The sequence below is a fragment of the Pinus tabuliformis genome, chromosome 3_2, assembly GCF_031772625.1.
Source record: "Pinus tabuliformis cultivar Carrire ecotype Pingquan chromosome 3_2, CPIR1, whole genome shotgun sequence".
Taxonomy (NCBI): domain Eukaryota; kingdom Viridiplantae; phylum Streptophyta; class Pinopsida; order Pinales; family Pinaceae; genus Pinus; species Pinus tabuliformis.
In genome coordinates, this window is record NC_142302.1 from 360,829,788 (window position 1) to 360,901,876 (window position 72,089).

The 72,089-nt window shown below is 37.7% G+C and overlaps 1 protein-coding gene across 1 annotated transcript; it reads right to left on the reverse strand.

The window, feature by feature from the left end:
• Window positions 1-26,976: 26,976 nt before the first annotated feature.
• LOC149180939 (uncharacterized) lies at window positions 26,977-30,519 on the reverse strand. The gene has a single exon (XM_089414039.1). The coding sequence runs from the start codon at window positions 30,517-30,519 to the stop codon at window positions 26,977-26,979; it is 3,543 nt and encodes a 1,180-aa protein (XP_089270165.1).
• Between the last annotated feature and the right edge of the window lie 41,570 nt (window positions 30,520-72,089).

The following is a 72,089-nucleotide window of genomic DNA, read 5'->3' on the forward strand; positions in this document are numbered from 1 at the left end:
AAATCAGAAAAATCAGAAATCAAGGCTAAGGAAAAAGACGAGAACAGAGATGTTCCCCAGTGGAGTCGCTAGATTGTTACACTGGACAATCCCTCTTGCGGACAAGAGCGATCTCCATAGATCCTGGATGGAAAGTAGAAAAAATCATGACAAATGAACTCACTCTTTCCCTGAGTTAAACTTGTTTGAATTATAAGTAGTATAGCTAATGGATAAACCTCTTACTGGTTTCACGAAATGCCTGATGAAGATCACTTATTGTGACTTGATAGGACCTGCAAACATAAACCATAAAAGGATCAAAAGCACATGTGATATAATAATCCAAACAACTTAGCCTAATGATCATGTAAATTAGGGATTGAATTTGCCTTAATAAATATAATAAACAATTGCAAACCATTCATTATTCACAAAAGACAAAATCAATGGGAGAAGGTGCTCATTTGTATTAAACAAAAGATAAGAGGAACCTTACAACCTTTGCCTTGATGCCATGAGGTCCCTCCCAAATGCCTTAAATCTCCTCCTCAGATGACAAGCTCTCCAATCTCAAACCAAAAACATAAGTTTGTATCTCTGAATTCTGATCTCTTCTCATCCCTCAACCCTCTAGTCCTTTTATAGACCAAAGGGGAGGAAGTTTCAGATCCCTAAGAAGAAGATGAACCTCCTTTAATGAGGAATGTGGTTACCATGAGAAAAGGGATGGAAATGCATCTTTAGAGGTTTATAATTCGAATAGTCATTACCTGAAATAATTCAATTGGGAAATATTCGACCAACTATGTTTCTAGAATGTACTTTTTTTTTACTTTCTAGAATTCACGTGTGCGGGAAACTCTAGAGAAATCGGCACAGGTGGAACTTAAGAAGGTGTGACAACTATTTGACCCAAATTTCTCATGTACTTCAACATATATTGATTTGTTTGACTTCTAAGGGAGGTGCTTTCAACATGTTCATGTATGGTAAAAATATCCATAAATTGATCAAGTGTCATGGCGACAAATTGACATGTAACACTAACTAGTTTAGGACCCAAGTTGACTTGATGCGAAATGGATTTTCCAATGAGTTACTATCCGTCCGAGTAGGGAGGGATGAGCAAAGATACCTCCCTTCATCAACCAATGATACACATGTAAGAGAAGGAATTAGTCAAATACATGATCAAAAGCCTTGAACTATACTATTCAAGATTAGCTCCACCCGAAGGAACTAGTTACCAACTCAAACACTTTTAAAACTATCTTTAACCTCAAATATAATGAGGAGGATATGCATGTAATTAAAAATTCTCAGTGAATGATATATCATGGAATATATGGGGTTTCAATGAACTTAGTAGAGAACATATTGTTTCCCAAGTATTTTCTTCATTTGAAAAGAATATTCATAATGTTTGCAAGAAGTTAAAGGCACCTTATTTTTGTCGAGAACATTTTTTTTATTTTATGTATTCTATCCCATGAATGATTTCATTTGATAATTTTGAAGGAAATGGAAGATTTTTATACTCATATTCCCCCATTTATTTAGGGAAATTGTTTATCTAGGGTTGAACACTTCTCAAAGATTTATTTAGGTATCATTGAATTTGGATGCCTACATTCTTAGATTGATTCATATTTATGTTTCAAATGATCCCCTAGAACATGACAAGGGGTAGGATATGAACTTAAAATCCCCCTTGGTTGGTCCATAGGGACATAAACATGGTGGATAATCAAGAATATAAGACGGGTTCCCTACGAATTAGAATCCCATCTGCTGAAAAGGATGTTTGGTTATCTTTTTTAGCTTAACATGGGAAATATGACCCAAATAAATACATAGATTCCATAATTATTCAAGTTATGTTTTAGCTTTAAATAATTTTTTTGAATTATAGGAACATATATTACAAAGGATAAACAGAGATATTGTCTAAAAAAATTTAATTTCTCATTGATGCCTCAAGTTGTAGATTGGTGTGTGTTGATGGAAAGACCATGCTCTTGGATTACTAGCCAATATAATATATCCATTGATGAGGTGCAAAAAAATGGGTATATTGGTATTGTCAATAATTTGTGTAGATTACTTAGTAGATTAATGTAATTTCATGTGCAATACCATTTCTTTAAGGATATAGGAGGTAGTTTGCAACCATCAAACATAAATATAATTGTGTAGTTATGGAAAAATTTGAAGAGGTTTTCCAAGCCCTCTAGCATAGTTCTTTTAACCTAAAAAAGAAGGAACAACTAGTAATTTTATGCCATATAATTCAAGTGGGTGAAACCCATCAAACACAATGTCCAAAATCAATGCTTGACTCCATTGGCTTAGGAAAAAAGATAGACATACAAAGAAAATTCTAAAGAATATAGCGATGGAGGATGGGAAGAAATTTATGACCGTTAAAACTAGGAGGGTTGTACAATAAATTAAGAAGTGATAAAGCAATATTTTGTCACTTATTGCTCGATGATATTATAGGCACAATCAAACATATAGAAAGATAAATAACCATGCATAAATGTCTAGATGCAATTACTAACAAATTGTTTGAGTAAAAGAGGGCATGTGCACAAAAAATCTCTTTAAATGTGCTATTCCATTAAGGGAATCCTAGATGAGAAATACCTTGGACTCGACAATTTCCCATGTAAATTTTACAAGGTCATAAGTGGAATTTTAGCAAGTTAAACCTTCTATAGGGAAGAGACCATTAGATTGTCAATAACTAGAGGTCAGTCACCATCATCAAGATCTCCTACAAAATTATTTTTAATTGATTAAAATTGCAATTGAAGCATATACTTCCTAAGGTTGTGAGACCAATGTAGACGAGCTACATCCAAGGGTGCTACTTTATATACATTGCCACTTCCATTTAGGAAGGCATGACATGGGTTTGATCCTCTTGGATGGATGTTGTTTCATCAAGATTGAATTTGAAAAATCTTACGATAGTGGGGATTGTTTGTTGATCCTAGTAATTCTAAAATCCTATAGCTTTGGCCTTTTCTCCATAGAAATAGTGGAAAATTTGTTTATGGAATCCTCCACCCAACCCTCCATCAATTGTGTAATTCTAAGGAGCTAGAAAAGGATTCGTACAACAATTATTGGAATTTATCCAAGAGTCAAATTCTAGCTTCTTTGCTTCATAGGTTTCCCCTTTCTCCTTTATACAATCTTGTGCTTAGGAATTTAGTTCTTCTAATGATTTTTTGACACACCCTACCTATAAATATTATGTTCTTCTAGTCTATATCTTAGATCCAATGAGAATATTTCCACTCAAGAATATTTTATTAAAAAATATTCCAAAAATATTCCAAGTCAATTCAAGTTCCACACAAATTTAATGCAAGTAATGATGCCATTTGAAACATTTCTGATGTCAACTTTTAGGAATTCCTTGAGCATTGCAAATTATTTATAACATTGGTAGAACCCACATAAAGAGGGGGAAATTCAACATTCGCACCCACATGTAAGTGGAGGTAATAGATATAGTATATGGGTCAAGTGTCGACAGCTAGATGAAGTGTTCAAATTAGCCCACAAACTATGAACCCTCTTCCAAGACCTTTCTATAATGATTGATGTATCAGAAAACATAATGTAAACCTATTAAATAATTTATAAATCTTGAAATATGTGTTCCATTTGGATTTAATCAAATAAAAAGGATTACATGTTGATGGATAGAGGCCACTAATTCTACAAATTTAGTCAAAGTGGTGATAATTATAAATGGCCACATTTATCCCTCAAACTTATAGTGTTAACAATGAAGTATCATCTAACTTGTCCAAAATGAATTCTCCCAAGGAAGAATTTGAAAGAGAAGAGGAATTATTTTGAGATTGTTTATAGGAATGAGGCCATGTAGATGAATTTGTGTTTTTGCGTGAAAAGATTCCCACATAGACACAACACCAAAAATGAGTAGAGTATTTTTAAATGCCATACATTCTAAGCTAGTAGTGATAATCTCCTTGCATACAAATCAAGAGTAATTTATACTAAGTGAAGGGAATAAAATCCTTAATATGTAACTATTGTTTCAATGAAACAATACGTCTTAGGGACTTGCAAGCATTTTGATGTTCCTCTCTACAAACAATTTCATGGACACCACAATTTGTTTTACCATAATATAATTTTTTTAGGGTTTTCATCACACAATAAATTGATAATGTTTGGAGTGTTTTAACATCATGTTTCCCTAATCCAATAGACTTAATAAATTTTTTCAAGGAAAAGGGGAACACAAGCTACCTCAGAATCTTCATGAATGTCAATCCAATTATTTAGGTGGAGAGTGAATCACTACAAAGATCGATATTGCCATTAAATCACTCACATAATAACATCCAATTATCAATTAAAAAAAAACAAGGAAAACAAGTTCCCTGTAAGAAATAACACCATCATGAAATAAATGGGAATTTTGATTTCCACTCACACCAATTTAACAAATGCATCATAGAGTTTCCTACACAACACTAGAATATTAGGCCTAAAGTTACGAGATAAATCTCTTAGTTTCTCTTCACTCACCCTTTCCTTGATTAAAATTAGGGAGAGGGTTAAGGAGAGGGTTGACTTCATGGACATGCTTGGTTTTCTAAGAATTCTTATACAAGGCACTCCCATCAACATATTCAACATATATTCCAATCGTTTAAATTTACCTTTATTTAATGTTAAATTAAAAAATACATAATTATTAAAGTAAAAAATCAAATTATTTACGTCCTAAAATATTGTTTCATAAATTGAATAAAATTGTACCCTAACTATTTTTAGTAATTTTAAGATCTAATACATTTGAAAAGTAAGAAATAGTGTTTTGAATTTTATTTTACACCATACACATGTACACTTTTTCCCATTATCCTGGTATAAATTCCCTTTAAATTATTTAACAGGTTTTTTTTTTTTTTTTTTTAATTTAATATTAAAATATTGTTCTCATGTGTCATTAAAGTGGTGTAATGGATGTGTGACAAATATACATCATCAAAAGTGGCTTCTATTTTGAATTTCATATAATCTTTCGCTCAAATTTATGTGTGTGATTTTTTTCTTTTATGTTTTTGTAAATTCATTAGTACATTTTTATTAATAGCAAAAAGGCTTACATCTCACCCAAAATTTACGTTTCCATTATTTTCTTCTTGCTTTCTAGAATAGTACTATGGATGGACATGTCTGAAACTATGGAAACAAAAAATATATAGGAACGAAGAACTAACATTTGTACCTAGCCAGTCATGCTACTAAAAACCTAGATTAGTCGGATACTAACAATTAGATAGGAACACTAGATTATGAACTATATACATATATATGTAACAAAGGAGACAAAAGTTGACCAAAACCAAGAGAAACCATTTTCCTTCAAATAAGCCAACATCTTGATTTCTATTTGGACTTTGTAGTCCAACGTCTTGACTCATGATGTGTTAGTTGAGTTGGATTGAGGGGAGGCTTGAGTTGGAAAATTGATGACCACATGTTCTTGGTGCTAATTTGACTCAATACCTAAGTTTGAAACTACATAGCATTCTATGCAAGACAACCAAACAACTATATCATCCAAGTTGTATTTGATGTCCATGAGAATGTACTTTATGTCTTCCTGACCTACAAAATTTTATCGTTGTCTATTGTTATAGACATTTTTGGGCACTGCAACCCCAATCATACATGTCCATAAACCAAGGGCTCCTAAGTCCCTAAAAGCGTTTCTTCACACCCTAAAAGAACAGGGTCAGGTGCTTACATCATCTCCCAAAAGTTCTCCACAGAAAACTGCTCAGAACTGGTCAAGGCTGGACCATACAGACTGCCCAGTGCATAGGGTACGATGAATCTCACCTGCCCAGTGTAAAGGGTGCGATGCATACTAGAATGCCCTTCTATAGGGTGCGATGGGCGAGAGTAGACAAATGGCAGAGACAGTTGGCAAGGTGGATCGTCATGGAATCTTCCAGAAACTTCTCCTGTGACACTTGCCTCTTTGAATTCGCCCAGGATGAGTAAGAGATCATCAATCTCCAAGTGGAATCAAGAACTATCAGAGAGAGGACACTAATCAAAATCCCAGGAGCTGACTCACCCCCCTGCAATCATCTATATATGGATCCCTCATCCCAGAGATCCAGGGGCTGGAATTTTGCATCTTGTAAGGAAGTGTTGTTGGTTTCTTGGTGGAATATCATAGTGTTGGGTGATCTAAGCTTTTCATGAGGTGAAGAAGGGCTTTCATGCTGAGAGGATGATGCTGGGTCAGAACAATTGGTTGTAATCCTCTTTGCTATTCTTGATATTAATAAAGCTATTAAAGTTTTCCTCCAAATTCTTGTATGTTTGACGATATATGCATTTGTGTGGTCAATATATATCTGGTCCTATATTGTTTATGATTGTAGATCTCTGTTCTTCGATAGTATTATGCTGCTTTGATCCTACAGGTGCTCTTTGAAGCTGGGTAGAAAAAGGAAAAGCGGCAAGGATCTGTCAGAAGGGAGAGGAACCAAGAAAGGAACCAAGCGCAAGACTGATGTTGGTGTCCTTTGTTCCCCTCTTATCTACTTCTCATAAAGGAAAGTGAAAGTAGTTTTAGTTTGTTTGTTTCTAAGATAGCTACCAGTCTTAGTGGGACTAGCAGCTCCGAGTGGACACTAGATTTCTCGAAAACAAAATGGCGACTCCACTGGGAAGCGAATAGATTGTTTTCTTGTCTATATTTGTTTGTTTTATAAACTTACAGATGGAACCTGAAGTTAAGCCAACTAGCCTTCGAACTGCATTTTCTATGCAAGTGCAAAGTAGATCAATGCTGCTTTAGTCTATCTCTGGGTTTTGTTTATAAGCTAAACAATCGATTTGCAAACCTTCTAATTTCCCTAATGGTGGCTCTAGTAACCTCATTAGATCAGCCCCTGTGATTTCTATTTACTGACTATCATTAGCTTGGCCTAAATCACTGAACTAAGCTGCAAACTGTGACACGGAACCAAGTTGAAGTCTTGTCCCTGGACCATCGCACTTTCTCCTCTTGCGAATCTAGATAATCTCACCTCCTGTGTGCAGTAGGTGCGCTGCATCGCACTTTCCCTGTGTTGCAGGTGCGCTAATCAGACAAGACCTCCTCTGCTCTCAGATTTTGGTTTCTGTGTTCACTCTCTTCAGCTTTATTCAGGAGTTTTTGCTGTCTGTGATCAGTATACCACTGTAGAAACTCCCTTCTTTTGCATGATTCCACCTCCATAGTACAAAGAATTGTGAATGTTTTTATGTATTATGTGCCATTTACAGTTCTCTTCTACAAAAAAGTAGCATAATCAAACTGCCGTCTTTTGATTTGAAAGTGTTGCAAGTGTCATTTTCAGTCAAAGAAAAGAATTCTATGGTTCTTGATGTTCGATTATACAGTTACTCTTGTATTTGATTTGAATTAGTATTTTTTCAAGTGTCGAAAGCAGTTTTCAATTCAAAATCACAAAGTGTCATCATTATCTTCCTTTCGTTTTTGAAAGAGAAATTTGTTAGTACTGTTGCTTCGAAAAGATAATTCAGATTTGTACTTAGCATTCTTCTTGTCATTCACACATTAAGAAAGCTGAAAACAAATACATGCATGTGCATTTGCATTTAGACTGCTTGTTGGTTTGATTTAGGACAGTGCATCTAGTGTGTGATCTCTGCTCTATGTTGAAAGAATATCATCTCTCTTTCTTTAGTAGCTAGGATTTTCATTGCAAAAAAGAAGATTAAACGATTGTTTATCATCTTAGATTGCATTTTAGGAATTGTATATCTACATCACGCGGTGAACCTGAAAGGAAAATTTCTTAAGAAAGATCAGCTGTAAAATAAATTCAATGAACATAAAAACGCTTTGGAACCTAACGCACAACATCTAGAAGTCTAGGCTAGAGATGTATTGCGGTGTTGTAAAGCCTGGTAAATGTCGCATTCATTGTTGGTTGGGTGATTCCTCCTCTTTGAGACGACAAGTGCCAGTATGGACTTGTGCTCCCACGTACCGTCGAGTATATATTGGGAGACCACAATAGGCTATATCCTTTATCCATAGGAAGCCATGTCTGCCACCCTATCGATCGCAATGCACTAAACACATCATTCGGGAAGATTGACTGCCATACCGTAAAAAGTATTCTGCCATTTTGCGATTGGTTTGGTAATCCCTCTGTCTAGATTTCTAGAGTAGTCTCTTTCGTTCCTTTTCAGACTCCTTAAAGGAAAAGGTCCATCTGAGCACTTGTCACTTCAGGCTCATTAAAAATCGAAGGCGACTAGAGTCATCTTTTGTTTTTTCTTGACTCTTAAAAATTGAAAAAACAAGTTGTGTCAAAGCGTCTAAAATTCATTTAATGCGGAATCATTTTCCCCTTTATTTTTAGTTGATCGAGTAATCCGCAATCGTGGAGGAAAGTCAAGTCAAACCTCGTCGTTCACGGAGACTTGCGAGTCAACCGTCTTTTTCTCCAGAATCAAAACTATTCCGGACAAAGCGAACTCGTTTAACTGGTTCAAAGTCCCCTGTTCTGGTTGGAATATGTGTTCCGACACCCTCGAAGATTCTAGTTACTCCAAACATTTCTAGTATCCCTGACTTTACAGAAGAAGTTCCCCAGCCACTAGAGGACAGTAGAACTGATCCTAGTGTGAGGGTAAACACTTCTATTCCTGAACAGGCTCCATCTACAGATGATTCGGAAGGTGTTATTCCCAAACATCTGTCGCTGCAGAATCTATATCTTCTTCGGCATCGGAAATATTATACGGACCTGACGGTCTACCTCTTCCACCTAGATTGATTGCTATAGAAGAGATTGTGGAGGATCCCCCATCTAGTACTCCATCGCATTTTGGAGCTGGGATCACCCTGTATCCTTATTCGTCAGAAATTAGTCTACCATTATCGAAAGTTCCTGTAGAATCGCTAGGAAATCTTTTGGATCGACTAGATATGTGTGAACAACTGTCGACATCTACGACTGTGTCATCTGACACAGCAGCAGCAGAACTTCCTGCTGCCACTCCAACAATGTTCGCCGGCGTACCATATGTCACAACTAGCTCTCAATCGTTGGATGGAATCCATCTAGGGGCTGTTTCGACAGTATGGTCTGTTCCCGTTTGTTCGTCCGAAATAATATCTGGAATCTCTTATGTTGAGTCTCAAAAAGTTGATCCTTCGCAGTGTCAATTTGGGGTGTCTGGTCCTCAAAGGAAAATCATTCCCTTAAGCACTGGGTTACCGCCGTATGGGGGGCAATATGCCCTTTCATTGCCTCCTCCGGGAGGCCAAACATACGAGAGTTCGTAATAGAATTCAGGTTATGCTGGGATTACATCCATGGTTGGATGCCAATACTGCCTCAACAACCAAGAGTTGTATACTTGATGCAACAAAGTCTGCCTATGTCAAATATCCCCACTACACCGGCTATTGTGACGGTGTCGCAAGTACAAGCGTTGCCTGTTGTATGCCAACCTCAAATATCTTAGGTCGCAATCCAACATCCCCTTGTCTCTGCGACGCCAACACAATCATCGGTTAGTGGCTCCTTAACTGGAGTAACCCAGGCTCAAACGGGTACCATTACCCCTCATCTTGGTCAAATAGACAGTATTGGACAACAACACATGGTCTCACAACCATGGCTGGTGCAATATCAACAACCACAATTCCAACAAGTTTACCAAGGATTTGAACACCAAGTCTTTGCAAGTAATGGGCAGCCGTATATTCAAAACGATCAACATCAACCATTTCATAATGGTTATGCCCATCAGCCTTACCAAAGTTATCAGCATCAAATGCACTATGCTAGTATGCAAAGACCCACTTCTCAAGCAATCCCATCTTATCCTGGGTATGCTTCGCCGAACCTGAATCAACAGTTGCCCTTCGTGGCAAATTTAGAGTTACCAGATCTAAATCGGTTAACAAACGATCCAATCGCTTACGCCCCTTGGTGGCCAACGATTCCTCATAAACTTCCATCAGATATTCCTAAATTCAATGGAAATTCGGGTGAAGACCCGTCGAATCATGTGATGACCTTTCATCTGTGGTGTTCATCTAACACTCTAAATGATGATTCGATTAGGTTTCGCCTTTTTCAGCGAACGTTAACTGGTCCGGAAGCAAAATGGTATATCGAATTGCCTAGAGCTTCGTTTGATAACTTCAGTACCCTAGCCACAACCTTTTTAACCCATTTTCAGTTACCCATAAGGTACGAAATGGGAACAGAGCTTCTTACCAATTTCAAGCAAACGACGGCCACTCACATATCTGATCATATTCATGAGTGGCAACTTCATCATAGAATGGTAAAAACATATGTTCCTGATCAGCTGTTGGCTGAATGGTTTATTAAGTCATTGTTACCTTCCATTACAGAAGATGTGGCAAAGGGAGGAGTCGTCACTGAAGAGCAAGTCATTGCTCATGCGCAATATTTATATTTGATTTATACTCAGTCTGGCACACTCTACGATAAAATCCCTGATGCTCCTAGACCGGAATTTTCCATTCCTCCCTCTCCTAAATCAAACAAAGACTCTCATGCCGGGGATGGCGTGATAGGAACGACCAACACGAAAACCATAAAGGCTAAGTCGAAGAAGACCCGTACGGGTTCAGGTCAAAATGCAAATGAAGAACTTCTCGCCTCGGAAGTAAATGCCGTATCGACTGACAAAGGCAAAGAAACCAAGCAACCAGTAGGCAAGAAGAAAAAGAAAGGGAAGAAGAAAAAACAGGAGGAGTCATCCCATGAAAAATCCTCTGCAAACCCTTCTGGAGATAGGAAACCAAATCGTCCATGCCTTATATGTGATGAAGATCATTGGACAAGAGAGTGTCCATATAAAGCTGAGCTTAGAAAATTCTTAAAGAATTCAAAAACCTCGGCGGTATTGATTGATCCATTTCCAAATCCAGGAAAAAATCTAGTTGCTAGTGACAATGCTTCTCCATCCCAAGTGTTAATGTTGTCTGTTTCAAAGCAGCTAAATGATGCTTTGATATCGACAAGGAATAAAGATTACGGGAATCCACAACTGTCGAACAACAAGGCTAATGATCAACCTAGTAGTTCGACAACAACTTCGACCGAAGTTGTGCCACCCATCATTCTTGAGCTAAGGGTAAAGCCACCAAAGGGAGTAGTACACAAGTCGACGTTTAATCCTCATGCGAGATCAACACAACATTATAATATAGTGGAGGATCTGGCCCAATCACCATCCGCTATGTCGACACTTGAGGTACTGCAAAATTGCCCCTCCCAAAAGCAGGATTTATTATCAGCGATAGGTGGGATTGACCCAATGGATTCTAATCTTGTGTCCTTTAATCACAAAGGATATGACCCTCAGTTACCAGCTCAACTAGCTTTCCTTATTCAAGTGAGAGCCCTCAACAAAACTGTTCATCGAACAATTATTGAAGAGGGGGCATCTACATGTATTATGTCGATGAGTTTCTGGAAAAATTTAGGCTCACCACCCTTGTCGCGATCGTCAACGACGTTAAAAGCATTTGATGGACGATCATACACTCCATACGGGATTTTAAGTAACTTGCAAGTTAAACTGGGGGGAAAAACAGTAGAAATTGATGTTGAGGTTATTGATGGAAATCTTGATTACAACATCCTACTGGGAAGGCCTTGGATTTATGCTATGGCTGCAGTTGTGTCGACATACTTCAGAAAGATTGCATTTCCCTTCCAAGGAGGGATTACGATCGTCGACCAACAAACCTTCCTCCCCAATAGTTCACAAGTTACGGGAAGCATTCCAATGATCCATGGAAGCTCTCAATCGCTTCAAAATGTCGGAGTAGGCCTACTAAAAGACCCTACATTAATGGGGACTTTTGCCCTACCGCCTCCAAACAATCTGGCAGAAGTAGCCATGGTGGGAACCTGCAATATGATGTCTTCTAGATTCAGAAGATTCCTAAACATTTTGACAGCATGGATCATCGCCATTTTAGAAATATTGTAGCAATCAATTTTCTTGGCCTGGGGGGCAGACCCAAATCAACACTCATCGAGTGTTTGGATAGATAGGTCTAAGGAATATGGCACCTCTTCAAACCCTTGGTCGCATGTAGATTCTACAGATGAAGGAATCTTTATAGGAGAGGCACCATGGGAAGATTACCACCATTGTTCCCATCTTCCGGATTACCACAAAGATTATTCCAACGACCTTAATCATCCTTCAGTTTTTGATTTTCTATCAAATACTGTAAATATAGTAGATTCCGAGGACGGTTCCTATCCTGTGTCAACCTCATTAAAAAATGAAACAACTCCCTTTCCAAATCGAGTCTTTGATTACGATCTCTTAAAATCCAAATCGAGTCTTTCAAAGATCTCGAAGGTAAACCTTCATTCCAACCACCATGTTGAATACAATGAAGCTTGGGGGGCATGCATCTCGATTTGTGTTATTATGCTGGGGGCATGCAAACTTATCACGAGCAGTGTTACCGCGGGGTTGAAGCTCATTAAAAAATAAACCCGCCACGAGCATTTTTTATGCAAAGTTCAAGATCGTTAAAAATTAAACCTAAGCAATGAGCAAATGTTTCCCCCAGAGTTTAAGCTCATTAAAAAATGAACCAATCTCCGGTAAATAACCATTGTGAATGCATTATCATTAGCTTTTGAGCCTTGGTCGTGTTCTCATCATCACCTCCACTCTGTTTTGGCCGATCATACGCCTCCATTTGATTGTTTACCCTTTTTGAGGAACATCTGCAATGAGTGATTCTGTTAGCCATCCTTGTGACACTACCGTGATTGGAAAATTCCAAACCTTACCTGGAATCAACTGCTACCTGAAATTATCACTCATCCCTCAAAAGACGAGTCTCCTTTAAGCTATTTTCATTTGACTCATAAAATATGAAAAGATTGCCGAGCAATTGACCTCTCCAGCTCATTAAAGCTACCAGAAGTGCTATACCTCCTCTAGATTTTAATCTTTTTGGACCTGAGGGATTATTACACAAAAAGATCGAGCGCTTGTTTTGTTCGGCTCATTAAAATTACCGAAAATTCATCCCTTTTGTGTTATTTTATACTTTTTCGGACTTAAGGGATTATATGACGAAAAAGGATTATTGGAGTTTCCTTTACGTCCCTTCTAGACTCTCTAAAAGTGAAAAGGACCGAGTTATCTTTGTCGTTAAACTTGTTAAAACCGAATAGCGACAAACTTGTCCATACAGACAAGAACGAGTTTCATTATCGCTAGGCTCGTTAAAACATAGTGACGGGTTTGCCCGAAGGGAAAATTATAGAACAAGCATATGTTATCCTCCTCAAGCTTGATAAAAATAAAAAGGTACTAGTCAGCAATGACTGGGGAAAAATTGGGAAGAAAACTTGAAGAAACTTTATTGGTAGCAAGTCTCTCTTAAACATGACACTTTCACTCCACGTCCGAGTCGGGTTGGGTTATTCCGTTCACCGGTCATGTCACCATTGGTCCATCGCACCATCCATATTTGGGGTTAATGCTACGAATCCATGTCAGTGCCACCGGTATGTTCAAGAGAAGGCACTCAGAGAATTCACCTGTGTCTCATCCGCTGCAATACATTCACGCTCCATTCTTTCATGATCGCCACCCTGAACCCTGTATCATCAGATTGTTTTCACCTCCAAAATCATTTACTCCGTTCCGTGTCGTAGATGTGCGATTCATTAAGGCCCTCCTACGACGGGTCACTTCTTGTCGACATCAGCTCATTATCCAAGAAGTCGACTTAGGAACAACCCTTTCAGTACTTTGAAGCTTGCATGCCTCAATGGAAAGTTTCTCACTTCCGGCAACAGGTTTACATCAATGGCCTTCGACCGAAAGATTTCGCGTGGTATTCGACGCCAAGTCCCTTTTCACACCACGTGAATTGTACTGAAGTACCTTGAGGGTCATCATCATTATTGGTGACTCCTCTCGTGCTTGTTAACAACTTACATCATTGGATGGTAATCAAGCGATGTCTTTCCGTGTTCGACTCCAGAACATCTTTCACATGGATCAATTTGTACTCCGAGTGAAGATTGGACGAGTTTGAAGACCCCGGATCTAGTTTCATCCATTCGGGCTGTGATATATTCAGGAAAATAAAGACATCAAATGTACATCATTGCTGCACAGATGATCATCCGAATCAAAGGATGATGGCTCTATCAGAATCATCAGTCTGCCACACAGACGGTTGTCTGTCTTATGTACATGAAAATGAATTTATAAATCTGAGCATGGGAATGCCCGCCTCAGCTAGATCATGAAAAATATTATGAAGATAATGTATTTTATTGTATCTTATTACAGGTCGCCTTCCAGTTCGAAAAAACTTCGGATCCTGATGATAAAGCATTTCACTCGACATCAAAAGACTAACGACATCATGCTTTAGGGGGCAACTGTTATAGACATTTTTTAGCACTGCAACCCCAATCATACATGTCCATAAACCAAGGGCTCCTAAGTCCCTAAAAGTGTTTCTTCACACCCTAAAAGAACAAGGTCAGCTGATTACATCATCTCCTAGAAGTTCTCCACAGAAAACTGCTCAGAATTGGTCAAGGCTAGACCATACAGACTGCCCAGTGCATAGGGTGCGATGCATCTCACCTGCCCAGTGTAAAAGGTGCGATGCATACTAGAAATCTCTTCTGTAGGGTGCAATGGGCAAGAGTAAACAAATGGCAGAGACAGTTTGCAAGGTGGATTGTCATGGAATCTTCCAGAAACTTCTCCTGTGACACTTGCCTCTCTGAATTCACCCAGGGATGAGTAAGAGATCATCAATCTCCAAGTGGAATCAAGAACTATCAGAGAGAGGAAATTAATCAAAATCCCAGGAGCTGACTCACCCCCCTGCAATCATCTATATATGGATCCCTCATCCTAGAGATCCAGGGGCTGGAATTTTGCATCTTGTAAGGAAGTGTTGTTGATTTCTTGGTGGAATAACATAGTGTTGGGTGATCTAAGCTTTTCATGAGGTGAAGAAGGGCTTTCATGCTGAGAGGATGACGCTGGGTCAGAACAATTGGTTGTAATCCTCTTTGCTATTCTTGATATTAATAAAGCTATTACAATTTTCCTCCACATTCTTGTATGTTTGATGATATATGAATTTGTGTGGTCAATATATATCTGGTCCTATATTGTTTATGATTGTAGATCTCTGTTCTTCGATAATATTATGCTGCTTTGATCCTATAGGTGCTCTTTGAAGCTGGGTAGATGAAGGAAAAGCGGCAAGGATCTTTCAGAAGGGAGAGGAACCAAGCGGAACCAAGCGCAAGACTGAGGTTGGTGTCCTTTGTTCCCCTCTTATCTACTTCTCATAAAGGAAAGCGAAAGTAGTTTTAGTTTGTTTGTTTCTAAGATAGCTACCAGTCTTAGTGGGACTAGCAGCTCCGAGTGGACACTAGATTTCCCAATAACATCTATCTGTATATCTCTTATCACCATACTAAGAAGAGTTTCCATTTGATGATGATGAGTAATGGAATGTAGGAAATGGATCCTTCGCTTATGAAGCTTCCCCAAATATAGAATCCACTTGAGTCTACTGCCTCCAATATTTGAGTCTAAAAAGTAAGCACAATCTCCAAATTCTTGGGCCTCTAATTGAAGAATTTATTTCCGTACCTCCAAGGGTGCTACTTCGAAAAATTTGGCAATTGGTTCCCAACCAAATAATATCTTATTCCACGAGGAGGAGGACCTCGAGGCTCCTCCTCTACGAATGGAAGCACGTAACCTTGGCTTCGTGAGAATGATAATCTTGTAAAATAAATAGCTATGACCTGTGGTTGAACGAATCACTAGAGAGGACCTACATATGAGATAGAACCACGAGGAACGAAGGTGGTATAGGAAGCATGAAGGTGAAAAAAGGACTTTGAATTTTAAGTTGATGCAATGGTAGAGGACCCATTTAAAACCATATGGAGAAGGTACCTGGGTACCAGACTCCACAAAACAAGAATGTACAAGGAAAGGAGATCCCTACAGGGTCCAAGTTTTCAAGAGTCGTTGAGGGGAGGACTATAACGAGTTTAAAGGAGGGTTAAGACCTGGAATTGTGGAGAAAAAGGAAAAAAACATTAACTCAAAGGAGAAATAAAAATCATAGTATGAGATAGGAGACTACCTAAATAAATACTATTTGGTAGTATATGAACCCCTGTCAACCCAACTTGCAAATAACAACCGAAATATAGTATAAGAACCTCTGTCAACCCATCTTGCACAACTAAAACAATTAACCTAATCGGTAGTGACAAGTCCAGACTAAAAATAAGAGGACGCTTCAACCAGAAGAAGACAACGATTGAAATTTGAAAACATTGTGTATAAAAGCGAGGATGATATATTATTTGAGTAACCAATGAGATCCTAATAGGAATGGAGCACACTGAAGACCAAACTTTGAAATATTAAGAAATAAAATAGTAAAAAATACCTCCACCCTGACTCTCTTTAACCATAAGAGGGAGGTCCTTGAAACAAATTCTCCTGTGATTGTAACTATTGGAAAATTATAGAGAGTGTGTTTGTAAACCAACCGCTCTACTACCTTGAGACCTTTTCCATGCAAATATATGGCAACCCAGACGTGAGAGAAAGAGAAAATGAGTCCATTTATTGTTAGATGTAGATACTGCAACCACATGGTTTCATTGGGAGACTATGAGTCATAATTTTCTCATTAATGAGCATTCCTTGGTTGTCAGATGGGAGAGTAGAGGAATCCAAGCCTTGAGTGGTATAAGCCATCTCCAAAATGGCAGAGAGGATGGAATAACCAAGGATTATACCACACACAGGCATTGATTCTCTATGTTGTGGGAATTTAAGGCATATCGAATACCACATATGAATATGTCCAGACGATATAAGCTCTTTTCAGGCTTGCTTCCTACTCCACTAGGTGTAATGCTCGTCACTACCAATCGAGGGTCACCACCTTGTTTTCGACCTAGGTTGTACACATGGTAATTATGACTCGACTACCCAGAAAAATATTGTCATTGGGGCTTGTTAACAGGGCATGGCGTAGGTTGAACAGTATGGTTGGAAAACACCCCCATCGAGGATTGGGACACTGACACTTAATTTATATTGTATTATACATCTCGTTAACTCCTTGAAATCCTTTTTCCCATTCATCACTGACTAAGGTTCTTCCAGAGCTACGTGGTCATTCATGCAACTCCAATTTGCCAACACATCGGGTACTTTATTTCCTTCTCGTCGCATGTGTATTGGGATTACATAATCAAAGTTTCCCAACATAACATTTATGTTACTCACCACTTCTTGTAGGTGCCAGCTATGTATAAGTGTGTATGTTGTGTGCCCTTGAAGTAGTTTAGAAAATATTTGTATGACCAGTTTCGAGTCTCCATGAACTTGTATGAGGCAGAAGCCTTCTCTCATAGATATGTGTAAACCTATCTCTAGTGCTACAAATTCTGCCATGTTGTTTGAAGAGAAACCACATGAGAATGCATAGACGTGTAGTGGATCCGAATATGCATATCTGAGAATCCCCCCATAGCTTGCTAGACCTATATTTCCCTTTGAAGCTTCGTCAAAACTTATCTGAAAAAAATGTGAAGGAGGGGGCGTGAAAGTATTGATAGCTTTTTCCTTGTATACATTGTTATTAGCAGGAGTAGAGACCCATATTTTGGGTGAAATATCAAGTATTTTTAGTTTATTAACCTCCATCTCATTTGTTTGTCAATCCTCCCAAGAAGGAATGGAAGTGAGAATTGTTTCCCAAATGTTTTCAAGAATCATTCCCTGAAGAGACGATGTTTTCCTGACTAGCCCTTTAAAGATTCTTGTATTGTGTTCCTTCCAAATATTCCACCATGTAAAAACCAACACAAGATGCCAAGATTTTGAGACCACCAGATTCTTATACTTATGTTCATACCATTGTTCTAAACATTATGTTGTGTGCATGGTAGTAGGTGGTGAGCATCCAAAAAAAAATTAAACACAGGTCCACAGTCTCATAACGAAAGGACAAGTGATGAGTAGATGATCTATAGTTTCTTCTTCCTATAGACACAACGTGCAATATGATGGACCTTCAAAACCTTTTCTTCTTAAGTAATACCAAGTTAATGTATGGAGCCATGCAATTTTCCATAAGAATGTTGAAACCTTTGGCCACCTAGAATATTTCCAAAATTTCTTCTACATTGTATTGTTATTATCAGGTTGAACTATAATTAACAATGAATACACTTTGTTTAGGGTGAATGTCCCTACTAATTTGTGACCCCAACGTAAAATGTCGTGTTTGTAGGATATATGTATCCTTATGTTTACCAGGGAAAATTTTAAGAACCCCCCCTAAATTTATAAATATAATAAATGGGCAAATCTCCATGGTATATAGGAAAAATGGAAGGCGATTTTATCAATAATATAATATGTATATATAATTTTTTGGCGAATCTCTCACTAGGCATGGCGAATATTTTACTCAATTATAAAATCTTGTAAGATCTTGGCGAGTCTTTCACTAAATAATAAAACTTTGTAAAGTCCTAGTGAATCTTAGCATAAGCTACATGCTCGTTTAATTCCCCCATTTAAATAGGCTACATTCCAGGTGAATACCATGGGTCAATACCATGTGCCATTTTGGTGAATACCATGGGTCAATACCATGTGCCATTTTTGTTTTTATTAATTCTAATATTAGGGTTAATAATGGTTTTTTGCATGGTATTAATAACAATCTAGTCCATGGTATTTGTCCCATAGTATTTTGGCCATAGGTTTCACCTAAATATAACCCATTTTTTGAGTGTTCGTAAATATAAGGTGATTTATGGAGTAAATATAAAAAAATGTTTTATTTGTTTACCATACCTCTCGTTTATTTATATTTTTATTAATTTACCATACCTCTTTTACAAATATGGTATTTGGCCCATAGGATTCACTTAAATAAAACCTCTTTCTTGAGCCTCATAAATAGAACGAGGGTTATGGACTAAATATAAAAAGAGGTTTTATTTATTTACGATACATCTAGTTTATTTGTATTTTTATTTATTTACCATACCTTTTGAGTAAGTATAAAAAGACGTTTTATTTATTTACCATACCTCCACTTTACTTATATTTTTATTTGTTTACACCCTTACATGTATATAAGGTGACTTATGGAGTAAATATAAAAAACATTTTATTTATTTACCATACCTCCACTTTACTTATATTTTTATTTTTTTACACCGTTACATGTATATAAGGTGACTTATGGAGTAAATATAAAAAATGTTTTATTTATTTACCATACCTCTCATTTATTTATAGTTTTATTAATTTACCGTACCTCTTTTATAAATATGGTATTTGGCCATAGGATTCACTTAAATAAAACCTATTCTTGAAAATGGGCGAATGTATTCACTTAAATAAAACCTATTCTTGAAAATGGGCGAACGGAAGGTTGTAAGTCCTAATTTCAAGGGCTAAATTTACCTTTTTTACCCTCTCCCTTAAAATAAGGTGGGCTATTTGAGGTGATTTGTAAAAATGTACTATGATACAAAATATTCGCCCACTAAAATTTTAAAACCCCTTAATTTCGCCAAAGGGCGAACATTCGCCCCTAAAATTATCCTTGATGTTTACTAATGGTCTTTGAAATTCCTCCCAATTTTGATTAGTATTTGAGTTGATCCAATCATCCTTTTCCTTCCATTACCTCCATTATGAAACTTGTTGAGAATGCTTCCAGTGGTTTACAACCTTTAGAGCTCCTTGAGATTGAGTTAATTGTTTGATTTGATATAATTGTTCATTTCCCTCCAATATTGGGAACTGCTACCACAAATCCTCCCATAAGTATGCAGTCTATCCTCCTCTCATCTCCCAAAAACAATGTTCACGTAAAATATTTTTGCAGTCTTGCACCTAATTCCAAATACTCAAACCCTTGATATAGCCTTCAAATATTAATTTATCTTCTTGTGTAGAGTTAGGCATATACTTTCAAGTCCAAATTTGTTTCCATAATTGTGGTCTGCATTTAACCCAAAGCCACCAAAAGTTAATGGCATATGTGAGGCTGACAAGTTGAGGATTTGAAATACCTAATCCTCTTGTATGTTTGGGTGTGATCAGTTTATTCTATCCCAACAAGGCCCACTTTTTGCTTTGAGAAGATCCTCTCCATAGAAAATTTATCCAAATAGATCTTAATGCTGAGAGACTATGTTTAAAATGAGCATTACTGTTAGGCCCCTATACTACTAGTGTAACCCATTATTGTTATTAGTACAACCCACTTATTATATTGATGTACCCATGTAGTGCCCATATTGTTACTCTTGTGCCCCATAGAAGCCCACAATTGTTATTATTGTGCCCTTACATTATTATTGTTATGTCGGCTCTGATTATGTTATGACCCCTTAGACTCCTATATATAGAAAGGAGGTATTTTCATTTGTATCATCCAAGAATTGTTCATTTATGTAATGTAAAGGAGGTTGCCCCCTCGAAGAGGCTGAATTCTAAGGTGTGGATCTATCTTTTCTATCTTTTCTTGATCTGGTTCCATAACATTTGGTATCAGAGCTTTGGATTCTAGGGTTTCGCTGCTCCAAACAGGTCATCGTGGCATTTTTGCTATAAGTTTTTTTCTATGACATTTCAGAAGTCCCAAAAAAAACCCATTTGAGAAGAAATCGCGCTGAACCTTGGGTACGAATTTCAGAGCTTTTGGCACAATATTTACGGAGATATGATCTGAGGAAGTTGGTCTTTTTGCAGACTCCTGAATTACATTCAAAACAGGTGACCTAGGGAAAATCGTCATAACTTTCTCTCTGGGGATCGGATTGAAATTTCGTAAGAAGGTACAGAAAGAGGACAGACTGTAGTTTCTTGTATGCATGTTTCAGATTCAAAGGTTGAAACAGTGACTCGTGGCACGTCGTACAAGTTCGCTCTACTGAATTATTCTAAAAGCAAGTCACTGTGGGAGATTTCACATAACGCTTCCTTGGAGAATCCAATTTGGGTCATACTTGTGGCATTGGAAAGAGGACACAGAAGGCTACTACAATTTGCAATTTCAGAATTGGATGATCCGAAATTACAGAGATACATCAGATTCAATATCAGGCTTCTATAAAGTGAAAAAAGGTGTGTAGTTTTTTTTTTTAATTTTGTGTAAGCTTGGTTTAATGGAATTCAAAGGGCATAGTAAAGCATTATTATCGGTTACTGATGCCCCGAGGTAAGAAAATGCAAACACCTAGTAAGGAACCTGAAAGCTCTAGCATGACTCATGAAGAAGAGGAAGAGATGCTACATGATATATCAAAATTACAAGAACAAGTGCAACAAATGTCACGCTCACGAAAGCTAACAGAAGCTAAGATAAGTGGCGTGGAATCTAAGATAAATGGTGTGGAATCTAAGGTAAATGGCGTGGAATCTAAGATGGATGATTCGAAGACAGATATGAAGAGAGACATGGCAGATTTGAAGACGGACATGGCAGATTTGAAGACAGATTTGACAAATTTCCTACAAGAAATACTTACTAATGGTGAAAAGGTTGTAAAGGAAACTCATGATGTGAACAAAGTAATGTTAATCATGATTCCATAGACGCTAATGTTGGATCAAAGACCCACCATATTCCAAAAATCGATATGAGGAAGTTTGATGGCAAGGATCCCGCCACGTGGATATTACAGATGGAGCAGTTCTTCGATCTCAATAATGTGCAAAACACAAAAAAGGTACGTATGGAAACTGTATATTTGGAACCAAATCAGTTTGTATGGTATCAATGGCTTTTCTCTCGTAAAAAAATTATCACTTGGGTAATTTTTACGGAAGAATTGATAGCACATTATGAAGATACAAAAAGCAACACTTTTTTTAGCCAATTGATAAGTCTCAAACAAAAGGGTTCAGTAATGGAGCACATTGAGGAGTTTGAACATAAGGGTAAAAGATATTCCAGAGGAGTATAGGATTGATGTGTTCATAGGGTCTTTAAAGGATAATATCCAACATGATGTTCGCCTTTGGGAACCTGATTCATTAGAGAAGGCATTCAGGTTAGCAAGAAAAATGGAAAGCAAAATTATGGCAACCAGGAAGCATACCACTCACAACTATAAAGATGGAAGTGTTGTTGCCCCTAGTCTTCCACAACCTATAAGGTTGACACCACAACAATTGGAAGAAAAAAGAGCAAAAGGGCTTTGTTACAGTTGTGATAGCAAATACACTAAAGGTCATAAGTGTGCTGAAAAGAAATTATTCTACATAGATTGTGAAAAGGAAGAATAAAAGGAGCAAGAAAGGTCAAAAGAAGAAGATATACTCCAGGAACAAAGCCTAGATAAAGAAGAAATGAATCAGAACATATCTTGTAAACTATTGGCAAGAATGACCACTCCTCAAACTCTCAAGATAGAAGGACATATCAAGAAGAAAAAGGTGCAAGAAGTGAAAGATCACATCAAGAAAGAAGAAATGAATCCAACCATATCATGTAATTCACTGGTCGGAATTACCACTCCCCAAACTATCAAGATAGAAGGACATATCAAGAAGAAAAATGTTCAAGAAGTGAAAAATCACATCGAGCGTCAAGAAATGAATCCGACCATATCTTGTAAAGGATTGGAAGAAATTACCACACCTCAAACTCTAAAGATAGAAGGACATATCAAGAAGAAAAAGGTTCAAGCAGTGAAAGATCACATCGAGCATCAACAACAAGTTCTCCAACTTTTAAAGGATAACGCCACCTTGGTGCAAAATCAAATGAAACAACAGGTAGATCAACATCATAGTGAAAAATGTTTTGATGTAGGCAATTGGGTATTTTTACTACTACATCTAAAGCAAGCTATTTATGAGAAGGAAATGTTGGCAATATTACATGCACTTAAAAAATGGCGACCTTACCGAATGGGAGGACTCTTCAAGGATGAGGATGTGGAAGCATTGTTTTGTGCTATTTCTATTATCCAACCAGATTGGATAAACAAAGCAAGGTATGAATGGAAGAAGGACAAAGAAGTATGGCCACTTATTCAAAAGTTGCAAAAGATCCCGATTCAAACAATATTGCCAGAAATTGAAGAGGAAGGAAAAATCATATTGGAACCAGGAGTAGTCACAGAAACAAGAACCCGACAGCTACGAAATCGATCAATTTCAGAGTATCTCATCAAGTGGAAGAACCTACTTGCTGAAGATTCCACATGGGAGGACAAGAATTTTATACAGAAGCATCAAGAACTACTCAAGCGTTGAGGACAACGCTTTTTGAAGGAGAGGGGCATGTTAGGCCCCTATACTACTAGTGTAAACCCTTATTGTTATTAGTACAACCCACTTATTATATTGATGTACCCATGTAGTGCCCATATTGTTACTCTTGTGCCCCATAGAAGCCCACTATTGTTATTATTGTGCCCTTACATTATTATTGTTATGTCGGCTCTGATTATGTTATGACCGCTTAGACTCCTATATATAGAAAGAAGGTATTTTCATTTGTATCATCCAAGAATTGTTCATTTATGTAATGTAAAGGAGGTTGCCCCCTCGAAGAGGCTGAATTCTAAGGCGTGGATCTATATTTTCTATATTTTCTTGAGCTGGTTTCATAACAATTACTAAGAGCTAATAATTGGGAAGGGCCTATAATGCCACTTTGACTAATACTAGTCGACTGGGGAAATAAGGTGTTCTAAAGTCCCAATTACTTACTTCGCATGAGGTCTTCTCAATGAGACATTCCTATGTTATAGATCTGTTGTGGTGTAAGACCAAAGGAACTCTAGAGATTTGGAGGGTAGATGACCTGTATTAAAACCGAGAGCTTTGATTAATATGTTTTGCACATTGTCTGGACAATTGAAAAAGAAAATGTTTGACTTACTTTTGTTAATCAACATACCGAAGGCCTCCATGAAAAGTTGTAATATTTTTTCCACTCCTTTTACCTCTCACCATGTAATAAGTACAAATAATATGACATCATAAACAAATTGTTGATGTGAGATCAAAATGTCTTTACCACATAATTGAAGACCATGAATAAACCTCATTTCAGAAGCTTTATAGAACATACAACCTAGACCCTCCATTGGTAAGATAAAATGAAAGGGCGATAAAGGATCTCCTTTTTTTAACCCTCGAGAAGGTTGGAATGTAAACGACGACGCACCATTTATGAGTATGGAGATAAATTCTGATGAGACAAGAGACCCTACCCAGAAGATCCACTTCTCAGAGAAACCAAAGGCTCATAGAACATGATATAAGTATGTCCAACTTAGCCTATGGTATGCCTTTGAGAGGTCTAATTTTATGATCATGCCAGGATGTTTGGAGTGTCATAAGGAGTGTATAATTTCCCACACCGTAATAATACTATATGTTATCTCTATCCCCTACATAAAACTAGATTTATTTGGAGAAATTAGGAGAGGGAGGATTGGTTTCAATCTGTTGACTACTACTAATGAGATTATTTTGTACAATACATTGCATAGTGCAATCAGTCTAAATCCATCTGGGTTATCTAAATGTCCTAGTTTAGATGCCAATGAGAAGAAGGTTGCATTTATTATTGGAAAAATTAATCCTTTCTGTCTTGATTCCTCCAATAACTCATGGATTTCCTCCTCTAAGAATCCCCAACATGCCTGAAAAAGTCAGTTGTGAACCCGTCTAGACTTGGAGCCTTGTTCTTTGGCATATTCATTACTACAAATTTTACCTTTGAAAAAAAGATTGGCCTTGTCAATGCTATATTTTGTTCATCCATTATAATTATTTAAATGAATTGCAATCAACTTAAATACTTACAAAAATTTATTACTTACCAAAATAAAACTACTCTGATTTAAGAACCTATTTAAATTACTTACCACTTAGTATGGATTACGAGTTGAAATATGATTTATAATGATGTGAAAAGTAATATTAAAATATTATTTATTATTATTATTATTTAAATATAATTATTTCTTTTTTTTTGTAAGCTACGGTAAAAATTCTATTAATAAAAACTATGTATATTTACATAAGACCACCCGCCCAACAGGGAAACCAGGTGATTTTCTAATAATATATAACCGTCATGACAGAGAATCAATGTATCAAAACCAGAGAAAATATCACACTAATCTATCTAAAAACAGTCTATGCACCAGTAGAGATATATCCATATTGTTCAAAAATCCATATTGTTGAAAACTGTTACCAGTATACTGCTATGAACAACTATTGACTGGAAAAAAACACAAAAAACTCCATGTAAAAACCTGTGAATGTGTTCAAACTACTGTGGCTACAGATGCATGGCCTCATTCCTCACAGCATTTTCATCATCTTCTGTCTTCACAGCTATTCCATTATCTTTCAACAGCTTGATGAGCTGATCCATTTTCCTGTCCTGCATGAGAAGGGTCATTTGTATATTTTTCAATTCTCGTTTGAACAATGGCGTATCCTGTGCGAGCTCCACCATTTCTGCTGCTACCTGTTCCAGGGCCTTAGCAAGCAAACGCTTCATTCCCCAATATACGTGCAGTGACTGCTTATAGAGGGACATCCTTCCCCTTGTATGTCCAGGATCAGGTAATAAGCTCTCCCAATCAGCCATCTCTGGATCAGATTGATCTTGCAGAGCCTCTTCCTCTAACTTATCTATTATCTTACGGATTTTAAAATTTGTTTCCCTGGTGTAAGCCGCCTCTGCATCCTGTAATTTCTGGCGCATATCCTTCTTAGCCCGACCACGAACAGCACGGCCAGAGCTCTCTTCGGATCCGCGATGCTCCTCTCGCCCGACATGTCTCCCTCTGCCCGTAACACCTCCTCGACCCCTTCTCCCGCGCCCGCGCCTGCTCCTTGCTGCAACTGCCTCGTCACCATCCTCAGAATCAATATCAGTATCATCTTTGCCCTCCTCCGGAACTGAACGCCTCATCCACCTACCCACTTTCCCACCAGAGGAGGGACGAGGAATATCCTCCTCAAGAAAGTCGCGAATGTCATCTTCCAGCTCGTCAGAGTCTTCAGGGATATCTAAATACATGGGAGGGAGGGACTCTTCCACCACTTGTTTCCCTTTCTCTGCCATCGTGGCACCCTGACTGCGAGTTCGCCTTCCTTCGAAGCGAGATTGATTACTATCCATATTATCCACTCGCGTATTCCACTGCAAACGACTTCCTATACAGTCTGGGGTCGTAAAGAAAACAATGTAACACAAACCAATAGTCTCCCACCACCTCCTCAATACCTGCAACTCTCTTACCCACTCTGAGCCTGTACAGAGGATAAATGAGACCCTTTCTTTCGCTCTCCCAACAGCAGGTAAGAAATTGGCATCGCTGCAACTACTATCATTCCATCTTCGGAGAAGAGCATGCAGTATGAGGACCTTGCTCGGCCACCTTCCCACGTTGTGAGCAATTATTCTCCAAACCATCTCAATAATACACGTTGCGTAGCCCAAATCCTGATGTGATGCTCGCGCTGCCCTCCTGACGCCACCGCTCTCCCAACGCAGTACCTGCCCTGCCGTCAGCCTTGGGATGAGCAGGCCTTCGCATGCATGGATATAAGGATGCCGCCCATTTAAACTTTCGATACATATAATCCGTAAGCTGCTGCTGTCGTCATAAATGCTGTTATCATATTCAGTCAGAAGCATGAGGAGAAGGCCGGTATGCAGTCCTATCCTCCCCTGTCGCCTCATAATTCCTTTTAGATTTTCAATATAACTATAACTAAAGCCTCGTATGTCTCCATACATACAGATGTCCCATTCGTTTGAAATCATCAGGAAACGGTGTTTTAGGCGGTCCAATCCTCCCCCCTCGCCTCATGATTATCCTGACGCAATATGACTGCCAGGTCATTCCATCTCATGTCCTCCTGTAAGGCCACCCAACTGCCATCCAATAGACAATGTGAACCGCCACACGCCCAGTTTGCCAAATAATCAGCCGCTCGATTGCCTCGTCTGAGAACATGGGTGACTGTAATATAGTCAATCCTCCTCATTTGATGTTCAATATCCTGAATAATTGCGGCCGTCCGCCAGCTCTTGGCTACATGGTCCCAAGCTTTGCCTCTCTGTAATTTCCTCATCATTTCAATAACAATTTGGGAGTCACCTTCAATAGCAAGGTTACGATAACCATTCCTCGCAGCAATCCGAATACCATGAAAAATTCCCCATAGTTCGGCTTCATTATTGGACATTTCACCACCCCATTCTGCATATACCCACCGCGAGAGACCGCCACTATCCCGGAAGATACCACCCCACCCTGCATCTCCGGGATTTCCTTTTGATGCACCGTCAAAGGATAATTTAATGCAATCATCTATTGGGAACCTAAAACGATTTGGGCTCTGGATAGTAACTCGATTACGCTTATCATTATTAGGATACAACATTGTATATTCTAGGTTCAATTGGCATAAAATTCTTTGCTCATCCAAGTTTAATTGCCAATCCTCCTCTCGCCAAGGTTCAGACAAGATCGTTTCCTTAATGGAACGGCAAACCACATCCCATATAATGGCGCCATGGCAGCTTCGGTCTTTAAAAATCCGTCGATTACGCTCCTTCCAGACCTCCCAGATTACGAATCCCAGTGTCAAACTCCATATCCTCCTCAGTAACTTGCTATGGAAACGACCTGTACCCCATTGTAAAATGGTATTTCGTAGACTATGAGGATCCCTATCATTCTGCCCGAAGAGAACCCTCACCTCTTCCCACAAAGTTTGTGTATACAGACAGCGATTTAACAAATGCTCCTGATTCTCAACATCATTATTACAAAGATAACATCGCGATGGACCAATCATCCCGCGTTTCTGCATTTGGTCCCATGTCAAGATCCGTTGTCGACACACTAACCATGCAAACATAGTTACTTTGGGCCACCATTTACATTCCCACAATTTTTTCCAATCCACTTGGTCCGCCGGTCGATCCTCTCTGGTTAACCTATAATAAGCTTCTTTAACTGTAAACATGCCTTGCATGGTCTTACCCCAACGAAGAATATCGCCACCTGAACGGATCTTGATTTTCCTGGAGTCCAATTCTCTGATAAACAAAAGCTGAGTCTCAGGGCTGATTCTCTGCTGCCATTCCATCGGTTGTTTCCATATCCGCCACTGCTCATTCGGATTAGGCAATCTCCAGTAATCCTGAACATATTCAAGTCCTGCCTGTTGTGCACCTTCTTGAAGGTCCTGTAAATGTGGATTACTTTGCAATTTCTCACGTTGTTGCCATCCATCCGTCCAAAACCTTGCTAGATTACCTTCCCTAATTTCCCAGAACGCAAACTCGCGGACGACATCATTGTTCCTTCTTGCAAGCTCCCAGATTTGGGATCCTCTTGGAGTATCGTGTACCCGGACTCGGCCTTCCACCGAACCTGGCATGTTATATTTTTGATTCCAGATACGTTTCCATATATCAGTACCCCCTTGCACCCATCTCCACCATAGCTTCGCCCCTAAAGCCTTATTTACGATTTCCAAATCGCGAATTCCTAAGCCCCCTTCCTCTTTCCGGCGGATGACCTGCTCCCAGGAAACTAAAGTCCATTTTCTTTGCTGGGTTGGTCCTCCCCAAAGAAACTTACCCAAGATTTGTCTTAATTTACAGAACACACCCTTAGGGGCAGACATGATTGACAATGGGTATATTGGAATGGATAGTAGCACTGATTTTAAGAGAACCACTCTACTTGCGATATTCAACACTCTAAACGACCAGTTATGTAATCTTTGCTGTATCTTCTCAATCAAATTTTGCCAAGTATTAATACGCCTAGAATTACTATCTAACTGAATACCTAGGTATTTTGTCGGCAAAGCACCCTGTCTAAAACCTAACACCCGAGTTAAATGGGCTTTGACAACTGCAGGAGAATTGAAAATAAAAGTACAGGATTTATCATTGTTAACTGCCATACCTGAAGCTGTCATAAAAACTTCCAAGATGTGTTTGAATCCCCTTACCTCTCGAAGTGAAGCCTCACCAAACAACATCAAGTCATCAACAAACTGTTGATGCGTAATGATTAAGTTTGACCCCCATAATCTCAGTCCTTTGATTCTACGGTCCCGGACCTGCTGCTTAAGTTTCCTGCTCAAGCCTTCCATTGCTAAAATGAACAGGAATGGTGAAATTGGATCCCCTTGCCTGATACCCCTAGTGGCATTGAACGTATCAGTAGGTATCCCATTGAGCAATATTGAGAAGTTCGGAGTAGAGACCAAACTACTTATCCAGGCAATCCACCTACTGTCGAAACCAAAAGCGTGAAGAACAGCGCGTAGATAATCCCAATTCAAGCGATCATATGCCTTGGATAAATCAAGCTTCATAAGCATACCTTTCTTCTTCTGCTGTTTTAAGGAATGTATAACCTCCTGTGATACCACTATACCATCTAGGATCTGCCTACCTTCCACAAAACCCGTCTGTTCAGGCGCAATTAAATTTGGTAGGAGAGGTTTCAGCCGTTTCGCAATGACGGAGGAGATTATCTTATATATTACGTTGCAGAGGGCAATGGGTCTGAAACCCTGTGGGTCTTCAGATGCATTATTCTTAGGAATCAACGTGAAGAAAGTTGAGTTAATACCTGGCCAGACTTGCTGTCTGAACCGCGATTCCTCCACTGCATCCACTATGTCTTTCCCTAGAAAGTGCCAGGTCGCCTGAAAGAATTCAATCGTATAACCATCCGGGCCTGGAGCCTTATTCTTGGCCATGTTCATTACAACTTCCTCCACCTCCTCCAAAGTGACTGCCCTCATGAGTGCCTTATTCTGGTCCACTGTTATAATCCTTGGTATTTCACTACAAATAGTAGTAATAGCCTCTGCTCTATCCCTCCGAGTTTCCGTGAGCACCCCCTTAAAATACTCCACCAGAGTCCGTGCAATACCAACTTGCTCTATCTCTCTTTCACCCTCCGCATTCCGGATAGAGAAAATTCGATTCCGCTGTCGATGTTGAATCATAGCCTGATGGAAAAATTTTGTATTCCGTTCGCCTGCTCGCAACCAACGAATCCTTGATTTTTGTTGCCATAAAATCTCCTCTTGTTTGCGTCGTTCCTCCAACTGACTAAGAATCTGTCCTTCCTCCCTACTCTTATCCTCATCTCTACCCTCCAATATTATCTTCTGCTGAATCTCTTCCATTGCTCCTTCCAAACGTTGCTTAGCTGCCAAAATGTTCCCAAATTCCTTCCGATTCCATGCTTTTATTCGCTGTTTTAATTCCTTTAGCTTCAACTGAAGCGTATGCATTCGCCCATGCCCGCTACTAGTACATTGATGCCACCAAGTTTCCATGTTTTGAATGAATTGTGGATCCCGTAACCAAAAAGATTCAAAATGAAAAGGCCTGTTCCCTTTGATCTGCTTAATATCTACCTCCAAGTGAATAATGCACAGGTTTCAATAGGCAGGTTTGCACGAGGGTTTCCTTGTGCTGATATTACCTTTAACTTACTTGGGAACCATAGTGCAGTAGGGTTTCGTACTTTTTTTGACCTTAGGAATGGATGTACGGCAGGGGAGGGGTGATATCCCCTCCTTTCGGGAATGTTATTAATATTTTATTCAAGTATAATAATTAATTCATAAAAACAAACCTATTATAAATGAAAATTAAATTCAGATAAAGATTATAACATTTCTAAATTAATTAGCATATCTCCCACATTAACCGTTCATATTATAACACTGTATTAATTTAATATGTTACACTATTTGTTGCATGAGTTTTGCATTTACTTTATTTATAAGCTAACTAGTATGAAGTTTAATTTTGTATTAATAATTATTTAACGAGGAATTTTACATTTTACATTTTCCTTATATGACAGTAGATTTTATAAAATAGTTATAAAATGTTTTTTAAGAAATTTCGATAAAGTTTACGGAAATATAAGATATACTATCATATATATATATATATATATATATATATTAAATTATCTTTTATTTTTACATATTCATATATTAAATTAAATTAAATTAAATTATCTTTTATTTTTACATAGGAATATATGAATATTTTTTTTTAATTATTTTTTGTATTTTTTCAAGATGTCAAAACTCATATAATTACAAAATGTTCATAGTTTAATTAGAGTATTTGTAAGTGGTTTCAATATGTCACAAAGGAAATTATATCTGTTGATTGTTTATGGACGATAATGTTTGTTGTCTATCTATTATATATCTGTATATATAAAAACTACAAGAATGCATTATAGAGATCAAGAATCAAATGATGTGATTGGGGCAGGGCCTTTGGCACTAGAAGCTAGAGGAACTAGTCGTTTTTCATCACATTGAAGGTGGCTCTCCAAGCGAGCAATTCTAGCATCCAAACTCTCTAAGGAAAAACTTCGATACCTTTCGGTGTTCTTGATGTCATTCAGGGCAGTAAAGATGTTGTACAACTCCTCCTCCTTTTCTTTTAGAACTCTTCCCAGGTGGGTCTTGAGATGCCAATGTAGGGTAATAGAATTGAGGTATTGTTTATGTCTTCCCTTGGTATGTCTACGGTTAGGAACCTATTGAGAAACCTCATCAAAGATATCGGAATTAGAAAATGATTAATGGTCGGCAATGGATGATGATTCAAAGTGGCGTATTTTAGCATGAATTACAGAGGGGGTAGCCAAGTTGTATATGGCAGCAACTTCCTCTGCCTCAGCTTGAGCATGACTTCTTCCTTGAGGTCCATGACCTCCCGTGCTTCAGTGGCTAGCATGTTGTCTAGGAGAAAGTTGAAGCATGTGCAAGGGATAAAGGACCGAATATCAAAGAGGTGGGACGAGAGGTATGGATAGATTCATACACGAATAATGTTATATGTATTTCACACATTCAATTATATTATTTAAATGTTTCATAGTTATCCAAAAGTACTCGGTGAATATCTCAATTTTTTTAAACATAATATTGTTATCATGAAAGTTGCATGTATATTTGGAAATTTAAGATTTCAAGGTTAATATGTTAACTAATTTAAAAGTGACTATATAAATATTTATAGTACTAATTGTGGTCAATTTGGATAGATTAAATCATTAAAAGTTAAGGATTTTTTTAGATCATACCATGTTAAAATCTTATGAAGAACATCCAAAATAAATAAATAAATAAGAGAAAGTATAACATGTATCATATGTAATATGGTCTCATATTTATAGAAGTTATTGTGGGGATATACTATGATATATATGATATGGTGTCATTTCATAGTATGTACACATATAATTTTACCTTCATCATCAACCCAATTCACCTTGAAAAGCTACAACCTGTGGCATTAGAAACTATGTTTCATATTTTCTCTAGATAAAATACCTACTTTCTTTGGATTTTCTCTAGGATTCTAATTTAGCCTATAAGTGATCCAAGTGGATAATGGTGGCCACCTACCTATTCCACTTGGACCCCCACCGTTGTTTCTTTTTCAGTTTCCTTAATTGTAGCACAACTTACTATTTTTGGCAGTTTTTCGGGTCCTAAACTTCTGGAGCCGTTTTGAGGGAATAAAAGGCGTTTTTAGGGAAAGCAGAGAGTCCAAAAATGTCCCAAAGTAGTGTAGTTGTTGTTGTTGTTGTTGTTGTTGTTTCAGCCTCTTCTATATCTTCAAAAAAATGTATTATGATAGCCAAACAGAGATCATATGCCAAGGTTACGACCCCGAGAAGTTGATGTACCAATTTACCCAAACGGGGCCCTAAGTTTTGGCGCTTGATCTTATAGGGTTAGGTTTTTGGATTTTTAGGGTTTTCCATTGTTTCTCAATAATAAATAGGCCTTTGAGCTTCATTTTAACATATTTCAGAGGCACGTAGCCACCACATCTCTTCTTAGAGATAAGCTACCATCTTCCGAGCTAGTTTATTTCCATTTCAGTATGTAAGCATATTTGAATTCTTGGATATTAGTGAAATGAAGTTTTATTTCTACTGCATCTTTGTGTTTGTGTATATTTGTATTTTGTTGCATTCCTACATAAGTCTGGACCAGTGGTATCAGAGTGGTCTAACCTTTCTCTGTTTTTCTTTTCATGTCCCCAACGAGGTTAGGGTATAAGGAGTTAGGGCTTAAACTAGTTGAACCTTTGCAAGAATAGCCTCGCAAAACCCGACGACCTCCCATTGCAGAAGAAAATAAAAATGAGGGAGCAGGAGATCCTTTCAAAATATTTCTCGAGGAAACCCTTGAGCGACAAATAAATGCGATGATGGATAACTTTGCCTAGATCCTTCAGCAGCTACCCACAGGCGATGCATCTTCATCCAGCAGTCACGCTGGAGGCACCACTCCTTTTAAGGTACAAGTTAACTTTCACATTCCCATATTTGAAGGACAGATAAATACAAATGTCGTAGATAGATGGTTAAATTTGTTAGAAGGATATTTTACAGTTTGTGACTTTTCCAATTGGTAAAATATTACTTTTTCACTCCTGAAAACTGCCCCACATGTCAAGGACTTGTGGGAAACCTACTGTGAACAAAACACCGAGAGGGAATTCTCATTATTTTTATCTAGACCCATTTGGAATTCTTTCTGAGATGCCATCAAGGAACATTATTACCCTATCGAGAGCTATGAATATAAATACATAAAGTGGACCACGTTCTGAAAGGGAAGGGACTAAGATGTGCCTGAGTTCACAAATGTTTTCCATACCCTTCGAACAAAGCTGGGTATCAAGGATTAAGAGTGGAATTTTGTACTCAAGTACCATGACTATCTACACAAATACATCTAGGAATAGATGGAGTTCCTGGATATCTCCTCGCTTGGCGTTGCCTATCAATACATTGTCAAGATCGAGCATAAATTTAAATAGAAGAAGCAAGACTTTGGATATGCAAATCTGAAGCAAGGGAAAGGCACCTCAAACTGTAGAAAAAAGGATAAAGCTAAGGCGAGGCAACCCAGGACAATCCTCTAAAGGTGCAAGCAAAGAACAACAACACGAATACAAAGAAGGACACATGGAAATGGTGTGAGTTCCATAAGATCCCCACTCACAACACAAGTGAGTGTCAAGCCAAGTAGTCACTGGTTGTCGAGTTGAAGGCTTCCAAATCAGATGCATGTTCCAACTCTAAGTCAAAAAATGACAAGGGTAATGACAAATGGAAGCATATTATCGATGCGGAACCTAGTGTCACCATTGCCACCACCAACGTCTAGAAGGATGAGGCCAAAGATCTAGAGGAGGGGGAGTGGATCTTCCACTCACAAGTGTGGGTGAAGGCTTCTCCACCGTAGTTCATTTTCAGCACCTGGAGCCAAAAGAACCTCATTTCAGTAGAGGTCATGAAGCGGTTGGGCCTACCGACCACACAACACCCACATCCGTACACCATCGGGTGGCTTCACCAAGGGTGAGATCTCCACGTCAGCTAATAATGTCGCCTTCCCTATAACATCAGGCCCTTCATAGATGAGGTATTGTGTGATGTCACTCCTCTTAAAGTTTGTGATATTTTATTAGGCCAACCATACTTTTTGAAGTGGCATATTGTGTATGATTCTAGGCCTCATATTGTTATTATTACTTTGGGAAATAAGTTGTTCATGATACCAAAGGTAGCACCGGCTACTGTCGTTTCTTTGATCATTGCGAAGAAATGTAGTAAGATCATTTTTTAGACTAGGAAATTTTTCTTCCTTATGATTTTCCCTCAGGGCAAGAATAAGATTGTGGCCATGGCCTCCAGATAGGGCTCCTCTGCATGGTAGCAGCATATGGACAAGGTTTTATAGTAGTACAGGGACATCTTCACCTCATCCACAGGGGTACCTCTACACTCCATCAATTTGACCCTGGGTATGTTGCTACCCAATGGATCGATCTATCAATGCTTTGTTCTAGAGAACGATGAAATCAAGAGGCATATTCGAAAGTTGTTGTAGAAAGGGTGCATCAGGCCAATTTCATCACCTTGTGGGAGCCCGATCATGTTGGCATAGAAATAGGATGTGACCTAGAGACTCGGTATTGACTATCAAGCGCTGAAAAATATCACTGTCCAAAATAAGTATCCAATCCCACAGATTGATTACCATCTGGACCAGCTCAAGGGGGCCAAATATTTTAGCAAGATTGACTTGAATTCCAGTTATCACCAGGTACCAATCAAACCCTCCGATGTGTGGAAGACTGCCTTCAAATCCAAGGAGGGCCTTTTTGAATGGTTGGTCATGCCTTTCGGGTTGATGAATGCCCCCACAACCTTCATGAGGTTGATGGATGACATCTTGTGACCCTTCACCAACTCATTTGTGGTGGTGTATTTGGATGACATTCTAATATTTATCCATAGTTGGGAAGAACACCTCCACCATATTCGACAGGTCCTCCAAACCCTACAGCAACACAAGTTGTGTGCCAATTTGGAGAAATGCACTTTTGGTATGACCGAGGTTCAATATCTGGGGTACATCATTGATGAGAGGGATGTGCATGTGGACCCAACCAAGGTATAAGTCATTCAGGATTGGTCAGCCCCAACCACTCTAACAGAGCTCCACAAATTTCTGGGTCTTTCCAACTTTTACCGCAGGTTCGTGTTGGGGTTCTCTCATATAACTTGGCCTTTGAGTCAAGTCACCAAGGGAGGAGCAAAAAAAATTAATTTCTTTTGGTACGAATCCCAACGGAAGGTGTTTTCCGAGTTGAATCGTCACCTCTACTTTGCATCATTTCTCACATCACTAGACTTGCAGAAACCATTTGAGATCGAGACAGATGCCTCTGACTATGCTATTGGTGTAGTTCTTATTGAGCAGGGGCATCCAGTGGCATATCATGGTGAGACACTTTCAAACACAGCTTGAAAGTATCCCACCTATGACAAAGAGATGTATTCCATTGTGTAGGTTACCGACAATCGAAGCATTACATTATGGGGAAGGAAACAATCATCCACACATACCACCGACCTTTGCAGTTCATACATACACTAGGGAAGTTGTAGAACGATCACCATTAGAAATGGTCCACATACCTACTACAATTTCATCTGAACATTAAGTACAAGAAGGGAAACACCAACAATGTTGCAGACTGCCTCAGTCGACCACTAGTCATGGCACTGACCACTCTTCTCGACTCTTGTTGGCACGAGACTGTGGGGTGGCCGCATCTTTAGAAGAGTGATCCATAATTCGGCAACATACAAGACGCTCTTTCAAGGCAAGCAGGTTCCAAATTTTCACCTCCATGATGCACTATTATGCCACCTGGTACACCTCTATGTTCCTTCAAGCAAGCATGCCAAGATTATTTAGGAGGTGCACTCAGTCAGGTCACTATAAATTTTGGGGTAGAGAAAACAGTGGCAGTGTTGCAGAAGTATTTTTATTGGCTGAACCTTCGAAAGGATGTTGGGAAGTACATCAGATCCTGCACTTCCTATGTCATTTCCAAACCAGCCATCAAGAAGCAAGGCCTATATACTCCTCTATCTACTCCTAGTTTACCTTGGGAATCCATGTCCATGGATTACATGTCGGGCCTTCCTTCTACTAAGCATGGCAACGATTGTGTTTTCATGGTCATCGACATATTTTCTAAGATGGACATTCTATCAGCCTGCAAAAAGAGTATCACAATAAAAACTACTGCTAAGCTCTTCTTTGAATGAGTGTGGGTACATTTTGGGATCCCTCCATCCATTATCTCATATCGGGACAACAGGTTCCTACATATATTTTGGTCAAGCCTCTGGTCGATGTTCGATACCAAGCTCACTAAGTCCACGACTTTTCAACCCCAAACTGATGGCCAAACAAAGGTCGTCAACAAGACGATCGAACACATTCTGTGTATGTACAACTATAAGAATCCACACACATGGGATTAAAACCTTCCCTATGTCCAACACAGATACAACAGATCTCTCCATAGCACAACTAGCCACATCTTCTTTCAAGTGGGCTTGTGATTCCATCCACTATGTCTCATTCATGTAGCCATACCATTTGCAGCTACTCAAGCAGATTCGGCTCATGTCCAGTCCAAAGCTGACAAGGCTAAAAACTTCATTAAGCACATTCAACACATATTCCAGCAGTTCCATGATATATTGGACAGATCCAACGCTAAGTACAAGTAGCATCATGATCAACATTGGGTGCCACACAAGTTCTAGGTGGGCGACAAAGTTTGGTTACATTTGTAGAAGGAGCGTCTCGCTGAGCCCCACCGCAAGCTTCACCCACTCCGATATGGTCCATACACTATCACTAAGGTTGTAGGGGACCATGATTTCTAGCTCAACATTCCACCATTCCTTAGCCTGCACTGAGTGTTCAATGTGGACCACTTTTGACAATATTTTCCACCATTATTGGACACATCAGACATTGCAAAACAACTCACACCAACAGTGTTAAACCGAGACTACATGATGATGGGCCTCCAAATTAGACATAAATTAAGGCCCATCTAACATTTCTTAGGCACATGAAGGCTATATTAAACCTCTCATTCTACACTTAATAATGTTTTTTAGCTTTAATATGTTCATTAGGAAGGTTTATGGATAATTGCATATTTGTGCCTAATATTATTTATTTTTGTAGAATATTGTGAGAATATTGGGCAGATTATGGAGATTTGGAGGAGGAGATAATTTAGGGACTTGATCCCTACTACAGGAGGATAAATATTGGATAATAAATCAACAAAATATTCTGAAATTATTGCACAGATTCTAGAGCTCCAATGATTGATAAAATCTAGGAATGTGTTCCTTGTCATTTAATGCATATTCCTAGTGTTGGGAACCAGATCCACTATTTGAGGGATTTTGGAGGGGAAAGATTCCTCCTTTCATTGGGAATTATTCCTAATAATTTTGTATAATTACCATGTATAATTTTCCTCTAGGGGTGGATTTTTGTTAGTATTCTTGTGGAGAGAACTCATATTTTTGCAGCTCCACTTTCATTTCTTGCAGGGATGTAATTGTATTGATGGAAATAATGAAGATTGGTGTCATGTTTAGCCTCTAAATCTTGGTCTCCTTCATAACAATCTACTTTTCCTTGGGCTTAGTCATCCCAAGAGTCTCAGAGCCCTTTTGTATCATTTAGTTTTCTTCTTTTCACTTCTTATTCACATGCATCTCTTGTTCTTGTTTTTTCCTATTTCTTCATTTAGTATTGACGATTTATTGTTGTAGGATTGGGTTAAATGGTTGAAGTAAGTTATTTTACAAGATCAAAAGCATGATTTAATCCTTTGAACATCTTTGGAAGGTCATAGTAATTATTGAGCTCCTTGGATCAATTTTCTTATTCCCAAATCTAAATTTCTGGAAGTCCCTTGTGGAAAATAGTTGTAAATTTCTGCTATTTTTTAGAACATGCTAACGAGATTCCATCAAGTTGATTCCAATTGTATTATATCACAAAAAAATTCCAGTTAATAAAAAAATTTACCCCATTTCATTCTTACTTGATTAGGTTAGGCATTTGATAGATTAACTAGCTCATTAGTTCTCGAATTTCTAGATTTTAGACTATTTTTTAGCATCTGTTAACATGGGTATTTTTGAGTGATTACACTTGGAATGGAGACCTAAGACATCCTAGTCAATAAAAAATTTGTCCCATCCAATTTGGATTTGATTTTCTTGGTCATTCGGTGAATTATATCTCCCTATAGCAAACTTGTTCCCTGTAGCAAATTCCTGTAACACTCTTCTAGCATGTATATACTTGCCCATATTTTCTCAAAAAGGTTGGTTTTTGTCCTTAGGGTTGAATTATGACCCCTAGGCTCTAAATCGATGGTTGAGGAGGAATAAACACCACTTAGGACTTTCCTTTCTACCCATGCAAAACATCTCAATGAATTGGGTTAATGGACAAATTTATGAATTGGATAATACAATAATGATTTTTGTGATTGCCACATCCAATGAACTCTGTTAATGGATCTAAACTCTTTGAAATATAATTATTTATATTTAGTTAATTATCTTTACTGTATGCAATTAGAATAGTTTTTCATTTCTTGTAATTTCTTTCTTACAATAAGTTAAGGTTTCCATTTCGAGCATTTCCATTTTTGCAACTAGTTAGGATTTGAGTTCATTACATGCACTCCATTACATCATGACAGCAAAGGAAGGACACATTTTATGCTTCACATATAGTGCTGATACCTCTTAAGTTTGTACGAACCCCGGGTTGATAATTAAATTTTGTAGACTTGGGAGTTGCAGCATTATTGTTGCAATAGTGAGGCTCATCACTTTTTGGCGTTGTTGTTGGGGAGGTGTCAAAGTATGCATTGTTTTCTTCCCTAGTTGATTCATTTATTTTACTTTTTGCAAAAACAAAAAAATATTTGCATTAGGCATATTTCATTTCAAAATTAGAAAATTGCATTGCATTATCATTCTTATTCAAAAAAATTTAAAATACTTCTCCAACACCAACCCCCCCCCATTTGATCTCGTGGTGCAGTAAGAGCCACATCATGATTCATTTTTGCAGGTATAAGAAGAAGAGGTGACAGAGAAGGTAGGAGAAATGGATGGAGATGATGAAAATGAGGAAGATCCTATTGGATTTACCATTCAAGATACTGATATTAATGTGCACATGAAGAACATCCCTGCGTCTTTTCTTCCAAAATTTCATGGTCCAAGGTTAGAGGATCCTGAAACCTTTCTCTTTGAATTTGAAATTGTTTGTAGATCTTATGGATACTTATTAAACACTCAAAAATTGATATTTTTTTTTGACAACATTGAAGGATAGAGCTCTTAAATGGTTCATGAGTTTAGGGACTAATTCAATAAGATCATGGAATGATATGCAAAAGATATTTCTAGAAAAAATATAAAGATCATGATCTTAAAGAACAAATATTTAGAATGAATCAAAAAGAAGATGAGGGCCTTGAGGATCTAATAAAGAGTTTCATGTATAATGTTAAGACAACAAAACTACATCATTTAGGATCTAGCACACTAAAAAACCTCTTACTTTAAACAATTAGGGATGAATGGATTGATCTCATTGATCTCATGAGTAGAGGTGATGTATACCAATTATCATTTCAAGAAATTTGTAAAACATGCAAACACATATCAAGAGGAAGGGCAAGAGTAAGTCAATTAGCATCAAGATCGGTAAGTCAAGCTAAACTTAGAAATTTTCTTGATAACTTTAAAACAGAAATTCTTAGCAATCTAAGTGAACAAGTAGAAATGTTAAGAATACAAAATGAGCAAAAAGAATATGTTGATATTTGTGTTATCCATGTAGAATCACATGACGTTAAATATTTCCCCTCCTTACCAAGGTTGAAGGAAGTTTACCAAGAGGACAAGGAAACAAGTCAATTTCCAATGCAGCTATGTTATGTAGCTCCAAGAGGACCATGGCAACCTATTCAACCTGATATGATGCAAGAGCCTAATTCACAATTTCAAGCTTATGCACATCCATCTCAAAGTAATTGGAACACACACTTTCCTCAGCAACCTTGGCCATCTCAAACCCAAAACCAATCTTGGAAACATGGTTGGAAAGGAACTTATGGGCGTCATCCACAATATCCTAAATATTTTCCTTAATATCCTCCATACCCAAATCCATTCTATCCCTATCATTCACCTCCACCTCCACCACAACCCCAACCACATCCATCTCAAAGATCCATTCCCACTCAACTATCTGTACCACCATTTCCAAACCCACAAAAGGAAGTAGCTCAATGCACTTACAATGTTGAGGCACAACACTTCCAAACATCTCCTCTTGATCTCAATGGTATCCATCTTAGCTCAAGAAGAGCATTGCAAAAAATATATTCTCTTGATGTCATTGAGGGACAACAATCAGAAAAAGAAGATGCAAATGAGAAGACCAAAGAATCATGTGTTACATGTGATGAAGAGAAGACATCAAAATCAGAGATTGAGAAAGTTCCCTCATGTTTACCATCAGATCCTCCATGTGTTCAAAAGAATAATCAACAAAAATAAGCAGATCTTAACTTCATGGAAGAAGAAGACATCGAAGATTATCCAAATTAGTAAGTGGACCAGGGGCATCAAAACTATATTGAAGTATGGTTCTAGACAATCAGTAATTTGCAGCCACACACTCTTCTTCAACAATTCCTGATCTCATATCAATCAAAGCATTTGGTCTCTAAAATTCAGGTACATGTCAAAGCCTATATTTCAAGCCTACACATCAATGTATTTTTCATCTTGATGTGCACATGGCTCCATTGGAAGTATTCTTATACTTGAAAGAGATTCTCTCTTTCAAGTAGAGTAGGATAAAAAAAATAAAAAATGGAAAATAAAAGAAAAAAATAAAATCTCAGGTGAAAATCTCCTTTGAGGCACCTGAGATTGGCTCATTGATTGAAAACCTCTATGAGGTAGTCAATGGATTAGGAAAAAATAGAAAAAAGAGAAAAAATAAAATATCCTAGGTGAAAACCTCCTTTGAGGCACCTAGGCAGACCTACTAGTTGAAAACCTCATTGAGGCGGCTAGTAGGCCTAGAAGAAAAAAAGGAAAAAATTAATAAAAAATATTTGCTCCATGTATCTCTCTCTCATGAATGCAGGCACTCTCCAACCTCTGCAAGCAACAAAAACAAGTTAGCCACCAAAAGAAAAGTTGATCAAAAGCCTAGTCAAAGGAAGTCAAACTTGGAATTTCTCCTCCTTTGCTCAAATGCTATAGAAGGACCAAGATCATGCCAATCCATCACCCTCATCTATTTCCACCATCCACTCATCATTCCCAAGCTTTTACCACTCATTTTCCTTGTTGTCCTAAAATGCTACAGGAAGGCTCTGTTTTGCTACAGGAAGTAAAAATACACAGAGAAGAAAATTATTTTTGGCATATCTTGAAAATCGTGCATCCATTTGCCAAGATGTTTCAGGGGGAGATGCATATGGATTATAGTAACATGCCCAAGAAATTTCAGCAAATTCTGATGCACACTTTTCAAGAAATTGACCTCCATCACCTACATCCATTTTTAAATTTTCTTGATATTCGTGCATCCATTTGCCAAGTTGTTTCATGGGGAGATGCATATGGATGATGGTAACATGCCCAAGTAATTTCATAAATTCCAGTGCACAATTTTCGAGAAAATCAACCCCATCACCTACAACCATTTTTATTTCTCTCGTGATTCATGCATCCATTGGCTAATATTGTTTTATGGGGAGGTGCATAAGGATGATGGAAACATGCTCAGAAAATTTTAGGTCAATCCAGTATACCATTTGGGAGATATGGGCAAAACAAGTCTGCTACAGGTTTGCTACAAGATGTTGCTACAGGATTCCCTATACTGCTACAGGATGTCCTGAACTACTACAGGAAGTTGGCTGAGGGGTTTTGGAGGAAAAGAATTGTGAGATGAAGTGTTGTAGGGGTGTATGATAGTTGTGAAAAGTGTGGGAAAAGTGAACATCACCCATGGCCAAACCGAGCACTCCAAGAAGGTCAGATTTGAGTAAGACAACTTGCTCACGGTAACTGGAAGACATAGGTTTAGAATGTGGGTTGGCATCCATCAAATCCAACAAAAACAGATTGAATTCCAGAATGAGGCTTGCACACAAAAAATATTACATCAGTAAGAAAAAGCATCATGTTAGAAAGATCTATGCATCAGCAAACAAAGGAAGTCAACGCCTCTGAAATAATCATGTTATGAAGCTCAAGAGGAGAATTTTAGCCAAGGATGTGAAGCAGCAACAACAACAACAAGAAAACTACGAGACCTCCAAATTCAAGGCTATTAGAAAAAGGACCTCCAACAGATTATCACATGCAACTTCAAGATCATTAGCAGCAGCTTCATGACCACCAAAGGAAACTTCAAAATTTCATATCAGCAACTTCAATATCACTTGGAAAAACTTATCAAGGGTAAGGCTCAAGTATGCAATCATTTAAACCTTTTTTATGAACTTATTTTAGCTTGAAAAACATTGCAAGTGTATGAAGGAATAGGTTTTGATAGCCAAGATTAGTAGCGGAGCAACCTTGGCCTTATCTAGTAATTACATTCACTTTTCCACTAAGACACGCACACATGGGGGAGACGACAAGACAAAAGTGAAAAGAACTTGAGAAAGTGGGATGTAATGATTTAGTCGTGATGGGAGACAAGGAGTGCGAAGCGGTGGGTGAGGGCCAACCCAATTAACTCAAAGCAATTTGAGCTTATTTTGCATGCAATAAAAAAATAGAGAAAAGTTGAAAAAAAGAGAAAAAATAATGGAAAAAATGAAAAAAAAGAAAAAAGAAAAAGAAAAAGAAATAAAAGGTGGACCCATCACTTTTTGGCATGCAAAATTTAGTTTCTACAAGATTTAGGTTGTGTGCAACTCATTACAGTTGAAGAACCACCTGAGGGAAAGAAGCAACCTCAACCTACAATAGGGATTCCTTGGGAAACTTAGATAGAAAAATGTACAAGCAAGAAGAGCAGCAAAAAGAGCATCAAATAGACTAGAAAACAAAGCATGAAACATGTCAACATACATAAAGAACAACAAGGTGAGAAGGATGAATAGGTTGCTCAGAGGATGAGCAATAGTTTCAATAGAGGGGTATGATGGGCCTCCAAATTAGACATAAATTAAGGCCCATCTAACATTTCTTAGGCACATGAAGGCTATATTAAATCTCTCATTCTCCACTTAATAATTTTTTTTAGCTCTAATATGCTCATTAGAAAGGTCTATGTATAATTGCATATTTGTGCCTACTATTATTTCTTTTTGTAGAATATTGTGAGAATATTGGGCAGATTATGGATATTTGGAGGAGGAGATAATTTAGGGACTTTCTCCCTACTACAAGAGGATCAATATTAGATAATAAATCAACAAAATATTATGAAATTATTGCATAGAATTTGGAGGTCCAATTATTGAGAAAATCTAGGAATGTGCTCCCTGTCATTTAATGTAGATTCCTAGTGTTTGGAACTAGATCCACTATTTGAGGGATTTCAGAGGGGAAAACTTCCTCCTTTCATGGGGAATGCTTCCTAATCATTTTTTATAAATACCAAGTTGAATTTTCCTCTAGGGGTGGATTTTTATTAGTCTTCTTGTGGAGAGAACTCGTATTTTTGCATCTCCACTTTCATTTCTTGTAGGGATGTAATTGTATTGATGGAAATAATGAAGATTGGTGTCATGTTTAGCTTCTAAATCTTGGTCTCCTACATAGGAATTTGAGTTTCCTTGGGCTTGGCCATCCCAGGAGCCTCAGGTCCCTTTTTTATGATTTACTTTTCTTCTTTTCACTTCTTATTCACATGCATCTCTTGTTCTTGGTTTTTTCCTATTTCTGCATTTAGTATTGATGATTTATTGTTGTAGGATTTGGTTAAATGGTTGAAGTAAGTTACTTTGTAGGATCAAAAGCATGATTTCATCATTTGAATAGATTTAGAAGGTCATAGTAATCTTTGAGCTACTTGGATTAGTTTTCTTATTCCCAAATCTAAATTTTTGTAAGTCCCTTGTGACAAATAGTAGTAAATTTATGCTATTTTTTAGAACATGCTACCGAGCTTCAATCACTTTGATTCCACTTGCATTATATCAAAACAACATTCCAGTTAATGAAAAAATTTACCCCATTTCATACACACTTGATTAGGTTAGGCATTTGATATATTAACTAGCTCACTAGTTCTCAAATTTCTAGATTTTAGACTAGTAATTTTCTGCTATTTTTTAGCATGTGTTAACATGGTATTTTTGAGTGATTTCACTTGGAAGGGAGACCTAAGACATCCTAGTCAATAAAAATTTATGTCCCATCCAATTTGGATTTTATTTTCTTGGTCATTTGGTGAATTATATCTTCCTGTAGCAAACTTGTTTCCTGTAGCAGATTCCTGTAGCACTCTTCCAACATGTATATACTTGCCCAGATTTGCTCAAAAAGGTTGGTTTTTGTCCCTTAGGGTTGAATCATGACCCCTAGGCTCTAAATAAATGGTTTAGGAGGAATAAACACCACTTAGGACTTGCCTTTTTACCCATGCAAAACATCTCAGCGATTTGGGTTAATGGACAAATTTATGAATTGGATAATACAATAATGATTTTCTTGATTTCCACATCCAATGAACTCTGTCAATGGATCTAAACTCTTTGAAATGTAATGATTGATATTTAGTTAATGATCTTTACTTTATGCAATTAGAATAGTTTTTCCTTCCTTGTATTTTCTTTCTTGCAATAGGTTAAGGTTTCCATTTCGAGCATTTCCATTTCTGCAACTAGTTAGGATTTGATTTCATTACATGCACTCCATTACATCATGACAACAAAGGAAGGACACATTGTATACTACACATATAGTTTCAATACCTCTTAAGTTTGTACGAACCCTGAGTTGATAATTAAAGTTGGTAGCCTTGGGATTTGAAATATTCTTATTGCAATATTGAGGCTCATCACATGGAACAAGCCACAACTGATCGGATCATGGACATGCAGATCCAGAAAACTCGCCAACAGAAGATCCAAATATATCGGGTTGTCAAAGTTGGCCAACTCCCACACCAAGGAAAGTGGCTCACGAGGACCAAGTTCAGTAGAAGTTTCGCCATCTCAAGGAGGCACTCAACGCAATGGGGACCATTGCTTCGTAAGGGGGGGATTACTAATCCACGTGGATATTGGTGGCCACCCGCCTATTCCAATTGGACCCCCATAGTTTTTTCTTTTCACTTTCCTTAATTGTAGCACAACTTACTATTTTTTACAGTGTTTTGGGTCCTAAACTTAGAGAGTCGTTTTGAGGGACTTAAAGACGTTTTTAGGGAAAACAGAGAGGCCGGAAAAGCCCCAAATTAGTGCACCTATTTATTTTAGGCATTTTCTTTGAGATCTTTGAAACGAGGTCTCATGATAGCCAAATGGAGATCGTATGCCAAAGTTACGACCCTAGGAAGTTGATGTACCAATTTACCCAAACGGGGCCCACAGTTTTGCCACTTCATCTCATAGGGTTAGGTTTTTGGATGTTTAGAGTTTTCCATTGTTTGTCAATAATAAATAGGCTTTTTATCTTCATTGTAACACAGTTTAGAGGCATGTAGCCACCACATCTCTTCTCATAGATAAGCCACCATTTCCTGAGCTAGTTTATTTCTATTTCTGTATGCAAACATATTTCAGTTCTTTGATATTAATGAAATGAAGTTTTATTTCTGTTGCATCTTTGTGTTCATGTGTATATCTGTATTTTGTTGTGTTCCTGTATAAGTCCGGATCAATAAGTTTGGTATATTTTCTTTCTCTATGGTAAACTTTTATGCTTATGTCATTCATCCTTTAAATGGTTGATTTATTAGCATCTCTAAATCTGAAATTTGTATCCTCGTACTCTAGTTCTTATGTCCAATCATAATCATTTCATGTTAATAAAATCATAATCAATATAACTCGAGTCAAGTCAAGCTCTACACAAATGCAAGCACAAGAAATGATTCCCTTTTCAACCTCGTTAATGTCAGTCTTTAAGATTTTCCCTAATTAAAATGCTTTCTATTAGTTATAGCATTACTGAAACACATATAAATATGAGGAATTTATTGCCTTGCACATAGGTTGTAATAAGAGATATGTTAAATGCTTTAAAATCTGAAAAAAATAAATATATGAAGAGTCCATTTCAACACATAAATCACAAACACTTTTCCAAGTCCTTTCTATAGTCATTGGGGTTATTAGAAAGCACAATGTTATAGAACCCATAGAGGCTTTAGAAATCCATGAAATATGTGGTCCATGGGGAATTATTCAACTAAAATGGAGTGGATGTTAATGACCAAAGGCCATTGAATCTACAAATTAGTTCATAGCATTGATCAACATAAATGAGCTCATTAATATCTTGAATATGCATTGTTAATATTGGAGTACCATCTAACATGTCCATAATAAATGTTCCTAGGAAGGAGACCAAAGGATAAGATGAATTGTTTTGAAATTATTTTTAGTAATTAGGTTAGGAAGAAAACATGATTATACCTATAAACACCTCAATGAAGATGGCACTCCAAATGTAAAATAGGGTCTTTCATAATGTCATGTTATTCAAGCTAGTAGTCATTAACTATATGCCAATGAATAGTAGTCACAATCAAGTGTAGATATTCCCTTAGTAATCTGCGACTGCAATTTTAAAACAATAATGAAGTATTGAAGACTTCCTTCTTATGAATGACCTCGTGAAAATCATAAAAATCATTACCATGCTAGAAACACGTAAAAAAATGTTTTCAATTAGTTTAACCACTCTCTAGAATGTTTAACCATCATTTTTCCAAACTCCAATAAAAATGATAAAAATATTAAAAAAACACAACCTACTTCAAATAATTTATAATTTATAGTACTAACAATTTGATAACCTAATATAAAAGATATAACATTACAAATCTCCCTCTTTTTATTAAACCATCCATCAAACAACTTTCCATTCTCAATTAAGAAAACAAAATAAACAAAATTATGCTAAATAACCAAACCACAGTTTAAAAAACACTAACATTTTAATTTCCACTTACACCAACTAAATAATACATACTAAACATGCATATAAAAGCTTTTGCACAATATAACATACTATTACATAGTAAATAATACATATAAAAGCTTCCCCACAATATCAACATATTAAACCTACTTAGGATGGCAATCTCTTAATCGCTCTGGAGTGAAACTTTCATCAATTCCAATCAATAAATTAGGGAGACAACAAGCTTCTTAGGCATGGCCTACTGGTCGAGAAGCATTATCTTATCATAACTACCCACATGTTTGCCATGTATCTTAAAATTATCTTCATCTATTACCCTATTTAATATGAAGTACACCATTTTTCAAACTCTCAAATATTATTTAACAAGGAAACTTTGATTTAAGGCAAAAATAATTCATTGGGATTCATTGGTCTTCGTGCAACCAATTCCTATAGTCCCTGCGCCCCCGAATGGTAGGGACCAATAAATGACTTAATTCTTATCAACTTGCACGTGTAATAGAGCTTTATTAACATTATACCATGCACACATACATTTTCCCACTATAATTTTATTTTATAACACCTTGAATAATTGTCCATCAATAATTTGACATGCCATAATGTAAAAAATTGTATAACCTAATGTGACCCATATCAAATCAAAGTCATAGCTTTTGACATTTGTAATAAACAACTGATGAAAATTACAAATACGTAAAATGGGCATACCCTTCATATCATTAACGCAATTACTTAGGTTGCGAGTCTAACTTATGGATAGGGCTTATTTGTGAAGATAATAATTATTAGCTGCGACTTATATTACAACGGTTTTGAGAGTTCTCTAATTGCAATGTCAATGCTTGAGTGTCTCATAGTCAATAAATATTATTGAAATTCGGGTTTATCATTATGATTTTACATGTAATACATATTAATTATATTGAGAAGAAATTCTTTCAAAGTATTTCATGTTGTATGTTTGGTTATATGTTATTATATAAATATTTGAGGAAGGGAGGTTTCGTAGTTATATGGATGTTATTTTTAGCAAATTTATAGTTTTATTAAGGGGTTTTCCTTTTTAGGTAATATATGTTTAGTAGTGTGGGTTATGGATTTTTAGTAATATTATAATTCTATTCTCTTTGGTACTCAAGTTGCCTAATGGGATAGAATTATTGATGTAGTTTTAGTACTTTTATAGCTTATTTATTCCATGAATTCATTCTTAGCATTAGATTTACATAGAAGTCAATTTATTAAAAGTCTTAAAGGAATTCATCTACGTAAGGGCGAGCGATAAATTGTACCACTAGGCAATGCAATATATCAACCCCTAAATATTTGATATTTTATGATCCTTAGCCCTGAAACTTGGATATCAAGAAATGATATTCAAGGAATCCTCTAGTGGTACTACTTGCTTACAAATTGGGTCTTCCTACTGAGTCCAAGATCTATCTAGTATTCTCTATGTCTTGTTTGAAGCCCATAATGGGTTATTATTAAAGAGTCTAGACTAGCCTTCTCAAACTACATGAGGAAGGATCTATTTGGATCTAGGCAAAAAAAATTCTAGCTACTTGATAATGACAACTATGCTAGTTCATGATTAAGGAATTCTTAATCTAGTGCAGGTACATGTTTCTAAAAGATGTGACTTTGTAATCACTTACAATTGAATAGTGGTTTCCACACCACTAGACTTGGGGACAACACTACTCTTAAAGGTGGACACCTACCCTAACCTTCCCTATTTTGTCAATTAGTAGGATTTAATTAATCATTATATAAGGCCATGTTGGCATTGATGTCAATCCTATGGTTGATGTCAATCCAAAGACTAATGACCAAACCATTTATGTCCTAGGGGGAGCAATGTGGCACATGTGTCGTGGTAGATGGAAGAACATGAGTACAATTTCACAATTATGGGTCCGGTCACATGTGTAACCTTATATCTAATTGACCAAGTATTCAAGAAATTAACCAAGTAACACATCCTTTGGTCATATTCTATTTGGTCATGGTTATGGATTGCATATGGTTATTTAATTGACCAAATATTTAAATAATGTTATGCTTATTATAATTCACCGGGGATTGAGGGTATGGTTATAATTATTGGACAAATTCCTCGAGCATTGAATTGATTTACCATGCTCTCCCAAATTTGGTCCATGAGAAAAACAAGGGGTAATATCCATGGTAAAAACCCATGGTATTTCACATAGGGAGTGATTTGGTATTTGAAGTGTATTTAAATAGAGGTAGAATGGCATTTGTGAATATTAGGCGCGAGTGTTCTAATGTGATTTTATTTGTTTTTGTTGATATTTTTTCTTGTGTTTTGGACCATGTACATGGTAATGAGATGATCCGATCGAAGGGATGTGGTGTGTAGGAGCTATGTCCTGTATTTGGTATAAGTATTAATCTTTGTGGTGTGATGGATCTGTTAGCCTCCTGTTGCAACAGGTGTTCATATTTCATGATTGACATTTTTACATGCCAAATATGTCATCTTTCATGCTGCAAGGTTCCATATTTCCAAAAGAGGTCAAAAAAAAGGCCATGAAAGACTGCTAGTCCAAATGCCACTGCTGTATTCCAATTTTGATGAGTTTTCAGTTAAGGGAAGGCCAAACAGTTTAATCTTGGCCTCCCTAGGTTTCAATTTCTTGTTTTAGAATATAGAGAATGATATCTGTCCAAACAGCTTAATCTTGGCAGATTTGTAGATAGGTAGAGAATCAAAGGAGCCCAACTGCTTAATCTGGGTCCTTGGCAGAAATAAGTGTAGATTTAGATAGGTGGATAGGCAAAAGAAAAATTGTAAAGCTGGGTCTGCAAGTCTAAGTGCACCCAAACCAAAAAGAAGAAAAAATGTTAGGCCAGTAGGCTGGGTAGGTAGTTTTGAGGTTGCAGAATGATGATTCATGATCAATTTTGTGTTTTAAAGTGTTATATCTTTTCAGATCACAGGTTGGAGGCAGTTTTCCATTTGGAGGAGCTCAAGCTGGACATCACTAACTCCACTTTCTTCTTATTCCCTAAATCACTTACTAACTTCCCCGAAGAGGTCAAGATCTGCTTGATTCCTCTTAATTTCATCATTTTCATATCATTTGCCTAAGTACAGATCTGCTTTACTTAGATACACTCATATCTTTTCTACAAGTTCTATTTTCCCTCTGTAGCCTAAGGTCCCTTACTTTAGCGCTTTCTTGTCATCTCCATATTAACTCCTAACTCTATTATCTAGCCCCCTATCTATTTTCCTTTCCCCTACTAAAACTATGTATAAAAATCCCAAAAATATAATAATACCCCCTCCCTAGCACTATAGCCCTATTCATCTAAGTCCGGGAAAAAATAGTCCAGCTAGGGCTGTTTTTAGCCCATCCGTGTCCTTACAGGGGTTAGTTTGACCTCTGGTCAGACTAATAACCATTTCCGCTAAGCCCTAACCCTGAAAAAACCCATTTTCCGCCTCATCCTAAGGTCTTACCCACCAAATATTTGACCCGCTCACTTTTAAAATCCCCAAAACCCACATTTCCTAAGTTTTAAACCCCCCCGCGGCATTGTATTAAAATTTGAATATTCGCGCGCCCGTCCCTTAACCCTCAACCACCTCATCCATGCCACCGGCCGTGATCGGCGCCCCAGATCTACGGTGGGCGGGCCTCCTCATATCCCAAACAGCCCGAGGGTTAGCGTCCGGGAGATGGGCGGTTTTCCCGCTGTACTCCCGCCATGCATCACCCTCCCGGCTGTGGCAGAGCCTCTCCTCCGATACCGCCGTCTGCCCAAAGGTGGTGCACCCAAAACCGAAAACCGCTTCCGCCCTCCTGCGTCAGCGCCACGTCACCCGCTGATGTCATCTGCCTGCGTCGGCCTCCTGCCACCGCACTGCCTAGTCACCCTGCCACGTCTCTGCCACCGTGTAAATGCCACGTCACCCTCCGTACATGCTGACGTCACCCTGCTAACGTCACCCTGCCATGTCATCGCCGTACTGGGTCCCACCCGCTGACGTCATCAGCAAAAAGGCGCGAAGGCGAAAATCGTGCTTAGGAAGCCCAGATTCAAATTCTGAGGCATTTTTCATGCACGATTAGTGCCTAGCGCTAATTGCGCATGGCTACGGGAAATGGGCCAAAGTGGAAAAACCCTCATCGCGCAACCCCTAGCAAGCCCAAAAGGCGCAGAATGACCCGTTTTTATTCGCGAAGCATTTAGAAAGGGGCAAATGAAGGTTTTAAAGCAACAGAAGGCTGAACAGCGGTCATTAACTATTGATTTGACAATTTCATACACAACAAAAGAGAGAAACGACATGTTTCCACTGCGAAAGAGTATCAGAGGAAAGATGGAGCGACAAAGAGTATCAGTTGGATGTTTTAATCAAAATCTTCATTTCCCAAGGCAGCTTAGCATTGAATGGCCTCCAACAAAGTCAAATAAAGTGGTGTAACCCCATTAATGCTCTCAAATCACAGTTAAAGCATTTAAAGCCGCCGAACAGCAATGGACCAGAGACCCATGCACAGTTATTGCAGAAACCCTACACCAAGTCACTGAGGACAACACATTAACTTAGTTTTGATACGGCTGCCCTCAGCGCAGCTCAAAGATATTTCCTTGCATTTATTGCTGGATAGGATTAGGTTAAAGTAATCATTTTTCTTTCAGACCCGTTTAGGTCAAGCTGTAATAAACAGGTTTTGATATTTTTCCCTTTATATACCACCCTCTGTATTGTTTTAAGGGTTGGTTTGTTGATAGTCTTCATGAGAGACTCGCACTGGATATTTGAAATGTTTTAATTAATCAAAGATTGCTGAAAATCTTGGAGGAATGACTGTCTGCTCTGTGTCTAATGGTATGAAGAAATGAATGTGGAATTCTTGTGCTGTAGTATGAATCAATAAGTGTTTCTTACCTCTGTTATTCCAATTTCACATATGCTTAAGTTACAAAACAAAGGATTGGTTTAGAATTTGCTTAGCCGCACTCTATGCTCAGTTTCTATGGCTTATTAATGTTTTCCTCTTGATTTAGGCATAAATATGAATTCCTTTATGGCTCATGTTTGATCTATTTCACATATGAATGACTGTTATCTAGGAATTCTTAACTGCTCCTAGATAGGGCTCATTTATCTCCTTTCTGCTAAACTGACTGTGAGATTCTTAATTGCCTCTCATTCCTTAGCATTTAATCCATCTTTTACCTTAAATTATTGTTTCATATGCAGCTAGCTTGCTCCATATTCTTTCTTGTGACCAGGAAAATGCACCAACAGTCTTACTCCTTGACTCCACGCCCAATGGTTCTAAAACTTTCATGCTATCCCTGCCTCTTTACCTGAAATATCATCCTTCCCACCAAAACTTAAACAAAACCCCCTTGATCTCAATAACTAGCCTAAAATCATCTCCAACAAAGCTAAATCAGAAAGAGAGAGCCCTCTCTGATTGCAGGTGGGCTAGAACCTGCAGTCCAAAGATTGGTCTGTGGTTACCTCGGCCGTATCCTTTTGTGCTGATCAAAAAGACAACCTGAGTGATAACAGGATCAAATAGAGTATATGGCTGCATGACTTATTATGGCCAGGGTAATGGGCTCTGCTATATGATCTGGTATGTATATGGTCTCACCACATTTGATCTGGTAAGAAGGAAGATACTGTAGCTTGTAAATTGTGATATGGCTTTCCTCTAATACAATGTGATCCCATAGCCAGTAACTTGGTACTTTAATTTTCTTAGTGCTTGATCTTGTGTTGTGTCCATCTACTTATTTTGCCTTAGCCCTAATAAAAGTAAACTTGGGGTTGCATCTGGTTGGTGCCTTTTGAATCATCAATTATTTTTTAAGATTGAAATCCATACATGGAACAAGTTACAGATAATGGCAGTCGTAGGTGGTTAACTGTGTTGAATAAGTTGAAGCAAAATTTATTTTCTCTTTAAATTTGCATTCTCCCTTAGCTAATCCACCTCGCTTTAATTAGAGTTTCAAATACTCATGTGATTGAGAAAATTTATGCTCAATTATCGTCTTATATAAATTGGTACTCGCCCTTGGGTACGTTTTGATCTATTACTTAGTCATAGAATCATGCAATTTCGTATAAATCTCACAATTGTGGTAGACAAATCATTCATGGGTGCACTTGTGATTATAGTATGATTCAATATTGGTTATAATCTATGTTAGTTTGTTATGGTGTCGCATGCCAAGATGCAATGAAGGCATATCTAAACATGACTAAGTTTTGAAGAATGCTCTATTCTGATTCTTTATCCATTTAGTATACAAAGCATATGACTATGGGTTCGATCTGATGAAGGCATGAGATTATATGACTGTGGGTTCAATCTGATGAAGGCACAAGAACTTGTGACTATGGGTTTGATATAATGAAACCACTAGTACATCTCATATCTATGTGTGGAAACATAAAGATCTTATTCGGTGCGTGAGTGTGTTAAAACGTGTGGATTGTTCTTTCCTTGTTGAATTTGTTCTGGCACATATCAATCCTGATGAGGATGCATTCTTAGTGATCTAAATGCATGAGGCCCAGTGTGTGGTTGATCTGGAACAAAATCAAAGGTTACATGAGATAAATTAAAGAACACCTATCTACCTGAATCATTATCCTTTGTAATGTGTTTCCATTATCCTTTGTAATGTGTTCAAGATTTAAGTTAAAGAATGTTAAGCTCTCCATTGACCCGAGTTTGGATTTTGGAGTATGTGTTGATGTTGTTACGATGATGATGTGATACTAACTAAAGGTATAATTGTTGGGTCTAATAACTTTGTTGTTGTGTGTGTTGTATCAAGCATTGATGACACAGTAAGTGTGACGCTACTGACTATTCAGAACCTTGTAGTGCAAATATTTTATGGCAAGATTGTGTACTATGCATGGCTATCCAGAGTTGTTGATTTCTACTCAAATTTAGAATTGCCCATATGATTGTTGATGATGCTAATGATATGCCAAAAGATACTATAGGGATTAAATTCTTTTGATGACTCAGTATTACTGCCAGGGATGTATTGTTACGCCATTATTGTGTCTTTAAAGTACTTGATTGTATGACTATAGCCTTATATCTATTGATGCAACCGCATATTTGATGAATGAGGTTGATGTTAATAATATGGAAAGAAAGGCTCAAGGAGGGATTATATTGGATTGATGGTGGGTTTTTGCTGAACAAAGAATTATATTAATTTGGTTATTGGTTTTTTATGTATGCTACTACTAGGGTTTGGTAATGCAGTGACTAGATTGTATTGATGACATGATGTTAGATGCTTTGTATTATCAAATAAATCATTATTGTGGACAAGGTCGGTCTGCCTGGATATGGTACCTAGATCTCGAACAAAACAAAATATAGATTTATGACTTTCCCTAAGTATATTGCAATCAAATCATATATGAAAACCCAAATCAAAGGAGCGATATGAGCGATTCATACCTTCTTATCAGAGTTTTTCTTTGCTAGTTGCTCGGAATGTCATAGCTTCCAGCCTTGTCTTTCGTGATCATGAAGAAAACACCCGTAGACAACACAAACAAACAAGAATAAAAGCACTTCTAATCCAAATATGATCTGACAAGACTTATATGTATGCTCAAGGAGATATATGCCAAAAATCATCAAACATAGACAATGTTTGTGGGAAAGCAATATAATTGTATCATCACAAGGAAGTGGTTACAACCTTATTCCTTGATGTCATAGAGTACTCTTTCAACTATTCCTTGCCTCAACAACTTGCTTTGAAAAGCTTTAGGATTTTAACTTGGATACTCTAACAAAGTTTCAATGAGAATCTTATATCCAAAGCCTTTCTAAAATCAACCAAGAGCCCTCTCTCAATGAAAGATTGTTGTATTTATAAGCTTAGAGGAGGGTAAGAAGAGGAGGTTAATATCTAGCCAAATCAAGGATGTGAGTTAGATCCAAACTGATTGAGATAGATGCCATCCACATGGATTATCTTCTAGAAGCTTCTCATTCTTTTTATTTTTTCCTTTGTAAAAATAGTGTCACAGTTTGTAAATTAGCAACCTGTGACAATGTCGCATATGAAAACTACGCAACATGAGAAAAGAAACTATGTCGCATTTGTAAATGTGCAACTTGCAACATCCTCTTGAAATGGGGTTCTTTAGGGGAGTTGAACAAGATTTTCTTCTTTTAGGGAAATGAGTTTCTTCCATCTTCTCCAAGGATAATTGGAAATAATGCTTTAGATGACGAAGGATAGGGGTAAAACATTAATTTCCATGAATGTGAAAAAATAATGTGTAACACATTGCATATTGAGTTTAGTGATGATAAAGAGTTTATGTTGACTATGTATTTCTAATTTATTGTCTTCAGCAATATTGATTATATGTTCCTGAGTGAGGAGGCCAATTGAGTGTGTGTAGATGAAGTTGATTCCATGTACAGTTGAGTTGGTGTGATGCTAGGGTTTCATTAATGGGTCTTGTTTATGTTGCGACTATAGTGTTGAGTAATGTGTATATGTTCCTAGCAATATGTTATCCTAAGTATGTTTTTGTTGACAATGTATGGATGAGCTCGTATGATTGTATATGACTGAGTTGGTGTGTTACTATGGTTTTTATGTATGAGCCTTGTATATGTTGTTGTTGTAGAGGACTAAGAGAGTGTTGATGGATTATTAGCTGTGTCTATGGTGCTCCTAGGGTATGATTGTATGAGCTTTCATTGATTTATAGTATGTTGTTGGTGGTGAATTGAGAAGAGTTGGTTGTTGCGATTTTTTGTATTGTACAAAATTTTTTGATGTTAAATTGAGAAGAGTTTGAGAAGAGGTGGATCTAGTTTGAAAATGAATGAAATCGAAGTCCATAGTGTTTAAGGGGTCAATGCCTCCAACAAGTTGACGCTTTTGAAAATAGGGAGTGGTCGCTTCCATCAGGTTGGTGCTTTTCATGATGCTTTTGTATTGTTTTATGTTTATTCTTTCATGATTTTATGATGAATATGTAATGGATAAAATTGGTAAAAATTGATAATTCTTGAAATAGTGATTCACCCCCCACCCCCTCCAGTATTTCCAACAATAATTATTAAGGAAGGTCCTTCAAAATTAGTTTAACAACTGGAAAAAGATTCAAGGAATTATGGTGAGCACAAGTAAGCACAAGAAGTAGATATATAAGAAGAAGAAGACAATTAAGAAGGACTATGATTGTGCAAGTAATGTATCATATGTAGTGGTAGTATCAACAATTATTGGAAGAGGACAATTAGATGTAGAACAATTCATGGATCATCAAGGTGTCCTTATGCTCAATAATGCAAACTATCAGGTATGGAAAGAAAGAATGAAGTATAAATTGATAGCACTTGGATTTTATGTTTGGAATGTTGTGATTAATGGATATGGTGAAAAACCTCCATCAAACGAAGTATTGTTGTGGGGTGATATGGTTGTGAATGTCATTTTTTGTAGTATACCTAATTCAAAGCTTGATAATATTATGCAGTATGAAGATACAAATGAAATATGGGACAATATACAATCCTTCCATGAAGGAGATAACATCGAAAGTAATGTTCAATCATGAGGTAAGATTCTTTGTAAGAAGATAGGTAATCCTGCTTCTTCCTATTCTGATGATCAAGATCATAGGAATAAAGAAACAATCAATGGATCTGAAGAAGAAAATCATAGTTTATCAAAAGATTAGAATGACCATGCAAGGAGAATAATATTGGAGGGAGTGTGAGATCACATTGTCACAAATATCCATGGGAAAGAAACTCATTACACAATGCGGCAGACACTGACAAATATGTTCCAGAATAGCAGCGACCATAGGAAATTGGCACAAGGATAAACTTCGAAATATCAAAATTCAGAAGAATGAAACTTTTCGACAGTATTTGAGCAGGTTCACACAAGTTCATGATGAGCTTGTCGGAGTTTGTGTAACTATTTCAAATGATGGTTTGGTAAGCCTATCCCTTCTAGGCATTCCCAAGAGATGGCATAACTACCAAGATTCAGTGAACACGAGGGAGAAACTACCAAATTGGGAACAGTTATGGTCTGATTTGGCATATGAGGAAATAAGGATAATACTAAATATGGAATTTCATCCAAGGGTGAGGATGAAGAAAATTTTTCATTGGTTGGAAAGGGAAAGAAGGGAAAGTGGAAGAAATCTCAAACCAAACTAGAATCCAGCCAAGGGGGGAAGAAGAAAGATTTGTCCAAAATTAAATGCTTCAATTTTCATGAATTCAGGCACTATTCCATGAAGTGTCGACACAAAAATTCAAGCAAGAAGACCTCAGGAGGAGTAGTAGGTGAAGCTTTGAATTCAAAGTTTGATCTTGAATTCACCCTTATTGCATGAATGACAAGCACAATTATGGGGAGCATGTGGCACTTGGACTTAGGTGCATCGTTCCACATGACATGGTGTAGAGAATTTTTTAGCGACCTGGAGGAGAAATATATCCATATGCACATCAAGTTGGGGGATGAAAAAAGGTACAATGCAACCGAGATTGGTACATTCACCTTACAAAGCGAATCGGGCTCCCCTCTCAGACTCAAGGATGTCATGTTTGTTCCAGGCCTAGAGAAGAATCTCATCTCTGTTGCAGTTTTGGAAGACCATGGTTATGATGTGATCTTTAGAACAGGAAAAGAATTCCTAAGACACATAGCCACAGGACAGGTGAAGCAGATCAGGGTTTGGGTGAAGAACCTGTATAAGCTAGATGTGGAAGATTGTGCTTCATTAAGAACTAAGGAGGAGAAAGTGCAGAGCCATGATGTTGGATAACTTTGGAACATAAGAATTTTCCGTTTTCATTGGGGTGTTTGAAGATTATACAAAAAATAACCACTAGCCTCCTTAAAGGACCACTTGAGAAAATTGATGTATGCAAAGGATGCACCTTGGGGAAGTGCACAAAATACACATTCCATGATTGGGACAAGAAATCACATGCAGCCTTGGAAAGGATCCACTCTCATGTCTGTGGACCTTTCTCAACAAACTCCATTGCCAAACACAAATATTTTGTCATTTTTATTGATGATTTCTTAAGGAAGTGTTGGATCTTCTTCACGCAGAAGAAAGATGAGACATTCTCCAAGTTCGTAGAATTCAAGGAACTGGTTGAGAAAGAGACTGAAAAGAAGGTGAAGGCTCTCAGGAGTGAAAATGGAGTTGAGTATGTTTTGAATGAATTAAAAAAGGTTTGTATGAAAGAGGGAATTCGAAGAGAGCTGAAAACACCCCACAACCCATAGCAAAATGGAGTGGCTAAAAGAAAGAACCATAACATTGTGGGGGCTATGAGCGATATGTTACATGACCAAGGCCTACCTCTGCATTTGTGGGTTGAGGCATGTAACACAATATTCTACTTGTAGAACCAGAGTCCTCGTCGAATTCTTCGTATGCTTACACCGTAAGAGGCCTTCTTGGGGAGAAATTTGGATGTGTTGCACTTCAGGATTTTTGGAGCCTTTTTTTACTACCATGTCTCCAAAGAATCAAGGAAGAAGCTTGAGCCAACAACATGGTTTGGGTTTATTTTGGGTTACACAAAAAGTCCTCACAACTACCGTGTGTACTTACCTTCCCTCAGAATGACAGTTGTGTGAAGGGATGTAAAGTTTGATGAGGAGAAAGCCATGTGTTCCTCTCTTGAGAGGGAGCTTCACATCCCACTAGAGGAGGAGATTTTAGCTCCAAAGGAGGAGCCTCAAGAAGTTTTGAAGTAGTAACAAATTGAGGAAAAAGAGTGGAGACATCCACTCAAGCAAAACCATCCAAAGAAGGAAAAAAAATAATCAAGGAAGTTGATAGACTTTTGCAGGATGTGAGGGAGAATGTGGGAGCTCCTTCAAATTTACGCAGGCAGAGAAGGTCACCTAAATGGTACACTGGCTACAAGGCTCTAATGACTGAGCTTGTAGAGACTAAGCCATCCTCTTTCAAGGAAGCAATAGAGCTACCTATATTGGTTGATGCAACAGTGGAAGAATATGAATCCATTGTAAAGAATAGTGTTTGGGAAGTGGTCCCAAGACTAACAGATAAATCAATTGTGGGTTTAAGATGGATCTTCAAGGTTAAGCATGCAGTAGGTGGAAGCATAGAGAAGAATAATGCCAGATTTGTGGCCAAGGGATACTCTCAAGTTGAGGGAATTGACTATGAGGAGACCTTTTCTCCTGTATCAAGGTACTCATCCATTAGATCAATTATTGCACTAACTGCATAGATGGGGTGAAAGATCCACTAGATAGATGTAAAAAAAACATTTATCAATGGGGTTATTGAGGAGGAGGTGTACTTCGAGCAAATAGAAGGTTTTGAGACATTTTATCAAGAGTCTCATGTGTGTAGACTCAAGCGAGTGTTGTACGATATCAAACAAGTACCTCGTGCTTGGTACACTAGGATCGATAGTTATCTCACCATTTGGAATTCACCAAAAGTGAAGCTGATGCAAACCTCTATCACATCATGGTAGAAGATAAATTTGTTATTATTGTCTTATATGTTGATGATTTAATTTTAACTGGTGATGAGCATCTTATTAGATCTTGCAAGGAGGACCTTGCAAGGGAATTTGAAATGAAGCACATGGGTCTCATGCACTACTTCCTCGGGGTGGAAGTATGGCAAGGTGACGAGGAACTATTTGCGTCTCAAGGAAAGTATGAAAATGAGATAATACAAAGGTTTCACATGGAGAGTTGTAACCCATGGAGACTCCTCTAGTGACCAACTGGAGGAAGGAGGATGCAACTTTACGTGAAGAAGTGGATGCCACCATTTATTGGCAGTTAGTGGGTTCACTGATGTATCTTGCAAACACACGACTAGATATGGGCTATGCCTTCAACCAGCTTAGCGAAGATATCGTTAGGCTAACCAAATTATTTTGTAAGGTAGCTAAGCATGTTTTATGGTACCTCATAAGCGCCACCTAGTTTGGACTATGGTACAAACGGACAGAGGGAGCGAAGCTACGTAGCTTCACATACATAGATTGGGAAGAGAGTCCATCTGACCGAAAGAGTACATCAGGTGGAATTTTCAGTGTTGGGTCCATAGCAGTTTCTTGGTACAACAGGAAGAAAATATCTATGGTGCTCAACTTGACAGAAGCAAAATGCATGGCTACAAGTCAAGCAACATGTGAGGCGATCTGGATGAGAAAGATACTTGTGGTACTATTTGGTTAGATGATGGATCTAACTATGATCTACTGTGATAATCAGAGTTGCATCATTCTCTCTAAGAATCATGTATTTCAGGATCGATCCAATCATATAGATATTCAGTATCACCATTTACGGGACTGTGTGCAGAGGTGGATAATGCTATAATACATTCCAACAGAGGAACAAGATGTTGACATTTTGATAAAGGCTTTTTCAAGAGGGAAGTTTGAGTTCCAAAGGTGCAAGATAGGGGTGGTTGATAATCCCTTTCTTTCTGAGAGGTAGTGTTGAAAAATGCAGCAAGAAATTCTCAGTTTGATTTTGAACTGATTAAATTGAGAAAATTAGAATTTCCACATCAGCAGACAACTTGAATGCAGTTAACTTGTGTGACATGGCTTATTTCACCCAATTTTCTCAGTAAATTCAATTTGGAGGAGTTAGCGTTTAGTTAAGCACGTGTGATTGCTAATTTGTACCAATCAAGGTTAGTTATTTCAAGTTGTTTTCAAATAAAATAGTTCCAAGTGTTGGAGGAACAAGTGGAAGGTCAGTTGTGCTGTGGGACTTTAGTCTAACTCAGTGATCATCTAGTTAACTAATAAATCAACCCATAATAGCTAGTGCATGTAGATAATTCAAGTTCCCCATCCATGGTGGAGACTACAACGCAGTGTAACTTCATTTGTAGACTAGTCTTGAGTGTACAAGTGTTGTAAGAAGTCAAATTATCAACCACGGGAATTATGCAATCAATTTGAGGAATTTCCCAAATAATAGGGGCCTAATTTATCAAGGAATTGCGCAAGGAAATAGGGGATCAAGCAGAGGTATAGATTGATTAAGTCTGGGTCAGAGATTCTTAGTGAGTAGAGAGATAGGTTACTCACTTGCAAGTTGTGATCAATTAAGAAAATCAATTGTAATACATCTCTATTCATCATATTAATGCAAGCATACATAGGGGTTTTTAGTAGATTGATTTCCCCTGGAAAAATACTGTGTGCATGTGTGTTATTTCTCATTGCATGTTTTTCATTGATGTTCTAAATTGTGAATTGAATTCCACAGAGTAGTAGAGTAGGTTTTTGTCTTGTGATTTTGATTAAAACTTCATGAGTAGTTGCAAATTTACACCATAATTTCTATAGGTTACAAAAATAAGCTTGTTTCTTTTCATGGAATTAAAAAGGAAAAGAACGTCACCTTTGGTAATAATTCATCGCCTACTATTAAATGAAAAGTATTTGTGGTGTTGAAAGTATAGGTCAAAGACGAGAATGTATTAGTTGTTGATGGACTAAAGAATAACTTGTTGAGTGTTAGTCAAATGTGCGATCAAGGGTATGAAGCTATCTGCAGTTCTAAAAGATACTTGATGAAAGAGTTGGCTATAGGTAAAACCATAATCAAGGGAACCAAAACTTCGGGAAATTTTGGACACGTTAGTTTCTCTCAAATATATAAATGACCCAAGAAGGGGGTGGTTTGTGACATGCCAGACATCATAGCACCTGAAAATAACATTTGCAAATCATGCCAATTTGGTAAGAAATCAAGAATTCAATTCAATACTAAAGAATGTACTTCAGGTTAACCTCTTGAACTAATTCTTACAAATTTATGTGGAGTTATGAGAAATAAGTCTCCTTGTGGTGAAGAATAATTCATGTTATTAATTGATGACTTTACCAATATTTGTCGCACCAACTTACTAAAATTTAAAGTGAGGCACTTTAAAAGTTTAAAATATTAAAATCTATGGTGGAAAATGAATTAGAATTAAAAATCAAATGTCTTTGATTTAATAGAGGAGGATAGTTTATATGAAATGAATTTTTCAATTTTTATGAGCAACATGGTATCAAAATACAATTCTCCCTATCTAAAACTCCCCAACAAAATAGAGTGTAGAAAGGATGAACATGATAGTACAAAAGATGGAATGTGCTATGCTTGATGAGACTAGAGTATTTTACACCTTTTGGGGAGAAGCGGTACAAAAAATTGTTGATATACTCAACAAGGCCCATGTTCGAGTCAACAATGATAAAACACCTCATGAACTCTAGTATGACAAACCTACAACTGCTAGATGCTTTAAAATATTTGGAAGCAAATGTTTTATGAAGAGAAATGATGACAAACTTGGAAAATTTGAACCTAGAGTTGATGAAGGAATCATTCTTGTATACTCTTCCAAAGTAAAGGATACAAATTTTATAATAAAATGCTTCAAAATATTGTTGAAAGTGTAGATGTTGTCATTGATGAAGGATTTGCAGGTACCAAAAGAGAAATACAATCAGATGATGAACATCTTCCCACTAAGATCCAAGAAATTGTAGGATAAGAAGAAGGAGAAGCATCAGAAGAGGAAAATGAAAATGTACGTGTGTTAGAAAATACTCCATAAAGGTATGTTCAGAAAAATCATCTTGAATCCCAAATTCTAGGTGATAAAGAAGTTGGAATACAAACTAGAAGAACATTTGTTGGATCACCTAGTCACTTAGCCTTATTATCCATGATTGAACCTCAAAATGTGAATCAAACAAGCAAGGATGAATGTTGGATTAAGGAAATTAATGAAGAACTTAATCAAATAGAAAATAATCATACATGGGAGTTGGTTCCAAGGCCTCATAATAAAAATATATTTGGGACCAAATGGGTGTTTAAAAACAAACTAAATGAAAATGGAGAAGTAGGAAACAAAGCTCTATAGCCTTGTCAACTACTAGAGAAGAATATGTTGCAGCTGCAGAATGTTGTATTCAACTACTCTGGATGATTCAAACACTACAAGGTATACAAGTTCATTTTCCACAACTTGTGCCTATTCTTTATGACAATATAAGTGCTATTTGTATTTCAAAAAACCCAGTTATGCATTCAAAGACCAAACAAATTCCAATAAAGTATCATTTTATTCGAGAGCAAGCTTTGGAGTAGAAAATAAGGTTGGAATATGTTCCTTCAACAAAAAAAATTATATATCTATTCACCAAAACTCTATCATGTGATTCGTTTGAGTATCATTGAAAAAGGTTGGGAATGATTTCTAATTCTTCCCTCTGCTAAGTATATTTTGGGGGGAGTGTATGTTGAGTAGAAGGTAGCACATTATTTTGTATATGCATTTCTTATGGAAGAGAATCATGTGTTTACGTAGTTGTTAACTCAGATAGTCGCGTACAATTATTTGTGGTGACAAAGAAGTGGCATAATGCTAGGGGGAGCTTCTCATGCTTCCATCAGTACCTTTATGACATTTTGATAATGGTTTATTGCAAATTGTTGATAATTCTTATCTGATGTTTAGTTGATTTAGACCATGATCTTATATTATTATTGTTGTTTATCTCGTTCTTTGATGCATTTCATGCTAACATCTTCACTTGTGAAGAAGATCTCTCTCTCTCTCTCTCTCTCTCTCTATATATATATATATATATATAAGTGTTTTCTATACTTCTAATAGCTCATTGTTGGCATTATGGGCACTCCTTATTACATGATGTTGATTATGATAAGTGATATATATATATGCTATTGATCTATCTTCTTGCATCATCCATTTTTTATTGACATCTTTATTGATAAGAAGGATATATAAATGTTGTTGTCACTATTCCTTGGTTTATATATGTTGAAGCTATTGATGATGCCACATTATTGTTGTTATTAATGAAGGAAATATATGGTATGAAATGTTCATTTTTGATGATCGTTGACACTCATTATGTTGTTGATCAGTTCTATGCCTTCTCATATGTTGTTGCTTAGTCTTTATTGTTGTTGCAAATAGTCTTCATGTATATATGTATTTATCCTATGGAGAGTATATATGCATGCCATGTATTAATATCATGTATGTATCTTGATGAACAAGTCATGAAAAGCCCCATGTTGTAAACATTGTACTAATTTAGTCATGTATGGGCTATTGAGATCAAGTCATGTCTTACTTTGGGTGATTGATGTAAACATGGGATCATAGAGTCATTGGTTATAGGAGAGTTTATATTTGCTTATGGATAGCCATGCATTTCATTGATAAACCCTTGTAATTATATTACATATCTCTACAAGGTCCAAAATATGCTTAGGGGTAGCATGTGAGTGTGAAGCTTTCATGGTTCATGTTAGTAGATCAGAGTTATAGTGTTGAGCATGACTGGGGGATTCCTTCATGTTATGTGGGATTTATGACTGCGGACAAAAATATCTCCCCTATGTTTGGTGGCTAACCTAGAACAATAGAATGACAAAGGACCTAATGTTTTTCTTAAATTAAGTAGATGAGGGGAAGAAACCTACTTGGAATCTGTCATGTGTTTTGCTCCTTCTTTGGCTTGAATGATCCAATCCTAACTACATCTTCCAAAATTGGAACTTGCACAACAAAACAAAACAAGACAAGAAACTACGAGATCTATGTAGCATCATCTATCTACTTCATTCAACATATTTACATGGTATTGAAATATATGAAATAACAACACCACATATAGGAAAACAAAAGAACTCTTTGTATTAATATAAATGGAGTGAGTTATAACCATAAATAGGTGTCAATCTTGTAAAAGATCTCCTCCAAGTTGTTTACTTGTCCTTCCTTTGTCACAAAGTGTACCTCCAATCACCCTAAACACATGAAAGAATCACTCTCACAACAGTAGCATAAGGGTAGAATCACTCTCCAAAATCCAACCTCTTGCATATGGAAGGCTGTAAATATATAGAGGAGTGAGGTAAGTTGGGAGTTCTTGTCCAATTACCAATCTTAGGATTGAGATCCACTCTTGATTTGAGGATGAGATTGATGAGCCCCATAAATGGGTAATTATATGGGCTCATTTTGCCTCCTAACTTAACTTAATCCACCATTCTCATTATTTTATTGCATGTTTTTTATTATATTTATGCTAATAGAGTGAGTTGGGTTGGTCATTATGCCTTGAAGTCTAATGTGTGCTTAACGCAGATTTTTGGTCAATTTTGGAGACAAAGTCAAATATTTAATGAACATTTGGTAGCAAATATTCGAAGAAGACAAGGGAGAGGATTTATAGGAGGGTGTCCCCCTTATTTATGACTCCCTACTTTGAATTCTCCTTCAGAAAGCTCAAAGCACAAGCAGCCACATCAATGCACCAAAGAGGCAACCGAGCAAGTGGAGGATAACTGCTGTCTATCTCAAGTTTTGGGAGCCAAGCCTCCCTGATTTTAAGGGAGTTGTTGGAAGCTCCAGTTGTATAAGTAGAGAGGCCTAGGGCCTCATTATGTTGTTGAATGTTAGTCAAATTTTTGAACTTTTGTTGCAGTTTTTCTTTTCTAAACTTCGAGCTTACTTTTGTAGACGATTTCGTGTAATCTTACTATTATTTTGATAATGAAGATAAGATTGTTTCGGAGCTAGCATTGAGTTACCTTAGAGGGCTGAAGCTCTTGGGTTAGGGATCAATCCAAGTAGCCAAGCACCTCTTGTTTTTTATTTATATGTTTTGTTTCAGTTTATGAATTAATTGCTGCTAGATAGATTTCTTTCTTAGTTAAGGATAGGTTGCTTTTGGTGATTTAAAAGGTTGTTTCCATTTCAGTTTGCTATAGCAGGTTGAACAGTGATAGGAAAAAGATACAAAAATGCGCTCAATAGAGCCTTGGCTTCCTTTCCTCCCTCTATTACCATGAACTGAGGCCAAGACCCTCTTGCTGCCACAAAAAACAAAGATTTACCTTTTCCATAGGATTTCTAGTGTTGAAGATTGTTAGAAGGTTAATGCTTTGTTGTAGATATATTTCACCATGCTCATTTCTCTCTTTGAAATAAATTTCCTTCCATGCTTCCTTTCCATATAGCATTGTTCATCATTTACTTCCCTAGATCAGAATTTAGCTTAGCTTGATGCAAAGTTCTATTTTCTTGGTGTAGCTAGTTTCTTTGCTTGCTTAATCTCAGTGATTGATTTTCAGTTCTCTTGTAGTACATATTTTCTCATAATAAGTCAACTAATAAACCATCACCATCTCTCTTTGATCCATGTCCCATGAGTCGTCTAAATTCCCTCACAAATCTGCCTCAATTTCCTGCACTTTTCTCATGAACTTTCCTCTCTTTCTTTGAACAAGTCCAACCATCTTTCTCTTCCCTAATCCTTCTTGATGAACCCTAGACACCTTAACACATCCTCCTAGCCATCAAATACCCTTTCCACCCATTTTCCCACATTCAAAACCTCTAAAACAGCTCTCGGAATCCTCCTATAGACCTCCTGTAGATCCCCTGCAGCCTCCTGTAGATTTTCCTGTAGGTGTCTTTTTGAAGTCCGATTGTAGGAAAAGCCTCCAGAAGGCCACCTGGGACCTCCTAGGACCCCTCCACACCTTCCTACACCTCTGAAAACTCCAAATTCACCCTCCATCGCTGCCACATTCACAAACAAATAAATTACATGCATGACAATTTCACCTAAAAATACATAAAAATCCAAAAAGATGTTTTTTTTTCTCATTTCCTTCTAGAAATAGCTTGAGTAGATGTTGTTTACTTCCTAAGTAGGTAATTGCATTCATTTTATGGTTTTTCATCTCTCTTTCTGCAAAAGTAGGATTAGCTGGTTAATTAGGGTTTTTTAGGTTTACTTCACATTTCAGTCTTCTTTCACTTTGTGCAAGTAGAGTAGCCTCTGTAGAGTAAGCTTTCCTTTCTTTCATCAGATATAGAGCTTCTTCTGGAATCCATAGAAGTTGGATTGAGCTCCTAGTGATCTTGCGCCGGCTGACCAAGTGACAGCCTGCAGTAAGAAGTAGTACTTATGCATACAGCACCGTCGCTTCCAAGTTTGTTACGAACTACCGGGTTAATAAAAAGTAAAGTAGGAAGCCCAGGAGTTGTAGCATTATTGCTGCAATACTGGTGCTCACCACTTTTTAGCACTATTGTCGTGGAAGTGTCAGAGTATTGTGTGATTACTGCTTTTCTTCTATTTCTGACTGCAACATTGTGCTAAGTAGTTTATTTCAGCAAAAGTAGAGTAGTTGTTTTTTTCAATTCCTGCATTTCCTTGCTTTCATTTCAATTCTGAAATTTCCATTTCAGCAAAAGTAGATTAGTCATTTCCATGCTTTCAGTTTTTCATTTCATTTGCTTTCATTTTCAATTCTGAAAATTTCATTTTCAGCAGCTTCATTTCAATAAAATTAGATTAGTCATTTTCTTGCTTTCCATTCTGCATTTCATTTGCTTTCCTTTTCAGTTCTGCAATTTCATTTCAACAAGTTCATTTCAGTTAGTTGCAATTTGTTTGTTCAATCAATTTCAGTTTTGCATGTACAAGCAAAAAAAGAAAAAATCAACCAAAAGATTTATTTTCATGCCTCGTAGGAATAGAGATAATTCAGGAAAATTCTTATGCAACACCCCCACCACATCACATAGCCACCCTTCTCTCTTCTTTCATGGCAGTGATCAAGAAGAACATTTAGGTGAAAAACCAGAGATATTTGAAGAACCTATAGGGGAAGAAGAAGAAGAAAACATCCCTCCTGAGACAATGGCTGAAAACAGAAATTCTAGGAGGAATGGAGAAAGAGTAGAGGGTACCTTTCCCATCTGAGAGACCAATGGGGACACTAAAATGAAAAACATAAGCCCTTTAGCCCTACCTCACTTCCATGGATTGACTATAAAAGATCCTGACACCTTCTTGTTTGAGTTTGCTATTATCTATCGAACCTATGACTATGCAGAAGATGAGAAAAAGTTGAAACTATTCCCTTCTACCCTCAAGGATGCAGCATTGCACTGGTTCATGGGGTTACCTGGAAATAGCATCACAACTTGGGTTCAGATGTAGCAAGCCTTCAATAACAAATATCGAGACTACTGTAGGTCAAAAGACACTAAGGAAGAAATCTTCTGAATGACCATGGGAAGTGATGAATAATTGGAAGATTTTGAAAAGAGGTTCCAGCTCAGTTATAAAAGGGCCAGGTGCACACTTGACCCTAAGTCACTGAAGTTGGTCCTGCTCAGGGGAATTCCAGAAGACCTTGTAGACACCCTCCATTTGTTGGCTGGGGGAGACATCTAACAACTACCTTATGAAGACATAAAGATTGTTTTTAGAAACCATTCTAGGGAAGCCAGAAAGAGAGGTAGGGGGAGTCAACCCATAGCCAGTACCTCCTCATCTAGTTCATCCATAAAAGGCGAACTTGGACACATGCTGGAAGACTTCAAGAGGGAGATGCTACAGACTGTTGCCATGCAAATGGATACCTTGCATATCAAAAGGAAATAAGAGGAAGCAGAGAGGGCTTTGGCCATTTTTTGTCCTAGGTGCACCAGAAGGCATCCTAGGAATGAATGTCCATTGAACTCCATAGAGGTTTGTTCAGTCCGTGAAGAAGATCATTTGATAGATAAGTGCCCTTCCTTGCCTAGAATTAAAGTTGTATACCAAGGGGCCGAAGGAGCCACTGAACCACTCTATTTCATGAACCAAAGGAGACTGCATGGACCTAGACCATACCAACAGGGGATGCAAGGGACATCTCAGGCATACTACAACCCCAACCAAGCCACTTCCATACCTTCTTGGGCCCCCCCTACTCATCCTTCCTGGTCCACACCTCCTCCTTGGTCCTATCCATCTCAATATCATGCCCAACCAGCTGCTCATGCATTTCAATCCTATTCTCAGCCACAACCTCAGTGGAATGCATCTCATCAGGGGTGGAGGCCCCAGTACAACTCTCCTCCCACTCTTTTTCCTTCACCACCTGCTCAACCACAACCATTGCCTCCTGCTCCACCAAGGCAACCCCAAATGCCTGCTCAACCGAACCCGAACCCGAACAACAGACAGGCCCAACAAGTATATAGTGGGGAACCATCATGCCCAACTTATGTTGTGGAGATTTAGGAGATTAACCTACGATCTAGGAAGGTTCTCCTAGATAGCCAGCCTCCCCCTCAGGAGGTTGAGGAAGATAAAGAGGAAAGTGAACCGAAAGCAATTCCACCCTTTCCTAAGAGATTATCTGGGACAACACAGCCCACCCCAGAAGAAACTGAACTTTTGGGAGAATTGAAACAGTTATGTGTAAAGATACCACTTCTCCAAGCCATAAAGGATGTGCTTATATACAATAAGATGATCAAAGAGAAGTGCTTCAGGCATCTAGGTAGGCACAAGAGAGATGCCCCAACCATCAATGTCATAGGACAACTGTCCGACCTGATGTTGGGGCAGGTAATCTGTCTGAAATATCTAGACCCTGGAAGCCTAGTAGTTGATGTCCACATCAATGGCACCATGATCCCACATATCTTGGTTGATCTGGGAGCTGCTATTAATGTGATGAAAAAGGACACCATGCTCAAACTCAACCTCCAGGGCTCCTTGAGAAAGATCATGACAGTACTACAGCTAGCAGACTGCTCCACTGTGACCCCTAAAGGGATTGTGGAGGATGTGATGGTCTCCATCGTTGGGTTGTGTTATATTCTTTCCACGACTAGCCCACGTAGTTAAGCGGGGGGTTAGAGGGGGGGCGGAGCCCCCTTTCATTGCGCCGATTGTGTAGTGAGGGGGAGTCAAAGGGGGTTTGAGGTGTACCCGTAACCCCACTTTTGGACCCTATGTTAGGTTGGGCGGACCCATCTATGGTTTTGTGCATGATTTTCGCACATGTTTTTTTGGACGCGATAGTTTTCGATCCATGGTATTGGATGCGATGATTTTCGGTCCATGGTATTGGATGCTTCGGCATGTATAAATATGTATTATAACATTGAAAGGAATATAATGAAAAATCAAGGGAAAATCTCTATGTATATGTGTTTTATGTGTTATGCTCTCACATTGTTTATTTTCGGTGTTTTAGAATTCGTATGCAATTTCTGTACGGGGTTAAAACCTACATTTGGTATCAGAGCAGTTTTGGCTTCAAGGGGATGCCTTTGTTGCTGAGAGGTTTCGCTCGGGCCTATGGTAGAACCTGTTTAGTAAAAGATTTGCGAGATCGATTCTAGTGGTGAAAGAAGATGGCGAGCAGTGGAAAGATAGAGATCGAGAAATTTAATGGTCAAAGTTTTGAGTTGTGGAAACTCAAGATGGAGGATCTTGTTACACAAAATATTGTCACCATGACTTTCTGTAATCAGTGTGGGTCTATCATCACTCATACTGACCTCCTATGCAAGTCTCAAACTTCAGCTCTTTGAAAATCTATAAACCTCTGGTTCCGCACTTTCTCTTATCATTACCTGCAGTCCCGCACCCCTCGGTCATGTTACCTGCGGACCTGCCCGCTCTGTCTCTAAAGGAGTGGGTGCGGACCCCTGTAAAAGTCAAAAAGGCGCAAGTTTATTCTTAAAAACTCACTTTGGGTTAATTATGGACGCTTATAGAAGGAATCTTGACGTGGTTGGTTCGCTCCTAAGTGGTTCATGCATCCCATAACTAAAGGAGCTAACCCCTTGATGAGAGGAGCTTATCCCTTTGAAGGAGGGCTTTATCCATTTGAACGTGGACCTAGTAACTTCCCTCCTTTGCACTATAAATTAAGGCATTGGGTTGGTTGCTAGGGAGGTTGAAAGTTGAACATTTTTGAGGGTAAATGCTGTTGGAATTTAGACTTCCTATTTGAGCTTGAGAGGAGAGATTACATACCTTTTGGCTTCTTTGGGAAGAGAGTGAAACTTTTCAAAGTAGAGGAGATTCTTGCTGGACCCTGGGAGGAGCTTGTACAACATCAAGGCACCAAGGTTGTAAAGTTCTTCTTTGATTAAAGTTAATACAATCAAATTCATTTTTCTCAATAATTTGTCTTATATGGTTTATTTCATGAATTCCTTGATCATCATGATAAATATGGTTTATTATATTTGCTTTTCAGATGCTATTTGATATGTGTGCCTGTTTGTGTTTGCAGATTCTTAAAAGGGAGCTCATTTGGATCAACGGAGCATGGCTTCCACAAACCAGCACTAGACCCGAGGTAGGCCTAAAACATCTA

What these genes read in the sequence shown, in the direction of transcription:
- LOC149180939 (XM_089414039.1), bottom strand. Translation starts at nt 30,519, where the DNA reads ATGGAAACTTGGTGGCATCAATGTACTAGTAGCGGGCATGGGCGAATG.